General features: G+C 47.2%; 1 protein-coding gene across 15 annotated transcripts; it reads right to left on the minus strand.

Moving 5' to 3' along the window:
* Window positions 1-2974: 2974 nt before the first annotated feature.
* On the minus strand, window positions 2975-60727 carry TMEM229B (transmembrane protein 229B). 15 transcript variants are annotated; one of them, XM_049898903.1, is made up of 7 exons: window positions 60328-60646; window positions 57462-57660; window positions 33066-33234; window positions 21206-21387; window positions 16308-16388; window positions 15955-16019; window positions 2975-11285 (listed from the first exon to the last, which is right to left on the minus strand). In XM_049898903.1, exon 7 carries the CDS (start codon window positions 11265-11267, stop codon window positions 10764-10766), a length of 504 nt encoding a protein of 167 aa, XP_049754860.1. In that variant the 5' UTR covers window positions 11268-11285; window positions 15955-16019; window positions 16308-16388; window positions 21206-21387; window positions 33066-33234; window positions 57462-57660; window positions 60328-60646; the 3' UTR covers window positions 2975-10763. The 15 variants fall into 15 exon arrangements, with proteins under 15 accessions (XP_049754860.1, XP_049754856.1, XP_049754859.1 ...); XM_049898899.1 differs by having other exon boundaries at window positions 2975-11288; XM_049898902.1 differs by having other exon boundaries at window positions 15955-16098.
* Between the last annotated feature and the right edge of the window lie 221 nt (window positions 60728-60948).

A 60948-nucleotide genomic window follows, 5' to 3' on the forward strand; every position in this document is an offset into this window, starting at 1 on the left:
GACTGTACCAGCAGGAGTCCAGAAATACTAGCTGGAGTGGCATCTGCTTGCATTTGACTTACGAGATTAATGAAGGAAAATATTTCTGCTAATATCTGACATCACTTGCGTGCTAAGCACTTGACAAGCACTGCCTCATCTAATCCCCACAGCTCTGGGAGGTAAGTCCTATTATTAGCCTCATTTTTAGATGAAGAAAATGAGGCTTAGGTTGCATTACACACTCACATAAGATTCAAACTCAGGTCTAATGACTCCATAGCCTGGGAGGTTGAATTTTTTTGTTGGGCAACCAGGAAATTCCCAGGGGATCAGTGAGTGTAGACGGTAGCCAGCCACATTCCAGAAAGTCTGAGGAAGAGGCTGGTTGCAAACAGAGTTATAAAGATGGAGCAATCTGGCTTCTTCCCTTTCCCGGCCTTTTCTACTCCCTCCCCTTCCCCTCATCCTCCCTCCTTCTGGGTGACGAGGTCTGCTGTCATCTCAAGGAGGTGAAATGTAAGCCAGAATTGGGTGTCAAGTGCCTTCATCAGAGTCATAAAGAGAAAAATATATGAATAACTGAAGGAATGCACAGATATGTCAATCAGAAGGAGATGAAAATTTGTTTCTTAAGATGTTCCTAGCCCATGTAAAAGCCCATGAGCTATTCCTGCAGAAAATGCCATCTGGTCCTGCTGGTCAGCCAGCCTGAGGCCCTAGGGGAACAGATTGAAAGTCAGCAAAATAACACTTAATGTGATTTTGTTTTTATTTCTAAAGGAATCCAAGGAAGAGATATGTCCTTTGGGGTTGAAGAAGTACACACAAGTTTTTGTCTCTTGCCTTAACTCCTGGCTTTGGTTCGGCAGGTCAGACTGTCCCCAAGGAGCTGTTGGTTGGCAAACCAGGGGACCCTGGGCACTAGCTAGCTGCCCTTGACTCTTCACCTAGAGAGTAAACTGCCTGCCTCCAAAGGACTCCTGGAAACCCTAAAGCAGAAAAGGACAACTCCTAAATCAAATTTTCCGAAATGGATCAGGTCTGAGTCCTGGGGAACATGCAACATTTGACAGGTCATGATTTGTATTTCTGGGTGCTCTAAAGTTTATAAAAGAGGCCTTAGTTTGGGGCACCCCCATGTTGGGGCTTCCTCCAGCTTTCAGCAGAATCAGCCTAAGACTCAAGAACAGGGGAACAGGGTGCCAAGCACAGACTTTAATAGGCTAGGTCTTGGGAATGAAAGTGAGGATTAGATAAGGGGTTTTAGCTTAAGGCTTGGACAGTAACTCATGCAGGTTAGGGAGGGGAAGTTTGAGGGCTAAAGATATGGATCACAGGTGACAGATGTTTCAAAAGAAGTCAGGTGTATAGCAGGGATTTAAACTGTCAAGATACCTAAGGTCCTCACTGCTGTAAGGAGAATGGGGAGAGGGGTTGAAAGCAACAGAACCAACTGACTAACAGAAACAGAAAAGGAATTTATTGGAAACCTAGAGGGGTACCTCACAGAGTTGAAAGAAAGGCTGAAGAACAAACTTAAAAAACAACTGGAATCAAAATACCTCCAGGGATCCAGGTAGTAGGAATTATTGGAGAGTCCCTTCAGGCTATGTTGAGATTCAAAGGAAAGCGTGCTATGGATTGAATTGTGTCCTCTTGAAATATGTGTTGGAATCCTAATCCCTACACCTGCAAAGGGGTTTTCTTTGTTATGTTAATTAGAGTATATCCCAGTAGGCCGGGTTCTAAATCTAATCACTTCTGAGTTATAAAAAGAACAGAGTAGCACAGAGTATGCACACAAGCACACGCAGGGGAAGACAGGCACCATATCAGGATCATCTACAATCAAAGGAACCAAGGCATGCCCAGGACTACCTACAAGGAAGGAATTAACACAGCCAATTCCTGATTTGGACTTTGAGTCTCCAGAGCTGTAAGAAAATTAATTTCTGTTCTTTAAAACCATCCACGTATGTTTCTGTTACAGCAACACTAGGAAACGAAGATGAAGAGAAAGGAGCTGATTGTCTTGGTTTTGGTCAGGACTCCATCCTTGGCCAAGACCATGTCCAGTGGGAGTCATTTCCCAAAGCAGGAACTAAATTTTATTGCAATTAGTAAGGACTTTTTAAGTTTCCACAAGTTTGGATCACCAACTGGTCCTAGTTCTCCCAGGACTTTCCCAGTTTTGAAAAACCCATATCTTGAGAAACCCCTTAGTCCCAGGGCACCCAGCACCCAACATCAACAGGATAATGGGCCAGAGTTGGCCAGTAAAAAATTTCCCAAAGGCAAGCATATTCACAAGACTTTTAATAAAGTGATGTCTAATACTCCATTTTAAGATGTGTGCTATGCTGAACTGGGATCTAATGTCCCCTCTGGTTGTTCCAAGTCCTCAGTGTAGTTACGTTTATACTCAGCCTCAGAGGAGTAAAGAATATGCTTCCAGTGAACCAAACTAAACTGAACTAAATCCTTTGGACTGAATCTCAGAGGGGCTCAGTGTCTTGCCAAAGCTCATACAGATAGTAAGTGGTAGAGTCAGGGTTAGAACTGTTAAATATTAAATAAAATTTAATGGCCATTTGTGCCAGGTGCAAAAAACCTTTCCAAGAGCAAATAAATCAGAATGGCTATTTGTGCCAGGTACAAACCGTGACAGAACAATATGGAATTTTTCAAAGTGTTCTAGCCACAGAAAATCTTCAAAAACAAAAACTTGACGATTAAAAAATGTTTCTGACTCACCATACCAGATTCACCAATTCCCAACAGACAAGTATAACTATGGAACCAATGACAGAAAGACCCCTGCTTTGTAAAACCCTCCTTTCAATTAAAAACATATCTATGATTCAACCTTTATAACTTCCCTCCTGGAAATTCCCTAACTGCTTATAAAAATGCCATACTTCTGCTGCTTAAGCGAGCATCTTGCCACTTTCAGCGTGAATGCTCCCTGTTCATGAACAGCTTATCGCTTAATAAATTCTGTTAACTCTAAATGACTTGTTAATCAGATTTTTCCTTTCAACAGAATGTAAGTCCATGTGACTCGGTACGCGTGCTTCTCCCCAACACTTGCCCCAATCTGGGTGTCCTATACCTCCAAGGCCTTGGAGACTCTAAGGGTCTGTTAGTAGAATGGAGACTTAGCTCCCAGGTAGCTTCAGCAGGGCCTCAGTAGGCCCAGCTCACGAAGGTAAGACTGTGTGTGTGTGTGTGTGTACAGGTTAGTTGATAAAGCCCTGCAGAATATGTCTGGCGCAATCTTCCCCAAGGCAGGAGTCCTTGCGTAACAGGTAGAGAGGAGGGTTTGCAGGAATCATACAGACCCATCCTGCAGTTATGCTGACCTCAACTCATGACCCATCCCCTAAGGGGGCAAGAAAACAACAAGGGCATGAGGGACCCCTGGTCCTGTCTGCAGCTTTCCCCTGCTCGGACCCAACCCTCGGAAGGGGCCTCCCTATATCATGTTCCCTTGGAGGGATTGGGTCAGGCCCCAGAGTTCTCCTTCCTTAAGAGCTCCATAGTCATCTCTCCTCCCCACCTCCTCCATCCTGACCCCAGCCTTCAGAGCCCTAAAGGATCTGACCTCTGCCTCCCTCTCTAACCAGCATCCTGTATACCTCCTCATCCCCTTACTTGATAAGATCCACCCACACTGGCCTTTTTCTGTTCCCTAAATTTTCCAAGCACATTCCCATGTTTAGACTTGTACACTAGCTGTTTCCTCTGCATGAAATATTCTTTCCTCATCTTCATGTGGTGGACCCTCCTCATTATCCACCCATAGGTGTTCTTGCTCTTAATGGAACTCCTAAGTGGGTACAGGATGAAAGGCTTCTGCAAAAATCTCCTTCCTTAGTCCCAAACCCTATACTCTAAGAAGCCAGCCTCAAGACTCTTCACCTTATGTGGACATTTATAAACCAGAAACCTTCCTTTCTGGGTAGAGCGTGTGATTGTGATGGAGGCAAGGAGCCAGACCAGACCACCTTTACCCAAACCAAGAAAGCCTATCCCCAGAATGAAATAATGGGCACATCAGTGGAGCTGGGTCTTTGGCCAAGGCCCAACGACTCCAAGAGTGAAGCTGGGATGCAGGCAGGGCTCAGCAGGACTAATGATTTGGAAAGAGAGAGTAGGACAGTGAGTTGGTCTAAGGTGGTAGAACAGATATGGCAAAGAAGGTTGTCTAAACAGGAATCCTAGTTCCTGGTTCCCAAAGAACTCGGTAGTGTTCCGGAACCATTCAGCCAGGGTCACCAGGGCTGATATGCTGTAAGACTTCATTCATCAAGAGTTCCTTAAAGCACCCACTGTGTGCTGACTTTGTTCTGCATGACATCCAGGCACCTCTCAGGACACAGTAAATGTCTGCATTGCTGGACACTGAGAATCCAACCCAACTTTGAAAGCATCAGTAATTGACCTTCAGGTCTTCATTAAGTGTCTGTCCCATGGGGAATCCTTACCTGTCCCAATAGATGAGTCAGGTTCATCTATTAGACGCTTCTCCTTTGCAAGACTGATCAACATAATAACACTATCTGTGTAAGCATCTGTTCAATGTCTATCTGCCGACTAGCCTGACTGTAAGCTCCACAGTAACTAGCTGGGTCACTGGCTCATTGTTAAGTGTCCAGTAAAGGGTTGAACTAAACAGGTCAATTCTCAGGCCCATCTGAACATTCAGAAGGCAACTGGCAGAAGGTTCTTATCTTGCTATGAGGAAAAAGTCTTCATCTGGGGAGAGGCAGGCAGTTTCAAACCTTCTGTGATCACCCAAAGCCAGGGGCCCAAATAGGATCAAAGAGAAAAGACCCAGGGCAAAAATAAGGCTGTGTGTGGGAAGAACAGGAGAGGCAGAGGTGGCAGCGCTAAGCCCAGAACTGCCAGAGACCAAAATTTCACATCTCTCCCACTACTATGAGGGCTCTCTTTGCCAATCATCATTAGTCTTGGCTAAGATGGCATCCCATATCTCCTCCATTATCATTATCATTATCACCCTCCTCTCTCCTCCCTACCCTCCCACTCCAAACATTTTCATTTCTCTTTGATTCCAAGAACTCAGGACTCCCATGAAGACAGTCTTTGTAAATAGCATTCTCCTGGGCTGGTCTCTAAATATATCTAGAATCTCATCCAAATACAAAGGGGTACCTGACCCAGCACAAATCCTCCCCCAAAAGTCTCCTGCTTATAATGAAACAAAAGAGTGGTTTTCAGAGCAAGATGGTAAATCTGGGGTTACAGACTGGTTGCCAACAGACCTTCTCTGTAAAATAGGGAAATAATGGTTGTTGTTGTTAGTTGCCATTGAGTCAATTCCACCTCATGGTGACTCCGTGTGTGCAGAGTAGAACTGCTCCATAGGGTTTTCAAGGCTCTGATCTTTTGGAAGCAGATCACCAGTCGTGTCTTTTGAAGGTGCTTCTGAGTGGGTTCAAACTGCCAACATTTCAGCTAGTAGTTGAGCACTTAACCATTTTGGCCACCCAGAGACCCGTGGGAATAATGATGCTCATCTCAAATGGGTAATGAGAGAATGCACATAAAGCACTCAGCATAGTGCCTACTAGCAGTTGCTGTATTAGCCGTGGTAGAGCGGCAGCTGTTGCTGAAGTTAAGACCCAGGCACATTTAACCTGCTACTGCAATATGATGAGTCAGCTGCTGCCTTTTCCTGTACCTGTTTCCCTGCCCACCAAACAGAGACAATCTACCTGTCCCTTGGTTGCACCAGAGGGCAATGTAGGCAACACACCCTTCTAAGATAGGCACCCACCCTGCATCTGTCAGTTTGCCATACTGTGGTGGTTCTCGTGTTGCTGTGATGCTGGAAGCTATGCCATCAGTATTACCCACGTTGGAAAGGTCTCACCAGAGCTTCCAGACTAAGACAGACTAGGCATAGCCTGGCGATCTATTTCTGAAGAAACTGGCCAGTGAAAACCTTATGAATAGCAGTAGAACATTGTCTGATATAGTTCTGGAAGATGAGCCCCTCAGGTTGGAAGGCACTCAAAATACAACTGGGGAAGAGCTGCCTCCTCAAAGTAGAGTCAACCTTAATGATGTGGGTGGAGTAAAGCTTCTGGGACCTTCATCTGCTGATGTGGCATGACTCAAAATGAGAAGAAACAGCTGCAAGCATCCATTCAACAACTGTAAGGATGGCGCAGGATCAGGCAGTATTTCATTCTGTTACACATAGGATCAGTATGAATCAGAACTGACTTGATGGGACCTAACAACAAGATAGGCACCCCATGAAGACAAGGCAAGGTTATGGTCATTTATTCACTGTTATTATTTAAGCATTGGCATTAATTTAGAAACAGCTGGGCAGATTTTAGAAGACGCAGTCAAGGTCCTTAGCATTAACTCTCATGGGGCATTTCTCTCAGTGCAGTCTAGCCAGAAGGTCCCTTTGGGTTGAGTGAGGGTGGCAGGACAGGTGAAGAAGGAAAAGCATCAAGAAGGAATCCACTGAGTACAGAAAGAGCCAGCCAGTTAAGAAGGGTCTTAGGTCCTCTCAGCTTTCTCTCTCTGGGCCCTACCTCTTGCCTCTTCTCTGAAGCTCCATAAGGTAGGTGCTTTCATTATGCTTGCCTCTTTCCTTTTATACAAATCTGCTCTCAGGGGACAGCCCTACATATTTGTTTATACTAACATGGAAATGACTGTTGGGGCTTTATGGTAGCTCATTTTCATAAGGGGAAAAGCTTTCTATCAATGATTACCTGCAAATTAGTAAGAGAGGCAGAGAGCCTTCCCAAAGACTCAAAAATCACACTGCCTGCTCTATCTGGAAAACAGTGGGTGTTCTATAGCCTGGCTGTGGCAGGGGGATCAGGCCCACGTGGGTACAGCTAAACTGACTGAGCAACTTTTGAATCCTCCACCCTCTTCCTGGAATTACAAAGTGGGGAAGGATCCCACTGTGGAGGTGAGGACAGGGGACACTAGATAGAGCAGAGGTATGTAAAGTAGGGAGGGATTATTGATCCAAAAGCAGTTCTCAGGGGAAGCAAAGCTGCCAGGAAGGAACGCAGAGTTCACTGTTTCTTCAAAGTGTGATTGTCAATGTAATGGAGAGTTAGGGGCTCTGCCTTCCAGCTCTCTGGCGTACCCTCGGCCTCCCCCCTCAGGCCATCCTTGCCCATGAGGCATCTGGCTGTGGGCAGGATGCTCATGAGGAGCTCATCTCATGGGCAGGTGCAGCCAACCTGGATATCTCAGGGACCTCTCATCTCCATCGCAGCTTGGGACTGAGATAAAGCTTGGATCAGATTATACTACCTGGTAGGGATTCAGGTTACCAGAGAGGGTCAGAGCAGAGACAGCGAAAAGCACTGCCAGGGAGTGTCACCTGCCCTCCCCGTACGGTGGGCCCAGCCAGCAGCCATCTTGGCTCAGAACCATGTGATGCTGAGGTGAAAGGGCCTGGCCTCCAGCAGCTCCCGTGAAAGGGGCTCCAGCATAGGAGAAACAGAGATGGGTCAGAGCCAGCCCTGGAACACAAACACCGGTATATTTCATGTGCACGAATGTGGAATGGAGAGACAGAGACCAACACAGACACAGAGCAGGCGATGGATGCACAAACCAGTCGTGTCCTTCTGAAGAACTGCCTGCAGTTGGAAAACAGTTTTACCCACTTAAAGGCCCTTTTGCAGAGTCAGGGCCTACAGCTGCTCCAGGTCTGGGGTGGCCTTGGGGTGGAAGGCACTCTCCTTGCCTTAGCCATTAACTCCTTGAGGGCCAGGCCCTCTCTCCTTTCTGCATCCCCTGACAATGTGTCTGCACAACTCAGTTTCATAAATATAGGTTCTCAGGAACTGACCCACTCAGCAGCTGCCTCCCCAGGAGACCCATGCAGAGCAAGGGACCAGGACAAAAGGACTTCACAGGCACTCCCCAGGTATTATTGCTGTGAATAAGCAGAGGCCATTGTGACTCACTGGCACTGAAGAGGGGATAGGGCACACGGGATGGAATGCAGACGTCAGAAGCGATTCAACCATGCAGGGCAGCACATTGCTCTCTGACTCAGAGATGCTGCCACATCCAGTGGAGAGAGGCCCACGACACTAGAGGTTCATAAACAGCGGGCCTACTCCCCACAGGCCTCCCCCATTGCTTTGGCAGGGCTGGATGCCTCCAAACGTTGAATCCCTGGGTACTAAGGGATTGGGGTCCTGCAGATGCCAAAAAAAAGCCAGAGCTGAAGTCTGGGCTACTCGGTGAGATCTGAACCTGCAGATGCCACGGTCTGGCCAAGAAGAGGTGCCTCCCTGTGCTGGGGTGGGGGCTCTGTGCCCTAGGGGCAGTGACAGCAACAGGCACCTAGATGAAGCGGAAACACAATGTTCCGTGTGTTTCCATGCAGGCAGGTCTATGCCGGTACCTCCTGCACTTGGGAGTTTATAGGGCCCAGAATGAACATGGTGCAAGGGCTTGCTGTGGCAGAGAATTAGTGAGGCCTTAAGCTGGGAGACATCAGCAAACTGTCACCAGATTCAGTTGTGAGAGGGGAGGACAAAGGTAGATGGTGTGGTCTAGGGGTCCCCATGGGGGTCCTGGAGGGAAATTAGTGTCCAGGAGACTGAGGTAACTTGGAATGAGGGGAGGATACCAAGGAAACAATTGTCCAGATGGAATAGGGAATCCACACAATACCTCCCTCTGAGATCCCCTCCACCTGCAGATGGGGAGCAATCACCTCCACTGGAAGCCTGGCTCCCTGTAACCCCCAAAGGCCTGGATTTGGGGCCACAATAAAATCAGGCTGGCCTCTGCAGAATCTAGTTAATCCCTGGATTGAGGGGCCTGCCCAGAAAACGGAGCCCCAGTGGCATAGTGGTTAAGAATTTGGTTGCTAACCAAAAGGTGGGCAGTTTGAATCCACCAGTCGCTCCTTGGAAACCCTGTGGGGCAGTTCTACTCCATCCTACAGGGTTCCCGTGAGTTGGAATCAACTGGACAGGGTCCACTGCAGAAAACAATCCTGCCAAATGCCTTTTTCTTGGGCCCAAGACACCACTCCTGCTGCCACCCCACCTCGCCCTGGCCTGCACCGTCTGCTCAGTCTAGGAGCTGCCCCACAAGGAAGAGGAGATCTCTCCGTGGGTGGTATCATTTTTAATGATCTATAAAAAAGGGAATGCTAATTTCTACCTAAGAGTCCTAGTGTGGTCAGGAAGAGACCCTGTACCATGGGATGGGCTGCGTTCCGGCTAGCCCCTCCCCTTGGGGAGTAGGGTCGGAGCCGGAAGTAAGCTGGAGGGAGGATTTTACCTGTCCACTGCCAGTCACGGACCTGTCACAGGGGAAGGGTGAGGACAGCCACTAAGATGACAATGCCTGCAAGTGTAGCAGGGATAATACTGCTTAAGGAGTAAGCTCAAAGGGTCCTTGCTGGGAGGGGGTGGGAGACAGGGGGCAGCCCTGAGAAGCTTTTGCTCCAAGGCTGGGATTCTGGCAGAACCAGAACTGATCCCTCCCCACTCCGGATGCTCCAAGGAACCTTCCAAGTCTGAAAGGACTCTTCTTTTTTCTTCCTCGCTCATTCTCCATGGGTCTCCAACACTGGCAATGGGTTCCTCCATCCCCTAGAAAGCTAGATTGCCCAATTGGCTTGAAAAATAACCAATCAGCATAGATGACCTAGAATTCTCTGTCTTTACTCTCACCAAACTGTTTTGTCTCTAGACTCCCACTATGAATTCACAGGGTCCATCTTGGCCTGGCTGTGCATTGGGGGTATAATTAGTTTTCGACGGGATGACTATGGGGAGGGGGCAAGGAGAGCACAAGGGACACTGCCACAGCCCACCAAACAGGGTGGGAGGTGTGGTGTGGGGCTCCCTAGTCATCAGAACAGTGAGGGGGCAGCTACAAGAGGACAGTGTAAGGTCTGTCTCAGGGTCCTATCTCCGGCAGCTGCTGCGTTGGATTTAGGGATGGGGGCAGGGGTGAGTGGAATGATTGACAAGGATGAAAGGGCTGCCTAGTGGTAAAAGCTCTGAAAATAAGAGAGAAAAGGGGGAAACGCCACCGAACACACGGGGATTAAAACCTCCAAAAGCCCAAGGTTGGTGGGAATCCAGCACCAGGAGGGCCCCGAGAAGGCCAAGGGAGCAGCGTGGGGCCCTGGGGGAGGGTAGAGGAGCCAAAGGAAGGCCTCCCAACCTTTGCAGACCAGCCCTGCTGCCAAGCAGCCTCGTGGCTGCCCAGTCTCTCCTTAGGCTGTAGCTCAGCAGGCCCCCAGGGAGGTATTGGTTGCAAGCAAGCACCTGAATATTGCCTAATGGAACCAGCCAAAGCCCAACTAGACCCAGGTGAGAGGGAGAGAGGTGACTGCAGCAGCAGCAGCAGCCGCCGCCCAAAGCCTCTTCAGGCCTTCCCTCTCACCTTCTGCCCCATTCTCAAAGTCCCTTAGCCAGGACAGGGTCTGATGCTTCCACAGTAGTCCAATCGCTGCTCAGCCACAGGCCTCCCACTGCCATCCTCTGAGCTAGGCTGTGATCCATGGTCCCTTCCCAACGTCCCTCTGTGGCCTCCACATCCCCCCCTCCCCCAGACACTTGACAAGGGCCCCTCCCATAGCCAGTCTACAGTGGAGGATACGGAGGCTGCGTCTGCCCCATATGACAAGCCAGGTGGGGCTTGTGCTGTACAGAAGCGGCCAACCCCACCTGCTCGGTCTTTGTCCGTGGGTTCTATGAGAGACCCCCAGGCTCCACCAGCCAGCTGCCCACTCAGTCAGTCTTGATGTGGCCGTTGGCCAGGGCGAGGGGGCTGCCTGGCTCCCCAGGCTCAGCGTCCTTGTCAAAACGCAGGCGGAGGGTGTTTCGGATGATGAACTGCTCCATGATGAGGGCCCCACAAAACCAGGGCACGGCGTACTCCAGGGTGATGAGGCCCATGAAGTCAAAGTCAAACTGGGAGTAGTCCCAGGGGCAGGCGTTGAACTGGCGCAGGATGAAGCCAGTGGTGAACTCCCACAGGTAGGTCCAGAACGTGTAGATGAGGCAGCGCACCAACAGGGGGCAGCGGCCCCGTAAGCGCAGGTACATGCGTTCCACGATGAGGATGGAAGTGCCATAGATGAAGAGGGCCCACACACTTGTGACCCCTGGGAACTTCCAGTTAAAGTTCAATACGAACTCCCAGGCTGCCGTGAACATCACCTCACAGAAGTAGCCATGGATAGCGTACAGGTACCAGCGGGACAGTGCCGTCAGGGGCTCCGCGGAAGCCATGGTGTCTACTGGGGCTGCCTACTGGGGACACAAAGGAGACAGGTGAAGGAGGGACAGAGTCCTCAATTCTGCCTTCCCACCACCCAGCCCAAGTCTCTGGTATGACCACGCTGGAGGGGATTGCAAACCTGCCTCTCTCTACCTCTTTCCTCTCTTGTTACCAACCATATTCTTTATCATCATCCATGTTCATTATTTTATTTCATATTCCTTACCCTTGCCAGTTGGGCATGAGAACAACAACCTCCTTAGCTTCCTCTGAGCAACTCTACTCAAATGCTACTTGGCTACACTCCCTATAGTAAGCTTAGATTATCTGCATTCAATTGAAGAGTTAGTTGTCCTAGCACACCAATCACCCACATCTCTGGGCTACTAGGAGTCCCGAGGTAGCACAAATAGTTAAGTGCTGGACTACTAACCTACAGGTTGGCAGTATAAACCCACTCAGGCACCTCAGAAGTAAGGCCTGGCAATCTGCTTCCGAAAGGTCACAGCCGTGAAAGCCCACAGAGCAGTTCTACTTCACATGTGGGGTCACCATCAGTCAGGACTGACTCAACAGCAACCAACAACAGCTGATTCCTCAGTCCATCTCTTTCCCCACTTCTTCTCAAGCCCATTCCCTCATATTTCTGAGATCTTTCTAAGCAATCCATCACATTTGTCTTTAACTGTTAGATTAAATGGAGTTTTTGTGTTTAGCTTCAACACTGAGGGGAAATTAGTGGACTCACAGGAGTCTTCCCCTCTGCTTCGTATTCCTTCCCCCTCCACCATTAAACCCCACTCTGTCTTCAAGTTTCTCAGCTCCCATCCTGCTTCCCCAAAGACTGACCCAGCCCACAGGCTCTGCTTTCTCCTAGCCCTCCTCCAGCAACTGTCTGGACTACTCCCCTGGCCCTTTACCAAATGCCATGCTATTTACTATTCTGAGGTACATGCCCTCTTGACCCAATTAGCCTGTGAACGAACTCCTTGAGGTCAGGACTGTTTTACTGTCCTCTCTTCTGCAGCTTTGGCACAGACCTCTACTGAGCAGCACTCTCTAAACGTCATGTGTTGTTTTACATGGAGCGTACAGTGGGAGAATTCAGGGTTGCATCAAGAACTGCGAGAGCAGGCCACGAGGAGATGAGTCCCAGTGCTGCCAGCTGCCAGTGGCCACTCTGTTAAGGCCCTCTCCAAGAAGTGAGAGGGGACAGGGGTTAACGGGTTGATATCTGCAGTCTGCCTACCTGTCTGGGAATCCCTGTCTCATCTTTCAACTAAAGCAGGCCTAGCCACAATAGCCACCCATGCGCATTGCTCTGTGGTCTTTCAAGCACTTTGATTCATATTTTGTCATTGGTTCTTACAAAAGCAAGACTCTTGTGAGGGGAGATAGTGTTACCCCGTTTTTAGGTAAGGCAAGCTCAGAGAGGGGAGGTCCTTGTCCCAAATCTCAGAGCCAGTAAATGGCAGGGCTGAGACTGGAACCTAAATTCCTTGATTTCTACTTCAATGCTCATCTTACTGCATAATATTGCCCACTTCACAGACACATGTGCCTGACGTCACTCTCCGGCTCGGAAACATTCAATGGTTCCCCATTTCCTAATGAAAAACTGCAACATTCTTGGCCTGTATTTAAGACTCTTCATGATCTCACCCCAATTTACCTTTTCAGCTTTATCTCCCTTTATTCTCACAGTCCAGCTCTATCTGGCCTCCATGCCTTGCTAAACCATTCTGTTTGGTGTACCTTTCTCTCACCTTCCCAAGTACAAACCCAGTTTATAGGTGACCTTCTCATCTACCCCAGTTAGAAGTCCTCTCTCCCGCCCTTCTCCCGCCCTTCTCCCGCCCTTCTCCCGCCCTTCTCCCGCCCTTCTCCGCCCTTCTCCCGCCCTTCTCCCGCCCTTCTCCCGCCCTCTCCCTCCCTCTCTCTGGTACAGATTATTCTGTTATAGTAATCACTTGCCATCTCCACCCAGATCCTTCTTGTGTTCTACACCTACATGTCCTACTCCTTCCTGGACACTCCACCTAAATGTCCCACTGGCACCTTAAACACCTTTCCAAAGAATCCACAGGGATTGGTTCCATGATACCCAAATCTGCAGATGCTCAAGTCCCTTACATAAAATGGCGTATTATTATTTGCATAGCTCAGGAAGGAACAGTGTTTCGATTGAAGTGGAATAGTTATGATCGGGCCAGGTTAGTGTGGATGCGTGACACGCGGGATCCAAGCAGGCACTTTGAAGGACAGCCACATTCGGGCTTCCCGCCGCAGGCTGCCCTCAGAGCCTGGGGTCCTTCAGGTAGGAGGGCCTGGGTTACTATGGATGCTGCACATACGTGGTGCAGAGGGTGCTAGGTCCTGGGCCCACCAACTTTGTTCTCTTGGTGTGGACCCAAGACTTCTGCCGCATGTCCAGTCAGGCCAGGTCAGGCCAAGAATCACCGAGAGTAAATTCCTGACCCCGTTCCTAGTGTCCTCACTTGTCCAAACTGTGTCAGGGTGCGGCTGCCTCTGTCTCCCTGGGAACTTCTTCCTTCACAGCCACATACCTTTCCTCAGGAAACCCTACCTTGGCTTGCGCTGGCCTCCGCCTTACCCCTAGGCCCTTGAGTTTTGCCCCCCACCCGACCCCCAATGTTTTCAGTCAGCAGTTGGTTGAATCTGTGGATGTAAACTCGTGGATACAGAGGGCCAACTGTATCTGCTTTCCTCCTATGCCCCCATCCTGGTTAATGGCACCACCATGCACCCAGTTAGAAGCCAAAATCCCTGGAGTTATTTGAGGTTCTTCTACCATATGAATATCTAACGTAAACTCCTCGACAGTAAGGATCATGTCTATCTGGCAGTATCCCAGTACCTAGAATAGTGCCCAGTACACAGCAAGCATTCAGTACAAACATGAAGACATTTCTTAATCAATTAGCTATTTGCTACATAACAAATCATCCCAAAACTCAGCAGCTTAAGTCAACTATCATTTATTATTACTGGATGGTAACATCACAGGTGATTTTTCCTTCTTTATCCTTTTCTGTAAGCCCTAAAATTTTTCTAACGAGCATGTACAATTTTATAAAAATAAATTTCTATCTTGAAAACTTTTGTTGAATAAATATGCATTAATCATGTTTGTACCTTGTACATAGAAGATGCTCTATAAATTTGCTGGACAAGTGAACCTGAGGAAACCTGAAATCATGTAAAATAAAAGCCAGTTCCTCCCAGGGCTTTGAACCGTTCATTCCTGTTCCCATGCCTGCTGAGAATTTCACTCCCACCCCAGATATACTGAATCAGACTCTACGTTTGAAAAAGATCCCCAGGTGATTCTTATGTATAATAAATTGTGAGAACCACTGCTCTACTAGTGGTTCTCAAAATCGGTCCCTAACCAGCAGCATTAGCATCACCTGGGAACTTGTTAGACATGCAAATTCCCAGCTGGGGTTCGAACCTAAACCAATCAGTTGGAAGCCCTGGTTGCTACTTTCTGAGCCACCCCCAACAACAAACCATGACTCACAGGTATGGTGTGGTGGCTAAGCACAGGGGCTCCATACATCAACTGCCTGGGTCTGAGTCCCAGCTGATGCTCCTACCTGACCTCTCTGTGCCTCAGTTTAATAATAAGGAGAACGGGATAACAATAAGGATAATAGGGTAATAAGAGTAACTACCTGAGGGTTATTGTGAGGATGAATGAGCTAATACATACACACAAATTAGAATACAGCAAGAGCTCAAGAGATAGTAGCTATCATTTTTGGCCTGGTGCCAGGCTTCCTGGACAGCCCCTCTCTCTTTGTGTGCCATCTCCTGCCTGAGGCAGGGTCCCTCTGCTCTACCCTCACCAGCCACCGGGCAGCCTCCCTTGCCAAGCAGGTTAGGTCTTCACCTCACTCACAGCAGCAACCTGGCTGCGAAAACAATAATCCCACATACAGCCTGTGGGAAAAAGAAAACCCAGCTGAGGAGAGGGAGCAGGAGCTCCCAGCTTCCATGAGGCTGAGGAGGGTTTAATTAAAGGGGAGGGATCTCAGAGCCAGGCTTCTAAGGGTCAGGCTTGAAAACAGGGTTGAATGAAAGGGTGAGTGTTCATGGCAGTCTCTTGCTTGGTTGTTAACCCATTGAGGTAAGGAGAGAACAGGCTCCAGGGAAACCCACCAGGAAGCAGCCAATGGCCCTGGGGCAAGCAGGGGGCCACACGGGTGATGATCTAAAGGCCACTCTGCAGCTTGCCCTGATTCAGGCCCTGTGAGCTTTGGTCTATTCCCCCATCTTGCACCCTCATTCCCAGCTCCTCCCAGCCCATAGAATTGGGGAGAGGGGCTTCCCAGTCAGAGGTGCTGATCCGCAGCTGCCGGGGCCATGGTGAGTGGATTTCATCACCCTCATCAGCTCCCCAGCTTGCTGTGGATTTAGAAACACTGCTCACTTTGCCTCTGATCTCGTCTTTGGCCTCCCAGCCAGTAATAGTTCAGAGGCCCCAGTCTCTCTGGAGATGGTGACTTGGAAGAGCTGGACTACAAAACCCTATTAGCAGAAGAGAGATTAAAGGAGGAGCTGCCAAGGGAGAAAGGAATGAATCTATGAGCTACTGGGAACAGGGTGAGCCTGAGGCCTGGATTCCGTTTCTAGGCAGCAGGAAAAACTCAGGTAGGTAAAGAGGAAACATACCTAAGCAAGGTCAGAACGCATCCGAGGAGTGGTCCAGGCAAGACGAACGGAGGAAACGGAAAGACCTGGGTGGGGGCAGAGGATGGGGTGAAGAACAGGGAGAGGAATAGGAGCCAGTGTCCTCAGTGGGGATGCCAGCTCACACTGGTGGGAGAGATGCTGAGATTAGAGATGCAACACTGGCTTGCTGGGTTTTCAGAACTCCATTCCCCAAACTCAATTCTAATCACAGGAGCCATGCTTACACTTTGAGCTGGAGCAGGTCCCCCCACCCTCTGCTGGGCCTGACATACCCTAGTCCCTGCCCAGGCATTCCCCCCACCTGACCCCTTTGCCCAGGACCCTTCCCATACCTCCTTCCATGACCCTGGGACCAGAGCCCTGGGAAAGCCAGCAGCGGAAGAGCCAGGAGCTCACAGGACGTTGGCCTCCTCCTGGTGACAAACACAACCATCTTGAGGACTGTGGCATGAAGAGGGAGGAGCCCAGGGAGGAACGTTCAGGGTGGAGTAAAGAGGAGAGTGCAGGCAAGACTGGAAGCAGAAGAAAAGGGTTTGGAGAGCAGTGGATGGTTTCACAAGCAGAATTTTGGGAAATAACATTCAAATATAAGAGCCCTCCTGCTTGTTGACAAAAGGGCCAGGAACACACAGTCCCAGCAAAGGGCCAGAACTCAGGTGACTTGTCAGGCCAGGGAACTGCCTCTCCAAGAGGACCGGTGATGGGGAAAGGAGCTCCCTAGAAGCATCTCCTGTGATGGTGATGCTCTCAGAGTTGGCTGAGGGAGGCCAAGGTTAGAGAGAGCAGAGGGGGAAGGGTGAAGAGACCATCAGAGAAGTCAAAGACAGGCTGGAGGCCAAACAAGAGGGAAGGATTGCCCTTGGCTTTGCCAGAAACTCACATGTCATTCCAGGAAGTGAAGGTGCCACAAAATAATGACTCTGTGAATTTTTGTCCAAACAGGGGACCCCCTTGCTAGAAAATCGGGATTCCCCCTTCCATGTAGCCAGGCCTTCCTCTCTCAACCTATTCACTTTCCATGTTTCACTCCCATCCCCAGGCACCACAATCACTACATCCCATGCTCTGGGGAGACAAGGCCCTCCTAGGGGGCCTTTGAGAAAAAGGCAGTGGGGGAACAGCTTCAGAGACCCTGAGTCCAGTCCCCTGGATGGGAGGGGAATGGAGTTAACAAGGAGAGGGCAATTGTTCTTACCTCTGGGTGCAAGATGCAAGGTCTGAAACTTCTGAGCTTCCCTTGCAGTTACCAAGTTCAGGGGGAGGGAAACATGGGCTCGATTCAGGGCCGAGGGGAAACAAGTAGAGGGAAACCCCTGTGGCCACTGTCTGGCTCAAATGCCAGAGTTCACCCTCTCTTGCTGTGGGCATCTCCAAGGAAAGCCCCCTGGGATCAGTGACTCGGTAGGTCTTGATGGGTCCTCCCTCCAGCTCCCAAGTCACAATAAGAGGTCTTCTCAGCACTTCACATATGTTAACGCAGATAATCCTTGGGTCTGCTTTACAGATAGGGAAAGTGAGGCAGAGAGAGGCTAAATAATTGCCTAAATTTTGCAGCTTTAAAAGGCAGGGCTGGGATTCAAACCCAGTAAGCCTGGCTCCAGAGCCTTCGCTCCCAATCAGCATACCACACTGCCCCTGAGGCTGACTGCAGGATCCTCAGAGGGCACTACTGATTTCTGAGTTTCTGCTTCTGGGAGGCTGGGAAGATGCATGGAGAGAGACAGGAGGTGAGGAGAAAAGCATGCGTTTCCAGGTGGATCATCAGTGAAGCTCAGAGCTGGGTGTCGGAGCTACTGAAGGCACCCAGCCCATTTCTCTGGCCACATTGAGGCAGAACCACATGAAGATCCTCCAAGGTTAAAGCTGACCTCACAAGACCAGGGCAGCAACCGCCCCCATGGGGCCTCAAGGCAGGTGCCATTCAAAGGCCCCTCACCATTCTGACTCATAACACACATAAAAAAGACCGGACTTACTGGTCTGACAGAGACTGCAGAAGCCCCGAGAGTATGGCCCCTGGACACCCTTTTAATTCAGTAGTGAAGTCACTCCTGAGGCTCACCCTTCAGCCAAAAATTAGACAGGCCCATAAAACAAAACAAGACTAAATGGGCACACCAGCCCAGGCTTGGGGACAGGAAGGCAGGAGGGGACAGGAAAGCTGGTTATGGGGAACCCAAGGTCGAGAAGGGGAGAGTGTTGACATGTCGTGGGGGTGGAAACCAATGCACAAAACAACATGTGTATTAATTGTTCGATGAGAAACTAATTTGTTCTGTAAACCTTCATCTAAAATACAAATTTTTTAAAAAAAAGACCCCCCACCACACATTTCCCAGGGCCTCCCTGACCGCCAGCCCACTTTCAGAGCTGTTGGGAATCTCAGATGGCCCAGCCCAGCAGAAATGCCAGCCAAGAGCAGTGACCAGCATGCAGGCTGCCCAGAGGAGCCATCTGCCCAAAGCAGCAGCAGCCAGAGTGTCAGAATCCTTCCACACATGGTGGCAGGTGGGGGGGAATTTTCAGGGGTCTTGGATACTAAGCAAAGCCCAGCTAGGAAGGCCAGAGGGGCAAGCTGACTTGGGGAATGGAGCCAGCCCTGGAACAGAGGTCCACTAGGGCTCAAGAAGCAAAGGTCACCCTGGAGGTGGGGCCCACAGCCCAGGCATCCTACATTGCCAGGAATGTTCTTCCCATACCTTCACATGGCTGTCTCCCTGTTGTCATTCAGCTCTCAGCTCAGCTGTCATCCCTCAGAGGCCTTCTCTGATCTCCCAATCCAAAATAGCCTCCCTGTCACTGATATCATCCCCTTTTACTGTCTTCACAGCATTTATCACTCTGACATCTTGCTACTTGTTTATCATTTGTCTCCCCCCATTAGAATGAAAGGTCCATGAGGGCAGGGACTGTGTCTTATTCTCTGTTGGGTCACCAGTGCCTAGAACAGTGCCTGGCAATAATACCTAATAATACCTGTGGAATGAATGGCTGACCCAAACTGACCCAGGTCCTTAGACACTGGTGAGGGCAGGTGTAAACAGCTAGCTGGCTCAAGCTCTCTTCCTCTCCCCTGTCTTGGGAAGTATAGCTTCTTTTAATTTTAGTATTTTAAATCTGTTAGTTTTTTTCTGATTACAAAAGTAACATATACTCACAGCTGAAATTTAAACTTACAGAAGTGAATGCCTTAGAAAGGAAAAGCCACCCATGATCTCACATCTTAGAGAAAGTCACTATCAATAATGTATTTTGTTATTGTCCAGGTTAAATTTTATTTCAAAAGAAGCAAACCTATGCATTATAGAAAGAAAAAAATTCATAATTTCACCAATTATCATTTCCCCCTCATAATCCTTTCTCATAATTATATTTTATAAGTTATCATAATGTACTTATTCTATAACCTGACATTGCCATTTACAATATCATAACCATTTTCCAAGTGGTTATACAGCCCATGTGCTCACTGTTTTCATGGCTATGTAATATTCCATCAAATGAAAAACTGTCATTTACTTTACCTAGATGTTCAACAAGGTACCCATTGCCGTCGAGTCAATTCCTACACATAGCGACTCTATAGGCAGAGTAGAACTGCCCCATAGGGTTTCCAAGCCTGTAATCTTTACAGAAGCAGCCTTGTCTTTCTCCTGCGGGGTGGCTGGTGGGTTTGAACCGTCGACCTTTTGGTTAGCAGCTGAGCACTTAATCACTGTACCACCAGGGCTCCTTGTTCAACAAAGGAACAATAATTATTTTCCCATTTCCAATATTACAAATGACAACACAAGAAACAGCTAATATGCCTGCAACAAAAGAATTCAGCCTTTTTCTTCACTGAGACTATTTCCTAAGGAAAGAGTTAATGGATAAGTCCAGGAGAAGAATCACTGGATGGAAGGGTACGACGGTCTTAAGGCTGATGATGTAGATTGCTCTGGGGAGCTCTGTGTTATATGGGGAATAGGTCCCTGCCTGAGTCACTGCATTCCCACAGAGGCCTCCACGACCATCTCTCTACCCTCCACCTCACCCCCATAGTCCAAGCTCACTCATACCATCCTGGCTACAAACCAACTCAAGACCACATTTCTGAAAGACCCTCCAAAAACAAGCATTTTTTAAGCCCAGGCTGAGTGGAAAGCAGATTTTGGCCCTTTGCCCTAAAGCTGAGAAATATCTGGTTACTATTCGAAGGCTCAGGACTCCTGTGGACCAGCCCACAGCTCCTCAAAGTGCGTCCAGTCAGGATCGCAAAACCCTAGTCCTCCTGCCCTGCCTCAGGGGAAGCCCCCTTCCTTCCTACTGGTCCCTGATCCCACACCGGACTGTCTGCGCCTGCACAGACCTAACAGCCTTCGGGCCAGACAGGTCTCTGGGGCTTGGCAAAGCAGCCAGTTGCCAGCTTTTAAAGCATCATCAAGGGAAAACCAGAGGCTGAGGCTAGACAGAAAGGCCAGGTGAGGACAGGCAAGGCCTCCCAACCTGGATGGAGCTTGTCTTGGCTAAGGAGGAGACACTGCTGAAACGTGGCGAAACCAACAGAGGACTTGCTCCTCCCGACCCCGCAGCGGGCACTTTTACGGCAGCTACCAGCTACCACTCGCTGCAGAGCCAACTCCAACGCAGGGCAACCCCATGTGCATCAGTGGAATTGCCCCATAGGGTTTCCGTGGCTGTGACTTTTCAGAAGTGGATCACCAGACCTTTCTTCTATGGCTCCTCTGAGTGGGTTCGAACCACCAACTTTCTGATTAGCAGCTAAGCACTTAACCTTTTGCTCTGCCCAAGTAAGACTCTACAAATCCTCTCACTTCCCAGTGCCTAGGATGTTCTGCCCAAGGTGTCTGGGCATGAACCACTCGTGCCATCTGGGCAGAGTCTGGAATGCCAGGTGAGGTACAGTTCCCACAGCACAGAGGCCCAGAGTAGCCATGAGCCTACTGGTAAGAAAGGGAGTTTGGGAGGATGCTGTCTCCCATGTGCTGGGTGTCTCAGTTCACTCCTCTCGGCTAGTCTGGGTCTGGCCCACTTTCTGGAGACCATCTCAGCTGTAAGATGGCTCCTGCATATGACATGGCCTGAGACTGCTGGACAGCCCCCTCCCATTCCAGAACTGTAGCCCTTGGATGGGAAGGAAGCTCAGAACTAGAACTTCCAGACCCAAGCCCATGCTAAACAAGGTACCAGCCACTGGAGATCCCCTGGGTGACTGTAACGTACTTACTTATCAAACCCTTGAATGTGCAGCTCAGAAGAGACATCAGGATCACTGTCCAGGAGTGTCCCGGGTTGACCTTTGTCCTGGTGTGAGACCGGGCCCCAGTGCCATTCTCAGCAGTGTAGGCAAGCATCAGCCCCAGGGCTCAGCTGATCCTTGGCCGGTAGGCAGGTGGCTCCTATGTGTTCCTGGGAATAAAAGAGGAGGCCTTCATTAGCCAAAACTACCCCCAGCTCAGAGCTATCAAGCCCGCCAGAGAAGCAATCCCAAGACAAACACATCAAGGGCCCCAGGTTCTGGGCTCCACACCACACACTCATCCTTCCCAGGCCACTGGGCCCTTTTCCTGGAAGCTGCCACCTCCTCTCTGTGGTCCTGTTTGCTCAGGTCTGGTTTACCCAAATGAGAGAGCCCTGTGAGGGTTCCTGGGCATTTCACAAGTGGGATTAGGCCTGAGGGGTTCTTGCACCACGAAGGGTACACGCTTGTAAATCTGAGAGGGTATATTATTTCATAAGCCAGCTCCATTCTCATTTAGCTTCAAATTACTCTCACCTTCACCCTGTAGTGGGTACATCTGTTCTCAAGGGCGGTCAAGGGCCTCATAGAAAACAGAGAGCATATGACATTTGTTTTATCATTTCGGAAGTCAGGCACGACCACATGCAGAAAAACAAGCAAGCAAATAAAACACATACTAAGACCCTCTACTCCCAGCCCCACCACCCTAATATCTGCTTATTTTATTTTATTACTATTATTATTATTGTTGTTGAGACGCTTGTAGTATATATAAATCTTACATTACAACTCCCATTGCCACTTATATAGTTCTCTTTTATTGAGGTACAGATATGTGTAACAAGACATTTGCCATTTCAACATTCTTCACATGTACAGTTCAGTGACATTAACTTATTGTCTTAGTTACCTAGTGCTGCTATAACAGAAATACCACAAATGAGTGGCTTTAACAAACAGAAATTTATTTTCTCACAGTTTAGGAGACTTGAAGAGCGAATTCAGGGTACTGGCTCTAGGGTAAGGCTTTTTCTCTGTCGGCTCTGGGGGAAGGTCCTTGTCTCCTCTGAACTTCTGCTCCTGGGTGATCTTCATGTGGCTTGGCATCTTTCTTCCCCCATCTCTGCTTCCTAGTTTGTGTTTAATCTCTTTTGTATCTCAAAAGAGATTGACTCAAGATACACCCTACACTAATCCTGCCTCATTAACATAACCAAGACAACCCATTCCCAAATGGGATTATAACCACAGGCATAGAGGTTAGGATTTACAACATATATTTTTGGGGACACAATTCAATCCATAACAGGTAGCTTATATTCATCATGTTGTTCAAACATCACCCTTACCCATTCCCAAATTTTTCCATCATATATTTTTAACAATATCTCTAAGACTAACATCGATGGAGATTTCAACATTTTTTGTTTTAATATGAAGGTCCTGAAGCTTCCTGGAAAACCCCTTGGATACAGCATGATCTGCATGGGGCTAAGGACAAGGATCAGGCCCAGTACCGGTAAACAAAACAAAACAAAACAAAACAAAACAAAACCCAAAAACCCTACTGCCATCGAGTCAATTCCAACTCATAGCTACCCTATAGGACAGAGTAGAATTGCCCCATGGGGTTTCCAAGGAGCGGCTTGTGGATTCAAACTGCTGACCCTTTGGTTAGCACCCTAGCTCTTAACCACTGCACCACCAGAGCCCCACAGGCCCAGTATGGGCCTGCAGAAGGACAGACGGGCCGCTCTGCTGCTGAGGACAGTCTGTGGCTGGTGGTGGAAGCTGGCACCTCCCCACTGTGGACGGCCAAGCAGTATGAAGCACAGAGGTGCCACATCCACCTCTACCTTCCTTCCTCTCCCCACTAGGCACTCGGAGCAGGAGCAGCTTGTGAGGCACCAAGAGAGCTGTGGAGAAGTGAAAGAGCAGCAGAGGGAGGACCTGAAACTCACTGTGTGCATTCGTGCTTGTGAGAGGCATGAGGCAGACCCAGGCTCTGAGAACTGTTTGCACGCCCGGGGTCTCTCCTGGGGCCCCTGCTCTCAAGCACAGAAGGGCAGAGGGTGTGATGTGCACTGGGCGCTGTGCTCTGCCTTGTCTCTGGCCCTCCCCAGCTCCTCCACAAACAGGAGCCATCACCCCGCCCTGACCTGTACAGCTTCCTCCCTCTGCACACAGCCCGCCCCCCACAGGATCAGGCAGCAGCCCTGCCTCGGACCCAGCCTGCCTGATGATGGGCAGTGGTCACACTGGCATGTACCTGTCACCTCGAGGAAAGGGCATTAACTCCACCAGCATCACCTCGACCCTGTGCCTGGCGAATGAATCCCACCCACGGGTACTTTCCTTTCCCTGAGCCCTAGACAGGCTGCATCAATAGCACAAGGCAAAACCAAAACGGAAACGGAAACCAAAGACCACATCCTGCTAGCTCGGCCTGCAGTCACCCCTGGAAGCCCATTGCTGGCTGGGGTGCCGCCCTGGCAGTTGAAGCCGCAGCTGTTAGAATAGGCTCCTTCCTGGGAGCTTCCTGGTCTGCAGGTTTTCCCCCCACAGAGCTGGCAGGAGCTAGACCAGGAGGTGATGGTGTGGCAAGGGTTTGGGCCCACCCCAGCCCACTCCCACCTCTGCCTCCAAGTGTGCAAGCTGCCCCCAAGCGCAGGTCCCAGGCTACAGGGAACATGAGGCTCCTTTGTAGCCTACATGGCCTGAAGCTGGACCTAAGCTTTAGGGGTGTATGAATGTGTAAAAGGAGCCCTGGTGATGCAATGGTTAAGTGCTAGGCTGCTAACCAAAATGTCGGTGATTCAAATCCACCAGCAGCTCCACAAGAGAAAAGACCTGGTGATCTGCTCCCATAAAGATTACAGCCTAGGAAACACTATAGGGCAGCTCTATTGCGTCCTGCAGGGTCGCTATGAGTCAGAATCGACTCAATGGCACACAACATCCACCACAACGGGAACGTGTGAAAAGTCCTTAAAACAACGTACGACACTAACACGTGGGTAGGACTTGACGCTTTTTCATGTACCTCACCTCATGATTCTCTTAGGAATCCTACGAGTTAGGGAAGGTAGGAATTACCACCCCATTCAGGCTCAGGACATTAAGAGATTTGGCCAATGCCACGCGGATTCAAGTCCTGGTCCTCAGGCTCCAGGGCCACCCCTTCTTCCCTCAGCATCTTCTCCCTGCTTGCCATCTAAATCTCATTCTGAAGGCACACATCTGCACCCATGTGTCTTTAACTCAGGGTAACCTACTTAGTCCATTACTTAAGTCGCTTACTTTGTAAACACATAGCCCCTTTTGTCCATGCAGTTTCTCCATCAACATGTCTGGGATGCTCCTGGAGGCCTAAAGGAGCAGAGACCCTTACCCATTTCAAGCTTTGTCCTCTCTACCCAAAAGGCACTTTCTTATCTTCCTTCCCCTGCAGCCCATCCACTCCCACTCCTCCTTCTAGACCCTCACACCTTACTCCTTTGTGAGACCTCCCCACAACTTCCCAGCTATTCCATCACTCAAGGTGCCCCTGTGGTGCAATGGTTAAGCACTTGGCTGCAAACCAAAAGGCTGGCAGTTAAAACTCACTCAACGGCTCTGGGAGAAAGATCTGGTGATCTGCTTCCATAAAAATCACAGCCTAGAAAATCTTATGGGGAAGCTCTACTCTGTCACATGGGGTCACTGAGTCGAAATCAACTGGACAGCATCTCACAACAACAACATTCCCACAGGACTTCGAGCATCCTTCTATTGAAACATGTTGCCCATCTTAAAATTATTTCCTATGTGTCTGTTGCCCCCACCACACTATGAATTCCCAGAGGCCATGGAATTTCTGTTGGATGGATGGATGGACAAACAAGGTGAAGGGTCCAGTTACATTCTTGGGTGACTGAGTCATCCAGCGTTGTTAACAAAAATAATAATGTCTGGCGTTCTTCTCTAATGTTTAGGCCACCATCTGGGAAGGGCTGTCTCCCCAAAAGCATCATAAACATTGGTTTACAATGGTCAGGGCTGCCTCTGCAAATGACAGAAGAAAGTCCTCTCTCCTTTTTCCCATCACCAAGAGCCATCACATGGACGGAGAGGGGTTGGTGGCTTGAGTCTGGACAATACAGAAGACATGTCCAATGTCACACAAGAAGGGCTGGGGCAGGAACAAAGCTTCCCAGGCATTCCGGGAGACACTGCAAGCTCCTACATGGGCAAGGGGCCAAGCTTGGGTTCAGGTCAGAGACTAACGACTATTCTGCCATTTCTACAGTGTGCGTGCAATTTCAAAAGGCACATCCAGCTTTCATGCACGTAGGATTCACTTCCCAAAGCGGTTTAACCAGCAGCTGCCGGCAGGAAATGTCCTCTGCATCGTTCTCTCTCCTCCCCTATAACTATTTAGGGTAAGCTGGACTTGCAGGATTGAGTCTCTGCTTCTCTGACAGAAACCTAAAAACCAAATCTCCCACCCCCACCTCCATGGCCTCAGAGCCTAAGACAGGAGCCAGGCAGGGTGAGGGCAAACACTACCCCTTTTTCTCTCCCATTCTTCTCTTCCTGGTTGTTGTTGTTAATTGCCACTGATTCGGCTCCGACTCACCGCTACCTTATGTGTAACAGAACAAAACGCTGCCCAGTGCTGAGCCATCTTCACGAGCCCGTGTCTGAGTCCATTGTCGCAGCTATTGTGGTCCACCCATCTCATTGAGGATTTCTCCTTTTCATTCTCTTCCTTAGCCCTCCCCAAATCATCCCCACTCCAGACACTCACAAAGAGAAGATGCTTCTAAAATCCACTGGGGGGACCCTCTCCTCACTCAAAGCCTGCCAGTTCTTCCCACATGACCTAGAACAATTGCCTTTATTACCCTTTAGTAAGACCGACCCTGACAACTTCCCAATCGAAGGAGTGGCCCATGCTCAGCTACAAATGCAACTGGTCTTCCAAATCCACCCCCTCCCAGGTGAGAGGCTGTGTCTTGTCAGATCCCCCTGGGAACCAAGGCAGAGGCCTCTGGGGGCCTGACTGGCGTGGGGAAGGTAGATAAAGACAGGAGCCGGGTGTCCATTCTGGTTATTTGGCCCCACCATTGCACCATGTGCCCAACTCACTCGGGGCTTGGAATCAGACTGCAGTGCTTGAAGGACATCTCGCCACTCTTTCTTCTGCCTCACCGGGAGGCTGCCTTACCCTATCACCTTCCTCTCCTCCCTCCCTCCCCCATTTACGCCACTCTACCTTACACGCCCCTCCCAATGTGCCCCTCTGAACAAACCCTGACTGCCCAACCACTACCCCTTGGAGGGTGGTCCTTTGTCCGATACCCCTTTTCTTCCCTCCCCACTCACCCCCTGGCACTGGGGAGCTGCTGCTGGCTGCCTGAAAGGCTGGACAGCTGCTGGGCTCTCTAATTAGCTGCCTGGCTGCCGTCCCAGATGCAGGCATGTGTTACTGTAAAGAGCTGCCTCACCTCCCCTTCATCAATAATCCCCTATGCAGATCCCATCAGGCAGCAGCCAGGGGCCCTAGAATCCTCATCACATGAGACCTCACCAACAACTTGACTAGGAATTTATCCAGGTTCTCCCCATTACTGCCCGTGTCCTTAGAGTGTCCCACAGGTTACCCCACCTCACCACACCTTCAGGAGCAATGGGGACCTTGCCGTTTTGTTGCCTCACCAGCAGAGGCAGAAAGATGCCTAGCCTTCTAGGCTTTCAGAGGACAAGCCTGAACTGCCCCAACAGTGTGACATCCAGTGCCCTAACTTCTAGACTCTAACCTAGTCCAACACGAGGTAACCTGTCCAAGAAGTCCTGTATTAGCTGGTTTGTTTATTTGAGGGCTTATATTCTAGCAGTCTGGAGTCCCCGGATGGTGCAAACAGTTAACGCACTTGACTGCTAGGTTTGACTCCACCCAGAAGTGCCTTGGAAAAAAGACCTGGCAATCAACTTCCGAAAAATTAGCCATTGGAGACTCTATGGACCACAGTTCTACTCTGACATACATGGGGTTGCCACGAGTTGAAACTGACTCGACAGCAAGTGTGTTGTTTTTTTTGTTTTTAATACCAGCATGTTTACAAATATTTACTGCATACTCGCTGAAGGCCAGGCAGTGAACAAGGGTGAACAAGATGATGCTCCTGGCCCCACAGAGTTCACAGGCTGATGGGGGAGAAAGAATAAGTGCTTTGATTTCTAATATTATGCCATGAAGAAGGGAAGGCAAGTGGGGGACAGAAAGAACCTGGGCACTGTAGACCACGTCTTAAGTTTCTCTAAGAAGGTAGCAGTTAGGCACAGACCAGAAAAATGAGAAGAAGCTATGCTAAGAGCATTGGGAAAAGCATTCCAGGCAGAGGGAACAGCAAGTGAAAAGGCCCTGAGGCAAGAACAAGCTTAACAAGTATGAGAAACAGCCAGAAGGCATGAGTAGCTCCAGTCAGTGTGGTTCTGATGCAACTAATACTCTGTCTGTGGGGATGAGCATGGGACAAAAATAAATAAATAAATAAAAACATTGTTGTCAAGTCAATTCCTACTCATGGCAACCCCATGTGTTACAGAGTAGAACTGCAATCTTTACAGAAGCAGATCGCCAGGTCTTTATCCTGTGGTGCTACTGGATAGGTTCAAACCAACTGCTAGGTGAGCACAAACCATTTGTGCCACCCAGGTCTGGCCAATCAGAGCATCGCATTCCCCTGGCTCAGTGATTGGTTCAGGGATAGGCACATGCTCCAATCAGAGCAATTCCTGGGACTTTTGTTGGAGTGACCAGAAAAGGGGCACTCTTTTTTACTGCACTTGGGCTGTGAAGATGTAGGTCTGAGGTTGACAGAGCAAAAGAGGAAGCAGTCTGAGAGAAAGAGAATGAGACCAAGTCCCAATGGTATCCATAGAATAAAAAATACGAACATGGAAACCAGCGATTAGGAATGACCCTTGGGAAACCCCCTAAATGGCATCCGAGGGCCCCTCACACCACCAAGTAATGAGTTTTTCCTCTAATGGGGAGCAAACAGCAATAACACACTGGTACTAAAATTTTTTTTTTTTTTTTTTTTTACTACTGACTGCTATTCTTAACAAGGTAATGCCAACCTACTTCCAAAAAGACAGACTACATATTTGCAACGAGGGAGGAATACATACGTCTTTCATTTGGGAATCTTGCCTGCTTGTTCCTTTGATGTATGCCTGTATTATAAAAATAGGGAGAGATTTATTCCCAGATAAATCAAAGGGAAGTTATAATTGGCTGTCACCACAAGTCCCAAACCTCTGTCCCAGGGAGAGTAATTAAGGGATTAGACACTCTCTGCCCCTTATTGCAAAAGTCACCTGGTGGTCCCTACAGCGCCAGCTCGGCCAAGGCAAAGCCCCAGTAGCCAAGTGAACATCATGAGTCGGCTGACAATACCCCTGCAGGCAGGGGCTGGAAACTGTGCAGGTCCTATTCAACTGTTGTTTAGCAACTGCATTTATTAACGAATGAAGGGAAAGTGAAATCTTTTGACCGATGGCCTGGAATTTCCATCTGCTTGTGATCAAAAGAATTTAAGTAATTTTGCCAGGCCCCAGAGTACTACCTCTAACCTGCACTTTTCAGTTTCCAACCAAGTAAATAACCCTTTTTGCTCAATCCAGTTTGTTGGGTTTTCTGTCACTTGCAATCCAGAAAATCCCAACTAACATGAGTGATTTTTCCCTCATCTGGAACATACCTGGTTTACACCAGGATCACGTATCTGAGCACTACCTGCCCACCTCGGCTGCTGCAAAAATCAGTAGTTCTACCCCTCAAAGGAGAGAAAAGGGAAAACTGAGAATAAGAAAGGGCAGACTCCTAGCAAGGTGGGTTAGTCACAGCAGAATGGCTATAGTTCTGGGGACTCCAAATTTCCCTTCTTGTCACTGCCCAAACTTTGTCACTTCTGCTTGACTGGTAGAGGAGGGGATGGGCCTGACTCTTGTCAGCAACCTAGCACACCTTGATTACCCTCTGCAAACAGGACATGTGAAGACTAGGGGCCTGGAGACAAGCCATAGCCAAGAACAGGTAATGCACAATTAATATTATTTCTACAAACTCCAGAACTGCACTATCCAATTTGATAGTCACTAGCTGCATGTGGCTATTTAAATTTAAATTAACTAAGAGTGAATAAAATTAAATATTCAGTTGCTCTGCTTCACTAGCCACATTTCAAGTGCTCAGTAGCTGCACGTAGCTTACAACTACCATATTGGACAGTGCAGATATAGAATATTTCCATCATCACAGAAAGTTGGACAGCACTATTCCAGAACTTCCCAAGAGTGACTAGAAGGCCACCAAGCACACAGAGTTAAAGCTGAGCTCCACTGCCTTGTGCTTGGAAATCCTTTCCTTCTGAACAGACACCCTTGCCCTCCTCTCTCTCTCAGGCTCCAGGAGTTATCCAAGGCTGTCACTGTGAGATGGGGGTGGAGGGAAAGGGTTTAGCCCTTGTCCCATAAAGTCACCATCCTCTGTCTAAAGAGTGACTTATATTCAAGAGGCCAGGAGAAGGGCCCTAGTCATTGGCGAATGAATCCAGCCCCTAGGTCTCTGGCTATAACTCAGACCAGGAGTGCTGCTTGGGGTGTTTAAAAACTCTAAACCATTTACTGAGTGCCTTCTATGTGCCAGGCAGCACAGGTTATCTCATCAGTCCACCGCCACAAGCCTATGAGGCAGGCATTTAACCCCGATTTACTCAAGAGGCGGGGTAAGAGGTTAAGTGACTCGCCTAAAGCCACAGCTAGAAAACAGGAGGGCCAAGGTCTCTACTGATGCTCTAGACCGCTCATGAGAGATGGGTGTGCATGGACAGGAACAAAGAGGACTTGATTTACCTACAGCAATGGCCACCTAAAGGCGACAATAAGTTTTCATGGCAGAAAATCTCATGTAAGCTATCCCTTACAGCCTACTCAGGTCCTCCAGGGGCTTGGTATGCCTACCGAGGCCAAGTTCTTGAAAGAGACCGCATCGAACCCATAGGAAGGCTGTGGCACAGAAGGCAAACCTGGGAAGCTGGTGGGGTCAGAACATACTCATGTGGCATTTCTCCTGGGCAAAGAGGGGGAGGGGCATGGTGAAAATTTTGTTTTAGAAAGCTATCTGGACCATGAGTTCCTTATCTTTGTATCCCATGTACTGGATAACATTTGGCACACAGTATGGACTCAGTATCCATTTGTCAAATGGGGAAAACAGCAAGGTGCAGGTCCTCTAAGAGCAAGGGGTCTAGCCAGGAGCAGTCTGAAGAGGGAGATGCATTGACTGAAAGACTGAGGAATGAGGAGTGTTCTGAGGGGGAGACACGGCAGTCACTGTCTGCTCTACATCCCACCCAATCTGGACTGTTCCTTTCTTTCAAATAATGGCCCAGAGGAAAGGCCAGCATACACTTAGCTGGGCACTGACCCCGGCCACACCAGGTGCCTCCCCCATGAACCTTGCTGTTGTTAGCTGCTGTTGAGTCGGCCCAACACATGATGACCCCATACAAAATGGAACAAAACGCTGCCTGGTCCTGCGCCAACCCCATTATCGCTTGCAGATCAGCCCACTGTGATCCACTGGGTTTTCACTGGCTGATTTTCAGAAGGAGATCACCAGGCCTTTCTGCCTAGTCCACCTTGGTTTCAAAGTTCCACTGAAACCTGCTCAGCATCATAGCAACACCCAAGCCTTCACTGACAGATGGGTGGTGGTTGTGTATGTGGTACACTGGGTGGGAGTTAAATCCATCTGGGAGGTGAGAATTGTACCACTGAACTACCGCTGCCTTCTTCAGCCCCAGCAACCCTGGTCCTTCACTCAGCCTTTTGCTGGACAGCTCCATCTACACAGGAAGCACTAGGCCCATGCTCAAAATATGGCTCCAAACAACACGTAGGCAAGAATAATTAAGGGGAATGATATCTCAGTCAGCCTCTCATTAGCCACGTAATTTGACTGCTGAAAATAACTAATATTCCTTTTGACGAGGACCCATTACATTCATTAAGACAGCCTGAGGAAAGCCAGGAGGAGAACTGTCACCTCCCAGTCCTGCACATGACAGAGACCACATCAGGTGACTTAGGCCAGGTGGTGAACCCCGCCTTGGGCCAGGATCCCTGCTAAGGTGATGCAAATGATAAAGAATGCCTTAATGTAACTATAAGATAAGGAACAGATAACAATAACACACACATACATACTCCTAGAAAAACAACCTGAATGAAGTGCATGATTATATCAAGATAGCAGACCAAGGGCAAACACCTGCCTCCCTCAAGGCCCCAGAAATGACAAGAAGAGATACTTTACAGGAAGAATCAATCTATTATAGAACCAAAAAACAAGAAGACATGCCACTAGTGGTCCAGGGAAAACATGGACTCCCTGACAATGGAAGGCAAATGGGAATAACTTGATAGAGAAATCACAACCCAAAATATTAAAATCATTAAATAATAATAATAGCTAACATGCATACAGTACATAATATGTGGCAGGCACTGTTCTAAGTACTTTGGCATACATTATCTCATTTAACCCTCACAACAATCCTTTGAGATAGAGCCTATTATTATCTTCACTCTACAAATCAGACCCAAAGAGGCTACACAGCTTCCCCAGGTTCACAGGGCTAGTAAGTGCCAGGGCTAGGATATGAGCCCAAGCAGTGTGGCTGCAGTTTCTATGCACAGCCAGTGGAGCAGCTCTGGGTACTCCAAATTTGGAACCTACAGATCCAAGGCACAGGAGAGGCCCTGAGTAGTTGGTTACTGAATTGGAAGCTTCCAGGCAAGCCAGCTCTCCCCCATCTCTCTACCCATTTGTGCCAGGCAGTGGACCTGCAAGCCAGGCAGGGAGCTGGACACTGGGGTAGAGAGGCAAAGCAGAGGACCAGGCAGCTGCTGACACCCAGCCCAGCTCCTGACAGTCCTCAGCAGCACATGCCTGCTCCTGTCCCCAACCCGCGGCAGCCAGCTTGGGCACACAGAATCAGCATTCACAAAGAGGTGACTGGAGAGGCCCACACTACAATGTAAGGAGCACACAACCAAGACACACTGATACCATGAAAGAGGCACCGAATTTAAAAACGAAGACGTTCTAGCCAGAAAACAAAATAGAGTCAACAGAATGAGTAATTTTAAACAGTATGATTAATATCTTTTAAGAAATAAGAGGAGATACCGAATTCATGAAACAAAATGAAAGAAAAAAAAAATGGCTGTTATCCAAAAAGTTAAAGGTTTTAGAAATGACAGAAATACACCATGGTTAGCAATGGTTATCTTTTGATAAAAGAATAAGGGTAACATCATTAAAATTTTATCTATGTAATATTTCTATTTTTCTAAACTTCTTACATTGAACATGTATTACTTTCAGAGTTGGGAAAGTTCTTTCTTAAAATGCCTGGCAAAAAGTAGGTGCTCAATAAAATTTTGTTGAACGAACTACTTTGCAAAGCGAAAGGAAGTCGATCCCATGCCCCGCACCAACCCTTGGCCCTATCCAGGCTGGTCCATCTCACTGTCCCCCACTCACACCATACATGCTCCCAGCTCAGGTCTCTGTTCACACTATTCCCCCCACCTGGCATGCCCTTCTCTCTCCTTTCTGTTTACCCACATTTGCCTGTCCTTTAAAGTCCACTCAAAGATTACCCTTGTTAAGGAAAGGTTCCTGCATCCTAACTTACCCGCCACAGTCCCTCCTCCCCCAAGCCTCTTAGGGCATCTAATCTTCCAGGGTCACCATTGCAATATTGACAGCTTTTACGTCCTTTACCTTTCAGGGAGTCCCAGTCTTGTCTCCCCAACTCTATCGTAGGCTCCTTAAAGACACAGAGAGGACGCCAGACTTCCTTATGTACGGCAATGTGCCCAAATAAAGCTGAGGAGCTTTCGCAAGAACATTCTTTATGTCAGTGGAATGAATGACGAATGAGCTTCTGTTCCTGGTGGGAGCACGAAGAGGAAAACAATTGTGGAAATGTGGTTACTCAACAGGGCTGGGCTTCACACAGACAGGCACTCCCATATGGGTGATGCCACCAAAATATGAGCCACCTGGTCCTAGAAAGCTTTGAACTCTCACCCCTTGGGCTGGGATCCAGAAATACCTGCAAACCCAGAGGGGATGGCTGGTAAATCTAAGTGGGAAATTTTGATGAGTAGGACATTTATGTTGTCGAAGAGTCTACCCACAGAATGCTTATTAGAAGCAGGGGAAAAAATAGTAAATATACAGTGAAGCAATTAGACAACACCTTGACCAAGTGATCACACTTAACATCACACATAAGTGGCAGATGGACTATGAGTGCCTCCGAATGTAATCTCCTGAAATGAATGCAACATCACTCACGTATATATATTCCAACCGGGAACGCACAAGCCAGAGTCTAAACAGGAGGTAACAACAAACTCAAAAGGAAGAACATTCCATTTTTTTCAAAAAAGGGTAGAGGAGGCTGTATTATTCAAAAACGTCAAAGTCATAAAAAGACAAAGAAAGGATAAGGAACTATTCTAGATTAAAGGAGACTAAAGAGACATGACAACTAAATATAGCACATGATCCTAGACTGATCCTGCAATGGAGAGGGGAAAATGCTTGAAAGAGCATTACTAGTCCAGTTGACAAAACTGGAATGCAAGCAGCAGATTAGATAAAGTACTGTATCAATGTTCAATTTGCTGAAGGTCATGTGAAAAAATATCCTTATTCTCAGGAAATCCACAGTGAAATATATAAGGATAAAGGGCCATGATGTAGGCAATTTATTCTCAAATGGTTCAGAAAGAGTGCAAATAAAAGCAAATAGGGCAAAATGTTAAAAATAGGGGATCTGGTTAAAGGGTACACAAGTATTCTTTGTTCTGTAAGTTTAAAATTATTTCCAAATAAAAAGTTTGGAGGAAAAGAAAAAAAAAAAAAAGAAGGGACCCTCCCATTAGGACAGAGGGTGGGACAGAGGTGGAGCAGACACAGAGGGTGAATCCAGGGATAACCACACTGGTCATCTAATGTCTTCATTGGACACAAAAGTTCTAGCTCTGGGATTTCTGTCTGCTAAAATGTTCCTGGTGGACACATTTCCTCTCTCAACCTGGCTTTCCCTTTTTCTTGCTCTCCCATCGATTTATTCCTTCTCCCCAAGATCAGCCATCTTCCAGGCCTCCCTCCATATTGGTGCCATAAAACCCATTGTCGTGGAGTCAATTCTGGCTCATAGCAACCCTACAGGACAGAGTAGAACTGCCCCACAGAGTTTCCAAGGAGCGCCTGGTGGATTTGAACTACCAGCCTTTTGGTTAACAGCCTAAGCACTTAACCTCTACACCACCAGGGTTTCCTATTGATGCCATAGGATAGGGTTAATCTTCTGCATCTACTCCATTATGTAGTTAATATTTTCTACACTTTCTGGAGATGTTTCGACACCTGTTTTGTCCACAGCCCCATAATAATGAGTCAGGTTCTACTTGTTAAACCACAGCCTTCTGATTTTATTATGGTATTTTATAGCCTTTAGGCCACATTCCTTCCATCTGAGAGACCTCACACATGCTTTCTAGGCTGGATGTCCCGTTTCCAACACCCCTTGATTCCAAAGAAAACCCCCCAGGCAAAGGCACAGCTCCCCTCCCCAGGTTCACTCATGTGTGTCACACTGCTGTGTCTGGTCACTTTAAATGACGCACTGCAAGTCAGCTGACAGAGTCTCTTTAAGCTGCATCATGAGGCCTAACCATCACATTGTACAAATTCATTCGTTTAATTCAGAAATTTCTATGTACGTTTTTCATGCACAGGTCATTGAAGACCGGGAGCTAAGTGGTTGGAGGATGAAACCTGAAGCACAACAGCTGGGTGGGTTGTTTTCAAAATGTTCAAAATATAAAATCTTGGAAATTCTAATATCAAATACCAGAAAATCAAGAATAGTAATGACTTAGATTCTTATAGCGCTTTTTACTTTTATGTGCCCTTTCAAAATTTCATCTCATTATTCATGCATTCATTCACCAAGTACATGTACAAGCCACTAAAAGAAAGACCCAGGCCCAAGCCACTAGACGCTGACATTCTATATGATTCTGGATTGCCCACCTGGCACGCTAAACCTATGCTTAGGATACCAGCGATGACAGGGCACCAAAAAAAGTTCTTTTAAAGGAGAGAAAGTGAGAGAGAATCAAAGAGAAGCTATTGTAGCTTCAGCACACATGTAAATTTTCTCATTTCTAAAACATAGTTTTACATGATAATTTAGAAGTACATTAATTTATTTTTAATTATTTATGGGACCCTAATCTCATCAGTGCTAATGGCCTCTAAAGGTCTTGATCCAACGTGAGTCTGGGGAAGGCCCAAAGAGTAAATTAGGGGTTGCAATCCTAAATGCCAACAATGGTCAAGCAGGCAACCCAAATTAGTGAAGACCTGAGCACTACTGAGAAAGCAAGACTGCCTGGACTGTGTGATGGATATATCGGAGGAAGGATGAATGGGAGAGAAGAACAGTTGAGGATGACTCCCAGATGCTGACTTGGGCAATGGCAGGGTATCCCAGAAAGAGGATACAGGAGGAGGTGCGAGTCTGGAAGTTTGGAAGGCCCAAAGGACAGGCAGGAATGGCCAGCTCTAGGCTGAAGACAGGTTTAGGAGGCAGGCTGGAGCAGAGGAGGAGAATGCTGGGGCTAAGGTGAGTGGGGTGACATGTGGGGCTGGCACTGGGGGGGCGAGCGCTAAGGAAGGACCCGGGAGGCAGGAAGACACGCAGGAAAGAACTCTGCTAGGAAGTGGAGGTAGGAGAGGGTCAGAGGCTGTGGCAAGTCGGTCACGGACTGAAAAGACTTAGCAGCACAGAGGTCAGTGGTGACTATTTAAGGATGAGGAGTGACTGCAAAGGGAGTTAATAGAGACCGTGTGCATGGATGACCCTTTTGAGACATTTGCCTGTGAAGGGACAGAGAGAGAAAAGGTGTTGGAGAAGCAGAAATGAGGGGACTGTCCTTCTTCCCTCTCTCCTTTCTCTTCTTATTTTATTTTTAAAAGATAATAGAGACTACTACTAGTTGCCTTCGAGTCGACACCAACTTATGACAACCCCATGTGTGTCAGGGTATTACTGTGCTCCATAGCGTTTTCAATGGCTGATTTTTCAGTAGTAAATTGCAGGCCTTTCTTCCAAGGTGCCTCCGGGTGGACTCAAACCTCCAACGTTTTTCTTAGCAGCTGAGCATGTTAAACATTTGCACCACCCAGGAACTCAGGATGTTTAAATACTAAAAGAAGGCCATAGCGAGGGAGAGGTAGTAAGTGGGATATATGTTGTGGGTCACACACAGGTCCCAAGGGTATCGGAAAGGTGCACCATAAACCATATTCTGATGCAGACAGGACACATGTGCCATCATAATCTCCTTTACAAAGAGACCCAGGCATATGAAGTTAAGTGTGGCCTACCTAAGGCCATACAAATATAGATACGCTTTATCCCAGGCTAGAGCTCAAGTGATGCAGTGGTTAAGAACTCGGCGGCTAACCGAAAGGTTGGCAGTTTAAATCCACTAGGCGCTCCTTGGAAATCCTATGGGGCAGGTCTACTCCGTCCTATAGATCGCTGTGAGTAGGAATCAACTTGACAGCTATGGGTTTTTTGGTTTTAGAGCACAGGCCTCCTGGCTCCTAGTCCTGGGCCCTTCTTCCAGACCAGCCGTTCTCAACAGGGCCTCCCTCTAGGGGGACAGCTGTCACCACAACTATGGGTGGGAGAATGCTACCAGCACTTAGTGGGTGGGGGCCTGGAATGCCGGATGTCCTGCAATTCCCAGAACAGCCCACAAAAGGAAGAACTCTCCCACATGACTGTAGAATGTTCCACTAGACATTCACGGAGATGAAAAGCTCATTTATAATTATCTGTGTTTAGAACCTAATTCCTTTCTGAAATAAAACACAGAGGATTTTTGCATGAATCTTCCAGGAGTGTCACTAGAGTGTAAACTGAGGAGATACTGCACTTTATGTTCTTTGGAACTTTACCAAGTGCCATTCAACATCTTGGAAAATCACATCAATCCCAGCAGCATCTCTCCTGGTATCTGACTCACCCACACAACACACCTGTATCTGTGGGTATTTGTGGCTGCTACGTTCTCTGCGATTCTGTGAACAGGTTCAAGCATCTGACGCCTTCCTTCTGCCTTCTGTGTAGTCACACCCACGCGTTTACATATTAGAATACATGATACTGTATTAAAACTTTCCCTTTATTTCTCTTTTATATTACAGTTAAAGCATATATTGACTTTTTAAAATTATTTGTATGTATACCAAAAAAACAAACTCATTGCCACTGAGTCAATTATGACTCCTAGGGACCCTATACAACAGAGTAGAACTGCCCCATAGTGTTTCCAAGGCTGTAAATCTTCACGGAAGCAGACTGCTACATTTTTCTCCCATGGAGTGGCTGGCGGTTAACAGCTCAGTGCTTAACCACTGCATCACCAGGCAGAGGCCTAACAAGTGTAATGAGTACCCAGGGGCAATCTCTAAGTTTGGACCCCTGCCTCCCTTCCCCTCCACCTGCCAGACTCACCTGGCACCTGCTTGGACTTGTGCCTGGGGGCAAATGCCCCCCCAACCCCTCTCGCTATGCCTCTGCCACCAAGGCTCCTCAATTATGTGTATAGGCAGGTTAAACTATCTATGAATTTTATTTCCGATAATTATGAGGCATTACAAATATTTGTTCATTAAAAAGGGGACACTGGAGAAGCACTGTTGCAAACCATGTCCCCCTAGAGGCAAGAGAAAATTTACAATGTCAAGCAAGGATGAAGGAGTGAGCAAAATCAGGTCAGCTTCAAATGATCAATCCCACCAAATAAATTCAATGGTTTTTTTTACTGATATCAACATCAAACTCCTGGGTGATGGTGCACAGACAACATGGTCAACCCACTGAGGCTTAAGAAAACTATCCAATTGGGCACCTTTGGGAATTTCATTTCCTTGATCAATTCAAATTATACTATATCTCAGCATTTTCCAGCATAACGATAATAGGTAAAAGACCACAGACATCTGTAGGGGCCAGGGAAATGATAAATGGTTCAATGTCTGGAAGCAAAAATGTGTTTACAGGAAGTCAAAGAAACAGGTGCCAGGCTTGGTCTGGGGCATATCTTCCTTAATGGATGAGAAGATGAGTAAACAGTATGTAAGAGGATGCTTAGGATATTTATGGAAAATGCTATATCGTGAGGAATCATGGACAAGAATAGGGATAGAGAAATGACCCCAGAGGACCTCCAATAGGCTAAAAAGATAAGGCCAGAAATATAGTTCAAACTCTGAAAAAAAAAATTTTTTTTTTTTTTTAAGGGGCTGATTATTTAAGGTTGCAGGGAAGGTGACCTAAATTCCCACAGGCATGTCCATCACTGCCACACAGGGACAAGGAAGGGGTTAGTTTAAAAAAAAAAATTTTTTTTTTAAAGATGTGACTTTCAAACTGGCTATTACTGAAAATTTTTATCAAAGATTCACTAGAGCAATCCTGATCAAAAGGGGGAAAAGCAGAACTTTGAATTCTCATGGAATCCAGACTTTCTGGAGCCACGGAGGCTGGATGAAGCCCTGAAACTTCCACCCTGACATAATCTTTAACCCTTAAGCCAAAAATATCCCCTGAAGTTATCTTAAAACAATAGTTTAGCTTAACTAGTAAAGGATATCTGCCTTGAACACTGTGTTCTTTTAAGTCTACCTATATGGGATCAACAGCAACTTGAAAGATTAGATAAGAAACTTAGGTGGCAGTGAGTTTATGTTAATGGGAGAGGAACAACTTGGAAAAGGAGGGTGCGAATGGTTGTACAACTTGAAGAATGTAATCAATGTCACTGAATTGTACATGTAGAAACTGTTTAATTGGTGTATGTTCAGCTATGTATATTCTCAACAACAACAGAAACAAAACTATTAAAAAAAAAAGAGAGAGAGAACAATAGCTAACTCTCATGGATTGAATTGTGTCCCCCAAAAGTATCTGTCAACTTGGCTAGGTCATGATTCCCTTGTATGATCGTCTACCATTTTATCTTCTGATGTGATTTCCCTACATGTTGTAAATCTTATCACTATGATGTAATAAGATGGATTAGCAGCAGTTACATTGATGAGGTCTACAAGATTAGGTAGTGTCGTAAGACATTCTCTTTTGAGATATAAAAGAGAAAAGCAAGCAGAGAGACATGGGAACCTCATACCACCAAGGAAGCAGTGCCGGGAAAAGAGTGCGTCCTTTGGACCTGCGGTTCCTGCACTGAGATGCTCCCAGACCAAGGGAAGACCTTCCTCCAGAGCCAACAGAGAGAGAAAGCCTTCCCCTGCAGCTGACGCCCTGAATCCGGGCTTGCAGCCTACTTCCTGTGAGAGAATAAATTTCTCTTTGTTAAAGCCATCCACTTGTGGAATTTCTGTTATAGCAGCACTAGATGACTAAGGCACTCCATAGTCTGAGGACACTTGGAGACTGGGGAGAAAGAAGGGGGCAGCCTCTGGGCTCAGAGCACTAATAGGAGATGGAGACACACAGGGCTTTTAGATTCTTTGTCTGGCTCTCCATTAACACTTGCAACTCTACGTCATCTCTCCTCTCAATTTCCTCATCAAAAAATGAATAAAACACGATGGAGCACTGTAAATTTCCTCATTATACATTTTTTGGTTGTTTTCATGTTTTTCCAAGAGCTTTTATATATTTTTTATATTTTAAAAAAGTATTTATATATTTTAATATTTAGTGGCACAAATAGTTAAGCCCTGAACTACTAGCCGAAAGGTTAGTGGTTCAAGCCTAGCCAGAGGCACCTGAGTGGAACACAGGCCTGGTGGTCTGTCTCCTCTATGAAGCAGTTCCACTCTGCACACACGGGGTCATTATGAGTTGGAATCAACTCTACGGCAACTAGCAACAACATTATGTTTTAGTATATCTTATTTTATATTTTAACATTTCATACAGAAAATATATTTTAATATATCATATTTTTTTATTTGAATATATTTTTTTTAATTGCTGTTGAGTTGATTCTGACTCGTAGTGACCCTGCAGGCAGAGCAGAACTGTCCCATAGGGTTTCCAAGGCTGTAAATCTTTATGAAAGCAGACTGCCATAACAGAGTGCCTGGTGGGTTCGAACCACAGGCCTTTCAGTCAGCAGCTGAGCACTTCATCATTGTGCCACCAGGGCTCCTTATTTAAATATATACATATTTAAAGTATAAAATGTAAATGTTGAATGTCCAAAACCAAAAAAACCAAACCCGTGGCCACCGAGTTGATTCTGACTCATAGTGACCCTATAGGACAGAGCAGAACTATCCCACAGAGTTTCCAAGGAGCGCCTGGTGGATTCAAACTGTTGACCTTTTAGTTCGCAGCTGTAGCACTTAACCATTACGCCACCAGAGTTTCAGCAGGGATTAATAAACAAACTGACTCTCAAATGAGTATCTGCCTTACTTCCCAAGTGGAAGTAGAGGAACAAGACTCACTTGGACTTCAAAGAAATATCCAGATACAGGAAATGCCTTCAGAAACTAGTTTACGAGCCTGTTGGTACAGCTGATCCTGCCAAGGGGCCAACAGGACCTCACCCATGTTACAACACAATGCAAACACCAAGCAGGTACCTCTCGCCCTGAGGACCAATCTGTTCATCTCAGAGCAATGGCCCTGGGAAGAGGAAAAGCTTCTTGGTTTAGGAGTCAGGAGGTGATTAACCCACAGGCCAGGCAGGACTGAGTCTAGGGTGAGGCGAACGAGGCACTCACCTTCCACACAAAATTCAGAGAGATGATATTGTAATGCAATATCTTAAAAAATCAAATAGGCAAACTCTGGCCACAGGCTGTAGCTGTGCTGAAACCAGGGCTGGGATTAGGGCGAGGCCAAAGAGGCAGGTACAGGTCAACTCTGTCTGTATTTAAAATGGTCACTCTCTGCATGCAAGCTTTGGCATTAATTCTGATTTGTTAAAAAATATTACCTTAAAATAGTTTAACTTGCCCAGAAGACATGGCCCCAGACCCTCTGTTAGCCCAAAACTAAAACCATTCCCAAAGCCAACTCTTCAAAGATTAGACATAAAATGATACTGGTAAAGAGTGTGCTTCTTAGCTCAAGTAGATACAGGAGACTAAATGGGCAGCTCCTGTCCTGAGGTGAGATGAGAAGGCAGAGGGGGACAGAAGCCAGTTGAATGGACACAGGAAGTACAGGGTGGAAAGGAGGAGTGTTTTGTCACATTACAGGGAGAGCAAGTAGGGTCACATTAACAATGTGTATATAAATTTTTGTACGAGAAACTAACTCGAACTGTAAACTTTCACTTTAAGCACAATTAAAAAAAAAAGTTTATCTTGATTATGGAGTGTTTTGGTGCCCCTTAAAATTTGCATTTACTCACTTTACCTTATTCCAGGCCCTGGAGGATGAGGCAAGCTCCTACACTGAGAAGATGCTGGGCAGAATTTCCAGAAAGGTGCTGTTAATCTGCCCTTTATACAGGCCAAAGAGCCCCAAATCAGATTCTCCCTAATTTCAAAAGGGTAGTACTGTTCCCTCCCTTCGCCCCCAAGGGGCATTTGGAAATGGGAGAAAGGAGTTTTGGTTGTCATAATGATATTCAGTGTGCAGTAGCCAGGGAGGCAGAGAGGCCCTGCAATGTTCAAACAGTCGCCCATAACGAAGTCGTGTCGCACCATGTTTTGTTTTTTTGATGTAATACTATTAATGTCTACAGCCCTTTACCTGCAATTTTGAAATCCAAAATGCTCTAAAAACCAAAAGCTTGTCCTTAATTCATATGCTGGCAAAACCTGTTTCTCTGTTGAGAAACAGTACACAGCACCACAATCTCTTATCTGAAACCCGTATTCAGAATTTTAAAAATTTTACCTTAAATTACATAAACCTTACCTAAAATTACATTATAGGACAGCAGCCCACAATCAAAACACACTTAGCAAAATCTATGAATACTAGCAGTGTTTCCTTCCGCTGTCGCTATGAGTCAGAACCAACTCCTCTGCACCTAACAACAACAACATGAATATTCACACCCAGTAGCATAGATTAGGAGCCCTGGTGGCACAATGTAAGGTCAGTGGTTCAAATCCACCAGCTGCTCCTTTGGAGAAAAACCTGGTAATCTACTCCCTTAAAGATTACAGCGAAGGAGACCCTATGGGGCAGTTCTACTCTGTCATGTGGGGTCACTACAAGTTGGAATTGACTCGACAGCACACAAAAAAACAGCAGTGTAAATAAACCATCAACGGCCTCGTGTCAGCTCAGGTTGGGTTTTGGCAGCATATGAATTAAAAGACGAGCTTTTGGTTTTTATAGTATTCTGGATTTTGAAATTGCAGATAAAGAGTTGTAGACATTAGTATTACATTTAAAATAAATAAATATATATATATATAGTTGCCTTGGAGTCAATTCCAACTCATGGTAACCTCTCAAAAAAAAAAAAAAAACCACTGCCGTCAAGTCAATTCCAACTCATAGCGGCCCTACAGGACAGAGCAGAACTGCCCCATATGGTTTCCAAGGCCATAAATCTTTATGAAAGCAGACTACCACATTTTCTCCCACAGAGCAGCTGGTGAGTTCGAAGCACTGACCTTTCAGTTAGCAGTCAAACACTTCCGCCACCAGGGCTCCCATAGAGACCTCATGTGTGTCAAAGTAGAATTGTACTCCATACAGTTTTCAGCGGCTTATTTTTCAGTAGTAGTAGAGGCACCTCTGGGTTGACTCAAACCTCTAACCTTTCAGTTATCAACCAAGCACGTTAACCATCTGCACTATCCAGGGACTCCATCATTTTATTAGGTTTGCTTAAAGGAAAAAGGAAGCAGATTGGACCCAAAACTCTTGTTATAAACTTATGCTGGAAAAAGATGAAGGACAAAGTTCCGACTGGTGATCACCCAGGAGGTGATTTCTGAAAGTTGGTAAAGTCCAGAGCAGACATATATAGCAGGATTTCCTACTAGCCAACCAATTAATATCATTAAATACCTCAGAGTGTAAAACCTTGTACAGTCATGGCACATACTAAGATATACAAGACAAAGTGCCAGCCCTCAAGAGCTTAAAATTTAGTGGGGAGAAAAGGTACACAGAAAACCATAGAATACTGGACATGTAGAAACTGTTCAACTGGTGTATGCTCTGCTCTGTATATTTTCAACAACGACAAAAATAAATTACTTAAAAAATGTAGAATATTGGAAAATGAATGGATCTAATCCATATCCACATCCGCATCTTTTTTTTTTTTAATTTTTATTGTGCTTTAAGTGAAAGTTTACAAACCAAGTCAGTCTCTCATACAAAAGCTTATACACACCTTGACATATACTCCTAGTTGCTCTCCCTCTAATGAGACAGCACACACCTTCGCTCTACTCTCTATTTTCGTGTCCATTTGGTCAGCTTCTGACTCCTTCAGCCTTCTCATCTCCCCTCCAGACAGGAGCTGCCCACATAGCCTCATGTGTCTACTTGATCCAAGAAGCTCAGTCCTCGCCAGTATCATTTTCTATCCTATAGTCCAGTCCAATCCCTGTTTGAAGTGCTCGCTTTGGGAATGGTTCCTGTCTTGGGCTAACAGAAGGTCTGGGACCATGACCTCTGGGGTCCTTCTAGTCTCAGTCAGACCACTAAGTCTGGTCATTTTATGAGAATTTGAGGTCTGCATCCCACTGCTCTCCTGCTCCCTCAGGGGTTCTCTGTCCACACCCGCATCTTAAACATGATGAAACCAAAGCTCAGAGAAGTCAAGGGCCTTGTGTTAGTTAGCAATAGGCAGTTAGTGTCTGAGAGAGATCAGAATCTGTGTTTGCTAACTGCCAACTGCCAACTTAGTGACGAAATTGCAAGAGGAGTTAAAAGATCCCAGCAGAGGTAGTTCTGGTCAAATACACCTTTGCAGAAAAGATGGGCTCTAAAAACCACCGGGATTTGGGGGGCAGCAAGGCAGATGAGGGCCTTCCAGGCAGCGGGCCAGTCTGAGACATGGGGTGGACAGACATGTGCATGGCAGATTAGATGGCTGGTTGATTAGGCTCTGGTAAAGAGCATAAAGGAGGCCCCGGGTGGTGCAAATGGTAAAGTGCTCAACTACTAGCTTAATGGCTGGTGGTTCAAACCCACCCATAAGCACCTCAGAAGACAGACCTGGCAATCTGCTTATGAAAGGTCACAGCCTTGAAAGCCCAATGGAACAGCTCTACTCTGCACACATGGGGTCACTATGAGTTGAAATCGGCTCCACGGCAGCCAACAACAACAACAAAGGGCATGGAGGTGTCTCTGGGTGATGCAAATGGTCAAACACTGGACCACTAACCAAAAGGTCGGTCGTTCTGAATCCACCGAGAGTCCTCAGAAGAAAGGTCTGGCGATCTGCTTCTGAAAGCCAAGAAAACACTATGGAGCACAGTTCTACTCTGTAACACATGGGTTAATTTGGGATGGACTAGAGAGCATCTGATGTGTGTGTGTGTTTTTTTTTTTAAGACCACAGAAGGAGTTGTTGGGGGAGGGGAAGAAGGTGAGATAAATTTGGAAAAGCAGATAAAGGCAATGCACAAAGAGCTTGAATGCCAGAATGAAGAACCTACAATTAACCTCCTAAGGCAGTGTTTCCCAATCATTTGCATTCCACCTTTATGAGTCCTGTACCACCCTGCCCACCACCCTTGTGGGAAGCCACAGAGAGCAGAGGTTTAAAAGTGAGGACTGTGGGGTCAGATTCCCCCCATTCAAATCCCAGCTCCGATGCCAACTGTGTGGCCTTGGACTTAACCTCTCTTTACCTCAGTTTACTTATTTGTTAGAGATAATACAAGTCTCTCCCTCACAGGACCCTGTGAGGATTAAATGAGAGAGCATGTTTACTGTACCGAAAACAGTACCCGACAGTCTAAGTACTCAATAAATGTTAGTTGTTATTAGACTTTTTATGTATGTCTATTTTAAAATTCAGTGTGTACTGTAGCCTTATCCTAAGCCCTAATAGCCATGAAATCAAGGGTTTATTGTGACAGTTACGGTTTTGATGATATACATATAACAGGATGTTAAATCAAAAGTCTTAACTAAGGCACCAAGACATACAGGTATGACACTTCCAAGTGTGACACCAGACAAGGATGCAAGAACTCCTCCCTCACAGTCAGTGTATAAATGGGTCAGAATGGGTAGAGGCTGGAGAAGAATCTTTGTGGAGGAATTCTGGGAGAGCTTTTGGTGGGCTATGATCCCTCCCTACCCACAATGGGTACTTGTCCTCACCTCATGCTGGTGAGAGAGGCTTCAACAGGGCCACTTGGGAAACCTGATTCTGTCCCATGCAATTGACAGGACAGGGTGGACTGGTGCCTGACCATCACCTGAGATATCCAAAGGGTGAGGCACAGCTTCTGCTGTTGGAGGAGCCAAGAGAAGACTGCTGAGTTGGGGTCAGCCTGCATTCCTGGAGTCCACTGTGTCAAAAGATGTGTAATTGCTTCCTTGGACAAATGCGGGTCACATGCAAGAGAGGGCTGGCATCAGGTCTTGTCCAAGAATGCCACTTGGATAGACTAAATGACCTTAGCCAGAAGAGGCTGGAGGTGAATCGTTGGATTTAGGGGCTAAGGAAAGAGCCCCAAGCAACAACCTAAAATGGAGAATAACTGGCTCTTTTCAAGAAAACTGGAAGTGAGAGATCTCAGCAGTTGTGCAAAGAGGTGTCTGAGAAACCCACGAACATGCCCACAAGAGAGAGAATCAGCATTAACTACCGCCAGACCTGGGAAGCTGGAACCCAACAATAGCACTGGTCAAGTGCGCACTTTCCTGCCTCTCCCAGTCCAGTTACAAAGGGTTGGACATATTAAGCACTATGTTTGTGGCTTAAAGTGACCACATGAGCTTCCACCACCTAAGAATGACCAGAAAAGTTATGAGGCCTGAGTTTCATCCCAGGGCAGAAGACGAACTAACCCCAATGAATCAATGTAGAAAGATAGTGGGAAACAAAATTGGGCTGATTTATCAGTATATCCCACTGAGTCCTGCTTCTTTATACTCATTAGAAATATAATTATTAAAAATGGAATGCTTGTCCCTATACCACCTAAAGTCATTTCTCATATCCCCTGTGGTCTGGTAACTACCACTGGAAAAAACTGGAATAGGGCAACAAAGAACTACAGAAAAAAAGGAAGACAGGTAAAAACAGAAAAGATTTGAGTATTCATTGGTGGGCTCTGTGGGAAGTCATGTGCTCCTCAACCTTGAACATGATAAATGAAAATAAATGATGTACTAATGTCCTTGGACAAATGGGTTTGTTCAAAGGGAAGTCAAGATGGCTCAGTTTCATGAAGAAAAACACCACGATCCCTGGTCCTACATGGAGTTTATGGTTTGGTCTTATTCTTTCAGGCAGTGTTAGGGCAGCAGTGAGAAGGCATGTCCTCACTAACACTGAGTCACCAGAATGCATCAGAAGTCCCTAAGTCATGGAGACCAAGGGGGATCCTGGGCTGAACTAGGTCCTGGAGTCTGCCAACTCCAAGTACAGAATGTGAAACATACACCAAACACAAAACTTCACCTGGGAGCTCTTCCCTTCAGGGACTGTTGGAGGATGAAAAGGGGTGGGGGTGGTGAAGCTTAAGTTCTAAGACAAGTTATAAGGGATGCTTCTAAGTTTAGGGAATAGTGAGTACAAGGGTGTTGTCATGGATTGAATTATGTCCCCCCAAAATGTGTGTATTAACTTGGTTAGGCCATGATTCCCAGTATTCTGTGTTGTTCTTCTTTCGTGATTATAATTTTTCGTTAAGAGGATTAGGGTGGGATTGTAACAACACCCTTACTCAGGTCACCTCCCTGATCCAATGTGGAAGAAGGTTCCCTGGGGTATATCTCAAGAGATAAAAGGAAAGGGAAGCAAGCAGAGAGTTGGGGACCTCATAACACCAAGAATGCAGCACCAGGAGCAGAGTGTGTCCTTTGGACACGGGGTCCCTGCGCCTGAGAACCTCCTCAACCAAGGGAAGATTGAGGACAAGGACCTTCCTCCAGCTGACAGAGAGGGAAGGACTTCCCCTGGAGCCAACACCCTGAATTTGGACTTATAACCTACCAGACTGTGACAGAATAAACCTCTCTTTGTTAAAGCCATTCACTTGTGGTATTTCTGTTACAGCAGCACTAAATGACTAAGAGAGGTGTCTTAGACTAGATTCTCTAGAGAAGCAAAAACAGTGAAGCATATATATATGTGTGTATACATATGTATGTATGTATGCATGTATATAGAGAGCCCACCCTAGTGATGCCTGGGTTAAGAGCTTAGCTGCTAACCAAAAGGTTGGCAGTTCAAATCCACCAGCTGCTCCTTGGAAACCCTATGGGGCAGTTCTACTCTGTCCTATAGGGTTGCTATGAGTCAGAATTGACTCAATGGCAATGGGTTTGGGTTTTACATACATTTACATATTTTTTTTTTTTTTACATATATATATATACACACACATACACGGCGGGGGAGAAAGAGAGAGAGAGGGATTTATCTCAAGGAAATGGCTCACACAGTTGCGGAGGCTGGCAAGTCCCAAATCCATTGGTCAGCTGTCAGGTTGGAAGCTTCTCCTAATTCATGTAGTTGCAGGGGATGTCAGGCTGTTGGCTCATGGGGCTGTGGAAATCCTGAAAGCAGTTGGTCAGATAGCAGGCTACTGGCTCACAGGGCTGCAGAAACTGGAAAATCCCAGGATCAGCAGGTCAGACGACAGGCTGCTAGCTCAAGTCCCAAGAACTGGAGGTCAGATGATGACAAGCTGGATGCAGGATCCAGAGCAAAAGAGAGATTTGCCAGAGCATCCACACACATTGGGTGCAGGCTAAACCCTTAAGGAAACTTCCCTTACAACAGATACTTGAGCAAGGTGGTGACTTGAGTAAGGGGATGACTCAAGATACATCCCACAGTTATCATGCCTCATTAACATACAGAGGTTTAGGATTTACAACACATGATTAAACAGTACCATTAAATGGAGGACAATTACACAATACTGGGAATCATGGCCTAGCCAAGTTGACACATAACATTAACTATCACAAAGCGTGAACAGATACCACCTCTTAGCTGTCAAATTTAAACAAAGGAGGACTATCCTGACATGGTCCCCTTTCACAAGAAGGGACTTACTCTAGCCCTGACTTTGATCCTTAACCTCCAATTGGGCTTCTTTCTCCAATAACACTAGCACTGGTCTCCCAGTTCTGACTTCTTACAGTTCTACACCAGCTGAGTTACTCCCTGAGAAAGGACATGACTCAGAATTGCCCAACATTATTGATGGAAGAGATGTCAGAGAATATCTCTTTTAACATTCTTATTTTACAGATAAGGAAACTGAAGGCCAACAAACTTAACATCATTTACCTGGAGCCACTGAGTTGAGATGAGAACCCAGGTCTACCAGCCCCTAGCACAATGTTCCATTATAGAATATCATACCTACTCTCAAAGAGGGGTTAGCTCAGCTCCCCCACACCACCACCTCAATCTTCATTCCTCTTCTACAAGCACCTCAGAACGGCAGCAGAGGAATTAGAGTTAATTTGCCTGGAACACTAGGATGGAAGAGATGGGAATCATCTCAATGAAACTAGTTTTGAATGGAGTCATCAATTGCCACAAATATTTTCTCAGAAGAACAGGATAGTCTAATGCTTGCTGTGCTTTGCACAGTATATATGGGACCCCAGAGTCATAGTCAGATATCCAGAGCTGGAGCATAATGATGAGCAAGAAAGGCCCAGAATCTAGGAGAGGGGCTAGAGGATGAGAGCTGGAGCTAAGAATCTGTAAAGGTAAGCTGCTATGACTAGTGGCAGTAGGGTAACAGAAAGAAAAGTGCTGCCCAGAGAGCCTGTTATGTGAATGAAAATTCTGGCATCAAAATGAAATGGGATGGAGAAGCGGTACAAGATGGTGGTGTAGTAAGATACTTCATAACATCCTTCTTACAACAAAGACCCAAGAAAACAAGTGAGTCAGATATGGATGACAACTTTGGAACCCGGAACATCAAAGGCAAGGCTGAGGAACTGGGCCAAGTGCCAAGTGGAAGAAGAGATTGTACAAAAACAGCAGACACAGAGAATTATGGATGGCCGGTGCCCTGCCAGCCAGTCCTGCACAGCACAGCCATATTGAGACAAAACAAGCAGCATTCCCAGCCGAAGCCTCCAGGCAGGAGCGACTCCGTACCCATATCCAAAGACAGGCAGTAGTGTTTTCCACCCTGGTAAAGTTAAATGCACTCTTCTCACCCACCGTGCCCTCTCCAGCCCCCCCGACCCCGTCCCAGAGACCTACAGTGCCCTCCCATCCCCTTCATCCACTCCTTCCCCTGCACACAATTGTGGTCTGGTGGCACCCACCACCACCCTGCCCCCTATGCTGGGGACCCACGGACCAGTGGCACCTGCCTCTTTGCTCAGCCACTCATGCCGAGGCCCTGTGGACCAGTAGCACCCACCTCTCTACCCAGCTATTGGCACCAGGGGCCCATGGAACAGCAGCACCACTTCTCCACCTAGCCACCCACACCGAGACCCTGTGGACTGGTAGCATCCCCTCTCCCACCTACCCAACCATGCTGGGGGGCCCTTGATCCAGTGGCACCTGCTTCTCTACCCAGCCACCAGTGCCAGGAGCCCGTGGGCAGGTGGCACGCCCTCTTCTGCCCACCACCTGCACCGGGAGCTCATGGTCCAGAAGCACCCCCTCTTCTGCCCACCCATCCATGCCTGGGGGCCTGCAGACCAGCAGCACCTGCTCCTAAGCCCAGCCACCCAAGCCTGGGCCCACAGACTTGTAGTGTCCACCTCTCTGCCCAGCCACTGGTGCCAGGAGCCCACAAACTGGAGACACCCGCTCCTATGCCCAGCCACCCACATTGGGGGCCTCCAGACCAGTGGCACCTCCTACTCCCTCCAGTCACCTGCATCAGGGGCCCAAGGAGCAGAAGCACACTCTCCCCCTCATCATGCTTTATTGGACAGGGGAATGCTGTCCTAGCAGACACCTGTGGACTGGCGGCAACCCCCTGGCTTGCCCCCTGCACTGCCCTCCCTGCAACCAGAGGCTTGTGCTCACTCCAGCCACCCCCATGCAGCCCTGCTCATCCAGGACCATTGGTGAGACTTTCTGTACCATCCACCCAGTGACCAACAACCCAGACACCCTCACCCTGACCACCCAGCAACCAGCAGTGTGCACATACAACACCCAACCTAGCAACCAGTGAGAACACTCCCTGCACCCATGTCCAGATAAGCAGCCGACAGACACATCATCTCACCAGCAACGCCAGCTACATCCTCAGCCACGCACAAGACCAGTGAACAGAGATTCACACTCACACACCCGGCCACTGTCCCACCCACCTGGAGACAGGTGGTGAGAGCTCCAGTGTGGCCAGGCTAGTGACCAGAGTAGCATAAAAATGGTAATGGAACTACCTGATAAGGAATTCAAGACTAATACATAGGATTCTCCAAGAGATCAAGAAAGAGATAAAGGAAAACACAGATAAAAACCAAGGTAAACACAGAAAAACAATAGAAGAATTCAGGAAAACAATACAAGAAAAAAAAAGATAAAATAAATAGACAATTAGAAACTATACAAAAACAGCAACTAGAAATCCAAAAGGTTAACATTAAAATTTCATAAATAGACAACTTAATAGAAGGACATAGGAGCAGAACTGAATCAATGGAAGACAGAATCAGTGAATAGAAGACAAATTCCTTGACATCAATTTGTTTGGGGAAAAGCCAGAAAAAAGAATGAAGAAAGCCTAAGAATTATGTGGGACACGATCAAGAGGAAAAATTTACAGATGATAGGAATTCCAGAACAGGAGGAGGCAAAAAAAAAAAAAAAAAACAGAATTGTCAAAGATTTGCTACCAGAAAACTTCCCTAATATCATGAAAGACAAGAAGATAGCCATCCAAGAAGCTCAATGAACATCATACAGGAGAGACTCCAAAAGAAAGTCACCAAGATATAATCAAACTTGCCAAAATCAAAGACAAAGAAAGAATCCTGAGAGCAGCTTGAGGAAAACAAACTCACCCACAAAGGGGAACCAAGAAGACTAAGCTCTGATTACTTGGCAGAAACCGTGCATGCAAGAAGGCAATGGGATGACATATATAAAACCTTGAAAGAAAAAAACTGCCAACCAAGAATTATATATTCGGCAAAACTGTCTTTGAAATATTATGGCAAAATTAGGACATTTCCAGATAAACAGAAACTAAAGGAATTTGTAAAAACCAGACCAATCTTACAAGAAATATTAAAGGGAATCCTTCTGACAGAGAACCAAAAACATCAGACAACAACCTGTGTTTAGGACACAGGACAGCATCAGCTGGATACCAACCCAGATAAAGAATTCCCAAAAATAAAACAAAGCTAAAAGACTGAAAACAGGGAACTAGAGACATTAATCTGTAAATGATGGCAACATCAATACAAAAGGGGGAATAAATAGTATAGTTACAGAACTTTCATATGGAAAGGAAGTCAAAGCAATATCAAGAAATAAAAGGCTGCTTTAAACTTAGGAAGATAAATGTAAATTTCAAGGTAAGCACAGAGAAAGTTAACAAACCTGCTCACGAAATAAAAAAGAAAAACATACACAAAATCAACAACAATGAAAGAAAATCCACAAACAGAACTCAGCACAGATAATTAAGTGGAACAAAGAAGCTATCAACACGACACAGACAAAAAAAAAAGCACAGCAAAGTGACAGCAGTAAATTCATACCTATCAATAATCTCACTGAATGTAAATGGCTTAAATGCACCAGTAAAGAGACAGAGAGTGGCAGAATGGCTAAAAAAAAAACACAACCCATCGATAGACTGTCTACAAGAAAAACACTTTAGGCAAAAAGACATAAACTAAAACTCAAAGGATGGAAAAATGTATCAAGCAAACCATAACCAAAAAAGAGCAAGAGTGGCAATATTAATGGCTGATAAAATAGACTTCAAGGCAAAATTCACCATAAAAGGTAAGGAAGGACATTACATAATGATTAAAGGGTCAATCTACCAAGAGGATATAACCACAATAAATATATATGTACCCAATGACAGGGCTCCAAAATACATAAAACAAACTCTAACAGCATTGAAAAGAGACATAGTTCCACAAAATGAAATGGGGTTTATAAGATACATTCCTATGCCAAGCAGAAAGCCTGTTCCCCTTACATTAACTCCCAGGCTATCTGGTCTACTTCACCACTGCAGGGTATGGACCTCCTTCCTGACCATCCATGAGGGTGTTGTTTTTCAAATAATAACTTGTACTTCCCTCTCCTTTTAACGGGCTGTGTTTAATCCACATCAGCTCTCCTTCTCAAATCTTAAGTAACATTACCTTCACTTTTACTCTCTCCATCACTCAATACAAGCTATAGAACCCAAGAGAACCCAAAAGAATCAGACATCTCAGTTCAAATCCTGGTTTTGGACACTTGCTAGCTGCGTGACATGTGCAATCACTTTATCTTTTGGTGCCTCAGTTTTTCCAGCTGTAAAATGGGGATGATTAATAGTAGCTATCTCACTGCTGCAAGGGAAAGGGAACACATGTAAAGTGCTTAGCCCAATGCCTGGCATATAGTAAGTATTCAATAAATGGTGGCTGTCATTTTTATTATTGATACTATCACTGAAACCAGCTGAAGCTCCAATTGTGGAATTTAAGTCTCAAAGGGTTGAAATGGGCTGTCCAAGGCTATACAAGTGAGTGAGTCAGGAAGGGATCCCGGGTTTTTTCATTCCTGAAGCCTTTGCCAACCATCAGGTCCGGTACAAACAACATCACTGGCCGGTGACCTAGGAATCTGGGTATGTGATCACATCCAAGTACCACAGCTGATGGTTTAATATGTGGTAGAAACTGAGCAGGCTCTAGGAAAGCTTTACAGCATCCACAGGTCAGTATAGGAAGGTCATCTCATTGCTGACAGCAAGCAACAAACCATACAAAACAAAAAGTTGGAGCCACTGCTTATGCTGCCCAGTGCGTGACAATATTTCTTGTCCATATTTGTTTTGAGAAGGTAGGCAAAAAATAAGACCAATGCCCTGCCTGCCTACTTCCTGGTTTTGCAAAGATTTTTTATTAAGGATGGGGAGAAAATCCTAGGGACTAAAACGGGGTCTGTCCAAGGACAGCTGTGAAAAAAGGAAATGGGGGTTGACTGTGGGCTGAAAACAAGTCCCGTTAGTGCTCCAAGGATGGGCAGTTGTTGTCTACAAGGTGAGCTTCTGGCTTCACCAGGGCCTACCCCTCCACTGACTGTGCAAACAGCAAAGCCATAGAGTCCCAGGAAGCATATCTTATCTGGAAGCATGAATCACCCCCTCAGAAATCAGGAAAAGAATCCTCTCTTTGTGGCCCTTCAATCTCTTTCTTGGCTGGAATCCAAGCTCCTTGGGGCTGGTATCAAGCCCTTACTAAAACTCAGGGTGAGTGACCTTTCTGATGGAAATGGATCATTCCAGAAGTTCATATGACAGGGGTACCTCTTAAAAACCAAAAGGAAACAATGAATGAATGAACCAGCTAGAAGGCATTGGAGTCATTCAAATCCAACTATAAAAGCAGTCAGAAGTAACTAACCCAGTATGTTCTGAATGCTGGGCTTCCAAAGAGGAAAGGCGTGTCAGTAAGGCCTCTGTCTTGAGACTGGAGGAACCCCCAAGACTATGGCCCTAAGACACCCTTCTGATCTGGAACTGGAACCATTCCCAGAGACAACTTTCCAATCAAACAACAGACAAACCTTTAAAATAAATAATACCTGAGAGGAACTTGTTCCTTAGAATAATCAATTACCCGAGATCAAAAGGACAGCATTTGCCCAAACGCAAAGATGAGAAGGCAGGAAGGGACAGAAAATCAGGACAAAAGGAAATGGAGAACCCAGGGCGGAAACAGGGAGAGTGGCTGACACACTGTGGGAAATGAAGCCACGGCCATGAAACACTTTACATACAAACTATCGAATGTGAATCAAATTTGCTCTGTAAACTTTCACTTAATGCACAATAAAAAAAAAAAAAAAAAAGTGGGGTGAGGGGCTCTGTCTGATTATGGCCCTGTATCTATTAGATCAGCCTACATTAAGTTAGAAATTGACAGTGAAAAGCCTTTTTTTAAAAAAAAAAAAAAAAACTTCCATGCTTCTAGAGGGCAGAGCAGCAGGAAGTGGCAATCTGAGGACTCCAATCCTGCCGACACTGACTGCACTAATTTCAAGGACGCTGCACCTTCCACAATAGCAGCCACACGGGGAGCCAAGAGCCCTGAAAGGATACCAAGCATCCTGCTGGGAGCCAGAGTGTTTTCATCCATGTAAAGGATGGTGGGGAACTAGATGCTGAGAAACGGGAATGGACAATGACTTTGGTTACTCCTCAAATTGCTGAGTTGGAATATGACTGATCCCAGAGGCAGAAGCTCCAACATCAGAGGAGGATGGGAAGTTACCTTTCAGAACCTTTTTTTTTTTTTTAATAAACTCTATTTTTGAGTTTTATATTTACCAAAAAAAAAAAAAAAAATTGCAAAGAGTTCCCACATACCGCACCCAGTTTTTCCTATCATTAACATCTTACATTACAAAAAAAAAAAAAAACAATGCTGTCAGGTCGATTCCAACATCCAGCGACCCTATAGAACAGAGTAGAACTGCTCTGTAGGGTTTCCAAGGTATGGCTGGTGAATTCGAACTGCCAACCTTTTGGCTAGCAACTGAGTTTTTAACCACTGTGCCACCAGGGCTCCAGAACATCTTACATAGTGTGGTGCATTTATTAACAATTAATGAACCAATCTTGATATATTTTATTAACTGAAGGCCATACTTTATTCAGACTTCCTTAAAAAAAAACCTAAACCCATTGCCATCAAGTTGATTCCGACTCATAGTGACCCTACAGGACAGAGTAGAACTCAAAAAAAAAAAAAAAAAAAAAACTTCCTTAGTCTTTTTTATTTATTTTGTGTGTGTGTGCTTTAGATGGAAATTTACAGAGCAAATTAGTTTCTCATTAAACAGTTAATACACAAATTGTTTTGTGACATCAGTTGCCAACCAACCCGTTGATGTGCCAACACTCTCCCCTTCTCCACCCTGGGTTTCCTAATTCCATTCATGCAGTTTTCAGAACCACCCTTTGAAAGATCATGGGGGCCAATATCACGCTGAGACCAATATCACACTGAGACCTCAACCCCACAAAATTTATATGTAGGAGAACTGATGTTAAAAATGAACCCTGAAACTATCTATATGGGATCAAATTGACAACAGCAACTCAAAAGATTAGACAGGAACCTTAAGGGACAATGAGTTTATGTTAGCAAGGGACGAACAACTCAGAAAAAGAGGGTGAGAATGGTTGCACAACTCAAAGAATGTAATCAACGTCACTGAATGGTACATGCCGAAACTTGAATTGGTATATGTTTTGCTGTGTATTGTCTCAACAACAAAATAAATAAAACTTAGGAAAAAAAGAAAACTCAATGGAGCACAGTTCTACTCCGACACATGTTGGGTCACCGTGAGTCAGAGTCAACATGATGGCAACTGTTTTGGATTTGAGTTCCTCTCCCCCAGAGAAACAACCACTGCCTAGAATTGGAGGTGAAGCTTGTTCCCTGTGTTTACATTTTTACTACAGATAAGTTAGGAGGGATTCTGCATTTTTCCACTGGTGTAACAAGTAACAGGGCTTTTCAAGAGAAAATTCAAACAGTATATAAAAGTATAACATGGAAAGGGACTGCCCCCTGTTCCCCCAAAAAGGAAGGCAATTAACAACTAGAATGTAAATGGAACTCAAATGTCAGCCCCACTAGCACAGAGACTTGTGTCTGTGGTTCACGGCTACGTTCCCCAGAGCCCTCAGTAAATGTTGGCTGAATGAAGAAAAAAAAAAATGAATACTGTGTACAGCCTTAAAGCAGAGGCGAGCAGGAGTCCACACTTGCAGCCTGAGAGATGTATGTAATAGGAAGAGAGAAGGCCTTCCTTTTTATTCCCCTCTTAATATTTTCTTTCTTTTTTTTATTGTACTTTAGATAAAGGCTTACAGAACAAACTAGTAATCATATTAAACAGTACACCTATTGTTTTATGACATTGATTAACAATCCCACGACATGTCAACAGTCTCCCCTCTCAACCTTGGGTTCCCTATCACCAGCTTTCCTTTCCCCTCCTACCTTCTAGTCCTTGCCCCTGGGCTGGTGTGCACCTTTAGTCTTGTTTTGTTTTGTGGGTCTGTCTAATCTTTGGCTGAAGGATGAACCTCAGGAGCGACTTCATTACTGATCCAAAAGGGTATCCAGTGGCCATACTCTTGGGATTTCTCCCGTCTCTGTTAGGCCAGTAAATCTGGTCTTTTGTGTGTGTGTGTGTGTGTGTGTGTGTGTGTGTGTGTGTGTGTGAGTTAGAACTTTGTTCTGCACTTTTCTCCAGCTCTGTCCAGGACCCTCTATTGTGATCCTTCTCGGAGCAGTCAGTGGTGGCAACCCGGCACCATCTAGGTGTACTAGACTCAGACGAGTGGAAAGGCCCTCCGTTCTACCCTGGTAATGGGACGCATTACTTACTCAGTCTCACTTCTATCTGTGGACGTTTTTACCAAGGGTGAAAACCGTTTCCTTGAATCACAGCAGCAAGTAGCATCCCATAGCTCAAAGGCCGAGGGAAGGTACTTCTTGAACCAAACACACACTCTGGTCTTCTTCGTGTGTGTATCTAAATTCTATCAGTGCATCTTTACCTTGAAATGAAAAACTATAACCTACGGCTTTTAAACCCCAGAAAAGAAAAACTTCCCCAACACACACATTCACACCTACCACAGCCAGAATCTAACTCCTAATGTGACTTAGTTTCCTTCATGGGAGACCATAACTAAAGATGTCCCCTCCTACCCCTTCCCCAGAAATCAGCTTACACTTTACTCTTCAAGCACAAAGCCTCTGGTTTCTGAGGAGCAGTGGTGGAGCAGCAGAAGACTGGCCGGAAAGGCTGAATTTCTTCCTGCTCAGAACATCAGAATCCTTTCCAATGTTCCCTCCAGAGCCAGGTGTTGCCACAACGGGAGCTGCGAGGCTGCCAACTCAGAAATTATCCACACTGTAAATGGAACGTTCCTACAACAAAAAACAAAACCCAAACCACCTTATATGTGAGTTCTCGGGGGAAGGGATACAAATTTGAAAACAGCCAGGCTATGGAAGGGTTAGATTTCCCTTAGCTCAAGGACAGCCAGATCTGATACCACTGCTGATAAGACCAAGCTGCTTCACTTTACGGCCCTTACCCAGGTCTCTACGTATGACATCAGAGTCCCCGACATCACCAAAGACCCTTCTCAGAGCCTGTCACTGACATCCAAGGTTGGACACTGTCTATAGAAAAACCCTCGCAGGAAGGAGCGCCAAGGTACCCAAGCAGCAAAGAGGCACTCAGAAGAGCACTTGCTGCCATGGGCTACAGGCTGCGTTCCAGATAAAAACTACACTTTTAAAAGCAACACTGAGCCTTCCGTACCCAAAAGCTGTAATGTAGCCCTGTCCTATAAAATGACACCTTTCTCTTTAGAAACATGTCAATCTAATACAGCTGAAATAAACACAGTATAACGCTCCCTAACTCACTTAACATCTTTAATCCAAGGACCCAAGGCTCTTAAATTTCTTTTTAAATGTAAAAAGTCATGCCTCATCACTTTAAAAGAAGGACTCAGGAAGTATCATTTCCTCATCTTACATTTGAGGAACCGTGCATGGAAAAGCCATTCTCTCACCATAGGGGGTGGGGAGGTCAGTCCTCAATATCATTACCCTCACCTCTGAATAAGTGGTTTGGAATACACCCAGTGGAAGATTGTGAGATAATCAACCCCATCCATTTAGAGGGGAAAGGTCCCTAGAAGTGGGTCTGGCAGTGGGCTCTGCCCTGGCACCTGCACCAGACTTCAGCCACAAGTTCCAAGGCCACAGATCTATAGCTCAGGGGACCTCCTTTTCCTGTGCTACTCCTTACTGGTGCTGGCACCTCCCCTACTCCTTCACCTTAAGCGGCCAAAGTCATACTAAATCAGCTTGGGATTTCTGAGGACCAAATAAACAAGTTCGAGCCCATCTCTTGTACTGGACTCAGCCTGATGGAAGGGCCCTCCTTTTTATCCTGGTAACATGATGCATTACTTATTTGGTCTCGCTTCTATCTGTGGACTTTTTACCAAGGGTGAAAACCATTTCCCATCTCTGTCCTCAAATACAAAGTCTGGGCAGGAAGACTAAGCCTCACCTCAGCACCCACCCCCGCCACATCACATGTGCTAGAGCAAGGTGTCCTGGCAGGCCTGGCCCCTCGGATCGATCTTTAGTTCACTCACAGGAGCAGGCAGGAGAGTTATCCAGTAGTTCAGTACCCTCCAGTGCCTTCTGTCTCCACAGGCAAGCAGATGCCTCAACTCTGCCTTGTGGCCAGGGGAAAAACCTGAGCTCCTGAAGGGCTGTCCTTTCTAGAAGAAGAAAGGCAAGGGGGCAGTCCTGACACGGTATAAGGGCTGGTGGTCACATGCAAGTCGGCTCATTCCTGGAGACACAAAATCGGGGACCAGAACCTTGAACCTGGTCTATTTGTTTTCTAGAGAGAAGGGCACCATACCACCCCCAGGACAGCCACTCAGCCCTCCCCTCGACCTCTGTTCCTGGTACAGCAGAGAGAGAAACCCAGGCCACCGGTGACCCTAGTCTGAAGTCCAGAGTAACAGCTCATTTGTTACTAGTATGCGGAGAACCCACAAGAATTGGGACCAGAGACCCCAAGGTTACACGGGCACACAGCTCCCTGGGGTTCCGCTCTTTTCCTCCTGGGAGGGCTTGAGGCAGCATCAGAATAACCGGCCACCCCAAACTCCTGTATCTAAGGTAACCAAACATATCTTCAAGGGAACGATGGAGAAAGACATTGTCCAGGCAGGGGAGTGAAGGGGGTCACTTTCTGACTGGACATAGGAAGAGGGAAAAGACACCCGCGGCAGAGGCCACCGTCTTCCTGCCCTTGCCAGGAACAGGGCTGTGAAGGTCTGCATCCCTGCCCTGCATCCCCCACCAAGGGCTGGAAGACTGGAGATCAGGGAGGGCAGATGAAGAGAGGCAACCAGGGGCCTGGGCTGGGTCCCAGGGCACGGTTCCCCGAGGTGGTCTGTCCACTATTACCTAGTTTTCCAAGCACCCTGGGGAAGAGGAGGGAGGGAGGGGTCTTTTGGACAGGGTTCCCTCCCTTCCAAGAAAGTCCTCAGCCTCAAACTCAGAAGGGTCCGTGGTTCTTACTCCCAAGCCCTGGCTCCCCAGCTCCCACCAGGACTAGCGCCCCCCTTTGCCCTCCAGAGGAGACCTCGTGGGGTGCTCTCTGTCCGGAGGAAGTGGGGGGGCTGTCAACCTTCTGCTTCCCCAAGCCTCTGGCTGGCCCTGCCCCTCGCCTCTCCCCAATATCCCTTTGTTTCAGGTGGGGAAGTTGCCAACCTGCACCCCCTTGCCCAACACGCCCCCCTGCGCGCCCATCCCCCGCAGGGAATCCGAGCCTGCGGGTGCACAATCTCATCTGCGGCTCGCTCCCGAGCCGGGGCAGGCGCTTAGAAACCGAAAGCAAAGAGGAAGCCGGATCAGGCAGCGCCCCCAGCCCGGTCACCCGGTTCCCCCATCACCGCCCCCATAGCTGGCTCCCCCGGCGCTTCGCGCTGCCCGCCCGGCACCGCCACCTCTCCGGCAGCGGAAAGGCCTCTCTGCGGACATCGGGGCACCTACCGGTGCGGGGCCCGGGCCGCGGGCAGGGTAGGGCAGGGCCGGCCGCCCCCGGGCGCAGGTGCCGCCAGGAGCCCCGTCGCGGGCTCGCTCCCGCTCCTCCTCCCGCGCCGGGACTCGGGGCGCTCCCTGCGCCGCCTGCTCCCCGCCCCCACGCCCGGCGTCCGGGCTCCCCCCGCGCCGAGCGGCCGGCCGTGCCTCCCCCGCGCCGCTCGGCCTCCGGAGGCGCGCCTAGACCCGCATTGTGTGTCGGCGCCCGCCGCGGCGATGCGGGGGCCGGGGGGCTGCGGCCGCCGCTGCCCGGGAGGAACGGAGCCCTCGGCGGCGGCGGCGGCGGCACTCACCCATAGTACGGATGCCGTGCAAACTGCACATGCTCGCGTCTGACAGGCGCTCTGCCCCCGGTCCCACTTAACTCCTTGCTCGCCCGCCCGGCCCGCTGCCCCGCCGCCTAGAGCAGCCCGCTGGTCGGCCCCACCCCGGGCTCCTGGAAGCGGTCCGCGTCGCAGGTGGCTGCGGTGTTGGGCTCCTCGGCCCTCCCTCCTCACCCCTGCCTGCATTTCAGGTGTCCGCAGGAGCCCCGAGGACAGGACTAGCCTGGCTTCCATCTCCCAGCTTGTAGGC

The sequence above is a fragment of the Elephas maximus genome, chromosome 10 (genome assembly GCF_024166365.1).
Source record: "Elephas maximus indicus isolate mEleMax1 chromosome 10, mEleMax1 primary haplotype, whole genome shotgun sequence".
NCBI classification, from domain to species: Eukaryota; Metazoa; Chordata; class Mammalia; order Proboscidea; family Elephantidae; genus Elephas; species Elephas maximus.

What these genes read in the sequence shown, in the direction of transcription:
- TMEM229B (XM_049898895.1), bottom strand. Translation starts at nt 11,267, where the DNA reads ATGGCTTCCGCGGAGCCCCTGACGGCACTGTCCCGCTGGTACCTGTAC.